Source organism: Saccostrea echinata, unplaced genomic scaffold, assembly GCF_033153115.1.
Source record: "Saccostrea echinata isolate AGI-Se365-2 ecotype Australia unplaced genomic scaffold, CSIRO_AGI_Sech_v1 ptg000060l, whole genome shotgun sequence".
Taxonomy (NCBI): domain Eukaryota; kingdom Metazoa; phylum Mollusca; class Bivalvia; order Ostreida; family Ostreidae; genus Saccostrea; species Saccostrea echinata.
Window position 1 is genome coordinate 815,660 of NW_026889809.1, and position 60,948 is coordinate 876,607.

At 34.3% G+C, this 60,948-nt stretch overlaps 5 protein-coding genes across 5 annotated transcripts in view; 2 read left to right on the forward strand and 3 right to left on the reverse strand.

The window, feature by feature from the left end:
• Nucleotides 1–11,125, reverse strand: part of LOC133175070 (choline transporter-like protein 1) — an 11,475-nt gene extending 350 nt beyond the window's left edge. The window contains exons 1-18 of the mRNA XM_061310186.1: nucleotides 11,009–11,125; nucleotides 9,482–9,726; nucleotides 8,028–8,273; nucleotides 7,763–7,871; nucleotides 6,046–6,109; nucleotides 5,217–5,325; nucleotides 4,199–4,337; nucleotides 4,019–4,090; nucleotides 3,842–3,908; nucleotides 3,686–3,747; nucleotides 3,475–3,581; nucleotides 3,298–3,351; nucleotides 2,943–3,029; nucleotides 2,526–2,641; nucleotides 2,269–2,435; nucleotides 2,018–2,110; nucleotides 1,649–1,741; nucleotides 1–36 (exon numbers count right to left, since the gene is read on the reverse strand). The exon at nucleotides 1–36 is cut by the window's left edge and continues 350 nt beyond it. Of these exons, the coding sequence (XP_061166170.1) occupies nucleotides 1–36; nucleotides 1,649–1,741; nucleotides 2,018–2,110; nucleotides 2,269–2,435; nucleotides 2,526–2,641; nucleotides 2,943–3,029; nucleotides 3,298–3,351; nucleotides 3,475–3,581; nucleotides 3,686–3,747; nucleotides 3,842–3,908; nucleotides 4,019–4,090; nucleotides 4,199–4,337; nucleotides 5,217–5,325; nucleotides 6,046–6,109; nucleotides 7,763–7,871; nucleotides 8,028–8,273; nucleotides 9,482–9,726; nucleotides 11,009–11,050 (1,908 nt within the window). The 5' untranslated portion in view covers nucleotides 11,051–11,125. The remainder of the gene's footprint in view (nucleotides 37–1,648; nucleotides 1,742–2,017; nucleotides 2,111–2,268; nucleotides 2,436–2,525; nucleotides 2,642–2,942; nucleotides 3,030–3,297; nucleotides 3,352–3,474; nucleotides 3,582–3,685; nucleotides 3,748–3,841; nucleotides 3,909–4,018; nucleotides 4,091–4,198; nucleotides 4,338–5,216; nucleotides 5,326–6,045; nucleotides 6,110–7,762; nucleotides 7,872–8,027; nucleotides 8,274–9,481; nucleotides 9,727–11,008) is intronic.
• A 6,841-nt stretch (nucleotides 11,126–17,966) lies between these two features.
• LOC133175091 (zinc-regulated GTPase metalloprotein activator 1B-like) lies at nucleotides 17,967–49,040 on the forward strand. Its single transcript, XM_061310216.1, has 15 exons — nucleotides 17,967–18,043; nucleotides 18,400–18,496; nucleotides 21,206–21,292; nucleotides 21,500–21,596; nucleotides 21,916–22,007; nucleotides 22,125–22,184; nucleotides 25,782–25,819; nucleotides 27,555–27,601; nucleotides 28,169–28,255; nucleotides 29,468–29,512; nucleotides 29,658–29,714; nucleotides 29,809–29,869; nucleotides 30,734–30,868; nucleotides 43,129–43,255; nucleotides 48,706–49,040. Exons 2-15 carry the CDS (start codon nucleotides 18,412–18,414, stop codon nucleotides 48,774–48,776), a joined length of 1,089 nt encoding a protein of 362 aa, XP_061166200.1. The 5' UTR covers nucleotides 17,967–18,043; nucleotides 18,400–18,411; the 3' UTR covers nucleotides 48,777–49,040.
• On the reverse strand, nucleotides 31,746–34,097 carry LOC133175076 (uncharacterized). Its single transcript, XM_061310198.1, has 2 exons — nucleotides 34,074–34,097; nucleotides 31,746–33,759 (listed from the first exon to the last, which is right to left on the reverse strand). Exon 2 carries the CDS (start codon nucleotides 33,678–33,680, stop codon nucleotides 31,746–31,748), a length of 1,935 nt encoding a protein of 644 aa, XP_061166182.1. The 5' UTR covers nucleotides 33,681–33,759; nucleotides 34,074–34,097.
• A 24-nt stretch (nucleotides 49,041–49,064) lies between the features above and the next one.
• Nucleotides 49,065–53,204, reverse strand: LOC133175082 (inversin-like). The gene is made up of 2 exons (XM_061310207.1): nucleotides 52,807–53,204; nucleotides 49,065–50,381 (listed from the first exon to the last, which is right to left on the reverse strand). Exons 1-2 carry the CDS (start codon nucleotides 52,856–52,858, stop codon nucleotides 49,219–49,221), a joined length of 1,215 nt encoding a protein of 404 aa, XP_061166191.1. The 5' UTR covers nucleotides 52,859–53,204; the 3' UTR covers nucleotides 49,065–49,218.
• Nucleotides 53,205–56,814: 3,610 nt separating this feature from the next.
• Nucleotides 56,815–58,684, forward strand: LOC133175033 (uncharacterized). The gene is made up of 2 exons (XM_061310121.1): nucleotides 56,815–57,851; nucleotides 58,074–58,684. The coding sequence occupies exons 1-2, from the start codon at nucleotides 56,904–56,906 to the stop codon at nucleotides 58,488–58,490; spliced, it is 1,365 nt and encodes a 454-aa protein (XP_061166105.1). The 5' UTR covers nucleotides 56,815–56,903; the 3' UTR covers nucleotides 58,491–58,684.
• Nucleotides 58,685–60,948: the final 2,264 nt, after the last annotated feature.

Here is a 60,948-nt window from a genome sequence, read left to right on the forward strand (position 1 = left end):
CTTAGTCTTTTCACCATGTGAACCAGTGACGAATTTCTATTTTAACAGAAAAAAAGTATCTTGTGGCATTCTTTGCAATTTTTCAACAAATGATAACAATAACTGTATAATATTATATGCATAGAATGAAATATATGGAGATAACGAACAAGCTCAAAAGTCCATTAAACAATACAAAATAGGAGCAGAGCAAACACGGACCTCCAAACATCAGAGGTGGGATCAGGTGCCATGGAGGAGTGAGCATCCCCTGCCGACTGGTCACACCCGCCGCGTGCTCCTTGTCATGATCGGGAAATAACGGAAAAATCCGTCGACAATTCAGTGTGTAAATAATGGCCTAACAATTAGTATGAAAAAACGTCAGTCAGCATTTGACTCCATGATAAATTGTATTTGCTGACAAGGTCATTGTATCGACCATAGAACTTACGAAATGATGACTTTAAACGAGACAGCTGATATTGTTGTTTCATCAACTTGTTTGTCAATAATTTACCTCGTTTTAGAAATTGTTCATACGTAGAGCATGCTCTTGCGTATCGAATCAACTGAGAGAGATATACCCCGTATGCAGGTGATGAAGGTATATTGCTGCATAAGTAAGGGAAGTTGACGATTGAAAAGTTAAAGTCATCACGTTTATCATAAAGCTTGGTTGTTAGATTACCATTAACGTCTTTTTCAAGTAAAATATCCAAATATGAAACAGATGTGTCAGACTCTGTGGTATCTTTTATCTCAAGCTCACCAGGATATATCGTATTGACATAAGAATGAAAATAACCATGGTTAATTGACAATACATCGTCGATATATCTAAATGTCGAGTTGAAGGCCACAGCAAGTGTTTTCTTCTTTTCACGTACAAGATTTTGGACAAATTCTGCTTCATATAAATACAAAAAAAGTCTGCTAATAACGGGGCGCAATTGGTACCCATGGGAATTCCAATAGATTGTTGGAAGACCTGGTCTCCAAAAACCACATAGATATTGTCAATCAGAAACTCAAGCATCTTTTTAATGTCAACTTCAGAGTACTTGTGTGTACAATCAGAATGTTTTTTAACAAAATAATTTTGCAAATGACCAATGACAAGGTAAGTATATTTACGAGTTCCATTTTTATTGAAAAAGCAGCTGTCAATGATATCAAAAAGCCTGGACTTTAATTTATCGTGGGGAATGGTTGTGTATAAAGTAGAAAAGTCATAAGTTTTTAAGCTGTTGATTTTGGTAAAATCTTGCGATTTCAAATTTTCCAAAAGTTCCTTGGAATTTTTAAGTATCCACATCTGATTTACACCACTTCTCGAATATGTTGTTGCACAGTACTCTTGAAGTTTCTCCTTTACCACTGTTAATATCTTAGTGAGGAGTAGAGAAAGAGGCTTGGTTGAACATTTACTGGAATCCGCTATGTATCTTTGTTTGTAAGGATTTTTATGAAGTTTCGGAATCCAATATAAATATGGTAATTCAAATTCATTTTGGTTGTTTAGAATATTAAAAATATTTAAAACTGACATATAAACTGACATAGAAGAAATAAAATACAGTTTATTACAGTGACGTGTGTTATACAATTTACAGAGATACTGTGTATTAATGAATTATTTTAATGTCATATTAACTAGATAACATACCAGCAGACCAGTGGACATGTGGTACGGTCTCTCTCCGCCGTCATTTCTCTCGCAGTCCTCGCAGAAGCAGACAAAGATCGTATCGATACATAACTAAAAACACAGACAAGGAGTAATTGATATATATGTAGATTATACGAGGAAAACAATTACTTTTAACATGATGCATGAAAAAACAACAACCCACTTTTGAAGTATACTTTAAATATAATATGTCCACACTCACAAGTATTAATGATACATGTATGAGAAAATATTTTGAAGAAACGCAGATATGAGCCCCTTCTAACGAATATTTTTAAACTGTTGAATTAAGACAGTATTTATTTTTAGAGGATTGTTGTATTTTTATGTTGTACTAGTCCATACCTCATATACTCCAATCAAACAGTTGGCGATGACAAAGGCTATAAGGCAGGAGAGTGTGATAGGTAACCATGGATAAATGACGTCAGATCTCAACTGTAAGTGACGCAAGATATACTTGATTTAATCATGTCATTATGAAACAAAAAAAACGATTCCATCATCTCAAATTTTTTAAAATAACTGATCAGCCTATTCATTGTGCATAAATATTGACATGATAACACGTACGTAGAGAATACCCACAGACTTACCGCCAAAATCTCCATGCCAATGACCGCTACTATAGCAACAGTTCCCGCCTTTCCTAGAAACAAAGTAAAGTTGCCAACAGAATTGATGGCGGCCAATCGTAGGGAGTTGGAGACAATGATCTTAAGGGCGCGTTGGGCACTGTGACAGAAACTCTCTCCTAGAATGGCTGCAAAAAGGTCGAAGTAAAGAATAAAACAACATTGTACAATTTTGATTAGAATACACAAACAGCAAAACGAATATAACAGAATCAGACCTATCTCGATGTAGGCGTTACTGTTGATGAATTTAATGGCTTTCTCAAAACACCAGAAGCAGCAGCGGAAACATTTCATCAGAAAATCTCCCACTGATCCGGTACTGTTCTTCACCCTAAACATAAATATTAAAAATCAAAATCCCATATATTGGCTGAAATGTAAAATCTTTTTTGTTCTAACATAACAGTAATCAAAATATTCCCCACATACCGATCCGGTACTGTTGTTACAGAGGATTAGAAAAATAGCAGCACAAAAATGAAACGTTATGTTCCACCCTGTCACCTCTGATTTGTTTAAAGAATATATGGCAATGCAAAGACTATACGATATTAAATTGTACTATGGCGACTAAATCTAAGATTAAAATACTCATGTAATATTCACTGACTTTTTATGTAATATTTACTGACTTTTTATGTATGAAAGCCAATATCCAGTTGACGAAAACTAGAAGAGTGATGATGAATGATCCAAAAGCGGCGGATCCAAGGTGGTATCTGAAACACGGTAGAAATGCATATGTATGTTTATATTTATTTCTGACAGTAATCTTAACAAAGACGCAAGATTTTTAAAAAATAAAGGTAACTTAACATACCTTAAGACTATAGGCAACAGAATCTTACTAGTAACTTTATACACAATTAGGCTTTAGGCAAAAATTTACCAAAGTTTGAATTCAAGGTTTTCACACTTATAATATGGTCACCATTCTACCATTAACTTAGTGGCCTGAAAAATATACTATGAAAATATCAAAGTTACCTGATGAGTTGTTTGATTGACAACAGAATTGGGAAGGATGGCATTCCGGAGTCCCTACAAGCACACAGAATATAGCCTCCGATTAATTACCACAGATTACCCGTACTGTTAATTATTCTGAATAAGAACTACATGTAAGTGATAGCCTCTCCGTAACAGAACGTCTGCTCATCTTACCTTTGAAAGTACCATACAGCCACAGCACCAGCCATGATGATTTTCTCACAGGCAAATACAAACTGTATAGTCCAGATACCAGCAAACACGTGGTACCATTTCAGAACCTAAAAAAACCCAATCAAATGTTTATATTGAGGTCGGAATGAAAAACGAAAATTTTCAATTCAAAATATAAAAAAAAGTCGTTTTCAATTTGTAAATATCATACTTTTACTGTTTCATCTTCTTTAAAGGACACATATCCTGTGGTGTTTGATATGCTAGGGTGACCTGAAAACAGAACAATATCCGATATTACTCTTATAAAAATAGAAGCCATTAATTTTTCCAAGATGAACCATTACAAGGGAAGTAAAGGTCTCACCAGCGGATTCCATTCCGAGGAAGATATAGGAGAAAAGAGTGACTATTCCCAGGAATATGGTTAATGTCTGAAAAACCAAAAGAGTTGTTTAGATGGAGAAGGAAGTTTTAAAGGACACAAGATTCAAAATAGCTATGTACATAATATACATTATCATACGTGTACTTTTTATCTTACCCAGAGCGGTTGAATCAACAAAAATGGAATACTTGAGACCGCGTGACTCGCCTCCTTAAATAATTGGACAACCTGAAATATATCAAATCAGTTCTCGTTTGATCTCAGTGAAATGTGTTTGTCATTCTCATTAATTTGAAATTTTTAATTTATTTAAGAATTCGTGATGGACGCCATTACCAGAGCAATCCTCTTCCTCATCACCAACAGGATCAACAACACAATCACCATGACAACGGTACCGGAAATAGAACCAATCAACCATTTCTCTGCCTCCTCTGTATGTTGTGGACTTCCCTGTAGCTCGTAGTAATGATACCTTAATGGAGGTAGAAACAACTCAATTTCTTAAGCTAACAATTATAGCAATCCCCATCCTAATTTGGAAGGAAAAATGTATCAACTACATTGTTATCTACATGTATATTGTAAATATACAGTAGATATGTTCTTATTTTACAATTAAAATGGGGAGTGCCTAAGATGCAAAGAAATAAGCCTTTAAGCTACATGGACGACAAAATGAATGGTTCTATCACTCCTTCTAGGCTCCTGATCCCAACTCTGAAATTTCCGGGGGTCCGTACGCGCGTGTTTTATGCCCTGTTAACAAATCTGTATTGTTTGTAGATTTTACATTAATGGTAACATTACATCGGCTGACGACAGGTAACAATCTAAACATAATGTTTGCGGGTACAGTTCATCAAGACATTTCCTTTAAATGTATTCTAAATATATTTAAATTAACAAAACACAAAAGAAAACAACCTACATGATTTTTAGGGTAACATATGTGAAATTATTATCCCTTGAAATCCATTGTTGACCTTGGCTTCGCCTCGCTCAACAATTGTTTTCGCGGGATAATTAATAATTTGATATGTTACACTAAAAAACAGTGTAATATTTTTATAATCTACACCAGCAAGACGTATTCTATATATGTACCATTCTTCTATAGAGGTGAATTGTACCTCATAAACTGTGATCATGTGATGTAGCCTTTCATTACTTGTTCTTTAGTTACTGCAACTCGTCATTTTTTTAGGACATGCATGTAATAAAAAATTCTGCACGCTTAGAGCTCTGATAACTGTATGTTTATTCCTAAAACCATCTGTCATGTTTATAATAGGTTGATTTATCATATATATAACTCTGTTTTTGTCTTGTTTAAGTGATGTACATTACCTACCAACAAAGGGCTGTCCCAACAACACTGCCGAGTCCAAGTAAAATGACCATCAACCAGATCACGATACCAGCGATAAATCGCAGGAGAATCACGATAGCCAGCGATACACCTAAATATGACAATAAGGATAGTCAGCGATACACCTAAATATGATATTAACAATAGCCTGCGATACAACTAAATATGATAATAACGATAGTTAGCGATACACCTAAATATGATAATAACGATGGTCAGCGATACACCTAAATATGATCATCAAAGCGATATATATCATCATAATAACGATAGCCAGCGATATACCGAAATTGATTGCCAATTTGCCAGCGATACACCTAAATATGATAATAGCGATAGCCAGCGATACACCTAAATATGATAATAACGATAGCCACCTAAAGATAATTTACATTTAGATATATCAATGCGATACATCTTATCATAATAGCGATAGCCAGTGATACATCTAAATTTGATTTACATTTAGATATACCAAAGCAAAACAATTAAATATGATTTACATTTAGATATAACATAAAAGCGATACACCTAAATATTATTTACGTTTAGATAGTCAAAGCGATACATCTTAATATACTAGAAATTTACATTTAGATTTATATCAAAACGATACATGTCATCATAACGGCGATATACCTAAAGATGATTTACATTTAAATATGTCGAAGCGATATGCCTGTAGATTTCAAATTCGGAATTTCCAATACACTTTGTGATTTTCTTTTCTTTTCTTTTCTTTCCACACATGAATAATTCGTATTTAATTGCCTCCAATCTCCCCCTTTAAAGCATAAAGCATTATACTTACCCAATGCTGTCGCAGATAAGTAGCAAATTTCTCGCCATGTTTTCTTCAGATCGGATACACATTTCTAAAAAGCAAAAAAATATTCATAAAGGTCTGTAGGAACCAAGATACTGAGTATAAAATGGGGGAAATATAAACCTGAACAAACTTTTTATTTTTAATTAGAATTTCCAAATTTTACGCCTCTTCAACATAAGGTTTCAATTGTCTAGGTTTCAATTGTCTATGTCATATATTTGTCATGTTCTAAATTTTGAATTTACCAAGAGGGAGTAAATACGAAATTTAGAAGTTAGATGTCATGTTCTAAATTTTTTATTTACTCCCACCCGGTAAATTCAAAATTTAAAACATGACATATTTATAAACAAGGTTGCTACAAATCGCCAAAAAAAAAAAAAATCCACACGAAACAATTAGAGTGTTCCAAGGAACGCATGTGTCGACGGAAATAAGATTAAAGAGTTATCTAATTTTAAGTATCATAAGAAAGCATGATTAAGTTCAACCATTAAAGAACAAAATAAACCAAACATCCAGGGACAGTAAGATCGCAATAAATATTATTTATCATACTATCAAGTTAGAATGAATAATTAATTAAATTGATTTTTTTATTCATATGACCCCCCCCTCCCCCCCACACACACACACAGGGTTAACGAAGCCAAGTCGATATACCAATTTAAAACGAACAAGGCTTTTATCAGTTAGTCGAGAACATCGAACACCACTCGGTCTTTTCCGTAAAGTCAGAAAAAACGTGATTTTATCTTGGGTGATATAAAGGCCGTGAGACAATAGAATGTTAACATAATCTACTAGTATTTTAAAAATGTAATTACTACATTTTGAGAGCAAGTGTCATGAAACTATAAACATGTTCATTAGGAATGCTGATTTCAGTCAAGCTTCAGTGAAACTTTGGTCATACCTAAATCAAGCTTTGTTCATATCTCAGTCAAGTTTCATTCATACCGCAATCAAGCTTTGTTCATACCTCAGTCAAGCTTTGTTCATACCTGAGTCAATCTTTATTCATACTGAGTCAAGCTTTATTCATACCTGAGTCAACCTTTGTTCATACTTCACATAGTTGTCAGAGCCGGGGGGGTGGGGGGGGGGGGCTAGGGAGACTGTCCCTCTGTCAAGTGTAATTTGTTCATACCAGGGTTTCTCAGTCAAGCTTTGTTTATTTCTCAGTCAAGCTTTGTTCATACCTTAGTCAAGCTTTGTTCATACCTCAGTCAATCTTTGTTCATACCTCAGTCAAGCTTTGTTCATACCTCAGTCAATCTTTGTTCATACCTCAGTCAAGCTTTGTTCATACCTCAGTCAATCTTTGTTCATACCTCAGTCAAGCTTTGTTCATCAGTCAATCTTTGTTTATACCTCATTCAAGCTTTGTTTATACCTTAGTCAAGCTTTGTTCATACCTCAGTCAATCTTTGTTCATACCTCAGTCAAGCTTTGTTCATACCTCAGTCAATCTTTGTTCATACCTCTGTCAAGCTTTGTTCATACCTCAGTCAATCTTTGTTCATACCTCAGTCAAGCTTTGTTCATCAGTCAATCTTTGTTTATACCTCATTCAAGCTTTGTTTATACCTTAGTCAAGCTTTGCTCATACCTCAGTCAGCTTTGTTCATACATCAGTCAAGCTTTGCTCATACCCAAGTCAAGCTTTGTTCATATCCCAGTCAAGCTTTGGTCATACCTCGGCAAAGTTTGGATCGATTTTGTTGAGGATGTCGTTGATGGCACTTGTCAAAATCTCAAAAGGTTGGTTGAAAGACTTTGGTATACAACGGAATAGAATGGACTCGCTGAAATAAGAAGGTAGTTAAATGAAATGAAATGAATATAAATGCAATGGAGTGGTTTTTTTTTTTTTTTCTTATACATTTTTAGATCATTAAGAACATTATCAAAAGCGAGAAGATAGTCCTTAAGCAATATGAAATCCAACTATGAATCCTTACTGGGTTTCTATCGGCAATCTGGGGCATCTGTCGCGTCCATTGGAGTTCCCGTCAAAATAGGCCTCACGTGGCACGTCATACCAGCACAAACTGGAACCTGTGTTGTTGTAGAAACCCTGTAGTTCTGTCACACTGCTTATCGGGTAAGTCGGACATGTTTTAACACAAAGTGCTGTTGTATCCACAGTTATATAATCACCGGGCACGTAATTGGCAAATATTGACTTATCGTAGAAAAACAGATTCCTGCAAAATACAAATAAGGATAGAATGTGCTGTTCTTATTTGGGTCCAATGTCCAACCCAGCTGATTTAATGCATTAAAAGGTACAGTAGAAGTTAGGAGGCACATGTACTAATACCTATACAGAGTTCTTATATCATTCCCATGGTTTCTTATACCGATCCAATGCTTTATATCCTTCCAAAATGTCTTATACCGACCCAATACTTTATACCGATCCAATACTTTATACTGATCCAATATGTTCTATACCGATCGGATGTTTCATATCCATCCAATATGTCTTATATTAATCCAATGCTATATACCGATAAATACGTCCTATACCAATCCAATACTTTATACCCATCCCATATGTTTTATACCGATCCAATACTTTATACCCATCCAATATGACTTATACCGATCCAATACTTTATACCCATCCAATATGTCTGGCACCGATCCAATACTTTATACCCATCCAATATGACTACCGATCCAATATTTTATACCCATCCAATATGTCTTATATCAATCCAATACTTTATACCCATCCAATATGTCTAATACCGATCCAATAATTTATACCGATCCAATAGGTTTTATACCGATCCAATACTTTATACCCATCCAATATATCTTATACCGATCCAATACTTTATACCCATCCAATATGTCTTGTACCGATCCAATGCTCATGAACTATAACGATATCCTTAATAACAGTACAGTCATATTTCTCACACCGATGAATTGTTCTTACAATTTATACCTTTTAAATATTCTTATATCGATACAAAAATTTTCAATTGATACAAAGTTTTTGTATCTTATTTCGATGCAGTGTTTTTATATCATTTATTTTACTACTAGTACAATACTTATACAGATATAATATTGATATACCTATATAATGTCCTCACGTTGATTCAGTTTTACATGTATATCCAATGCATGAACATATTTCTTATATCGACGTATTGCTCTAGCAATTTTTTTTTACTGACTTTATGGTATTCATGCAATGTTCGTATTTCTTTCAGCAAATACAATTTCGATTGGATTTACAATAAAGAAAAAAATTCAGTATTCTTCCCTTTAGAGTTACTTTCCCCGTTTTAATTAATGTAGTTTTAATATGTATAGTTTTCTACCTTAAAGACTTCATTCTTAAAGTGTTTTTCTGACCTTGCCCTCTGAACTCCTCACCTTTGACCTGTTGACTGACCTCAGATTTGTGCAGTCCTTTCCTGATCTTGGCACACCCTCTATTTCCTTGTTACGTTTTCCACAGACGTTCCCCCAGCTATCCACACCGTAAACAAGTCTGTCCTGGTCCCCCAGGCTGACGGCCAAGTACCCTCCATAGCCCGCACCCCCCAGGGCAAACAAGAACACCAACAAACATACCACGTCACGACAAGACCTCTTCTGAAGAGGGCCAGAAAATTCCGGGGCCGCGCTCCCTGGACCCTGAAAACAGTACTTATTTGGCATTACGATCTTTGGTGACTGGTCCTGAAGAGTCTGGGGCCGTTCATTATCTTCACGTGAATTTACACGTGTGTTAGAAAGTCATCGTACTGATCTTACAATCCGATTTGTTCCTGATCCTCACTAGGTAGGACAACAAAACTTACTAATTAGGTCCAGATAATGATCAGAAACGTGAACGATAGAAAAAAAACTAAATACTCTACATGAAAGAGTGTGATTATTTCATATTATACCCCCCCCCTCCTGAATTTATTATGAATTTATCAGAAACGTATCCATAACATTACAACGTTAATATACAGTTTTCTCCAAGTAATTTGTTTTATTTCTTGTTCCTTTAAATAGACACTCTTCATTATTCTTATATTCTTAGAGTTTTTCCCCAAAAGCAAAATTTTATATAAATCATTTCATTAATATTATTTTTCTCTAGCTCAACGAGTTACTTGAAAAAGTAAATTAAAACACTTTCCTAAATTTAAAAAAAAATCAAAATGTTACATACAATTTTGTTCCATTGGAATTACTTCTCATTTGAATTAAATATTTAAAAACAAATTCTAGTACATGAATAAAATAAAATAATTACGTCGTGCATATTGTTCTTTGTATGCGAGAAAACCAAAATATCCGTGTTTTTATATTAATGATTTAACAACACTATACAGTCATCGGCATGAGGGAATCATGACAAATCCTGTTTTTGGAAAAAGCTAGTGAAGGAAATGAGAGTAAAAATTTCAAAAAGAAAAAAATCCTCCTTGTGTCTTACAGGATAAGCTCTATAATATACAAATATTCACAAAATATTATCATTTGTTATAATTCATCATTTTGAAGAAGCTTTTAACTTTTGTTTCTCTAATGAAGCTTTATAGAGAGTAAACATCAACATAATTTACGCATACGAGGTTCCCATTACAATGTATTATAGCATCAAGTAAACAAGTCGCTCAATTTAACTAACATCCACATCCCCAAACAACCAATTTCTTCTTTCATAAAAATCTGTTGATTTGCCCCATCAGTACTCGTTATCTCTACTAATCATATTTTCACAATTTTGTCTTTACTTTTATATTTGTTCTGTAAATACTGGTATAGTTTGACGCTTTTTATCTTTTTTAAAGACCAATTATTTAAATGAAATGGATAGGACACACACAGAATGGATTTATAAACACAACATTTTGACTAATATGTTTAGTCTCTTTATAGAAACGTCTTCTATAATTTTTAACAAATTAAGAATTCTAACCGAATATGGCGTCACACGGTAACTCCCTCCATAACATCCCATCACAGACACAGTTCAGAAAATCAAGTCATGGTTCATCCCAGACAAAAACAGCTGTTCATTTCCGCCAAAAATCTGTAATAGGACGTCTAAATGTGACATTTACAATTAAATCTCAGAACAAGATTTTGAGGTAAACGAACAGGAACAAAGATTATTTATAATTTTATACGACGTCTTAATTCATATCAAATTATGGTCAGTATATAGAAGTTTTTTCTTTTCTTTTTTAATGTTTGATTAATTTTTACCTCAGAGGTATACTGGGAATGTCTGGTTCAAGTTCACTTACCTTTCAGAAGTTACATTTTTTCGCCATGTCTTACGTCACTGCTACATGACTGTGCTTCAATTGTCACGGCAGAAATCGATTTATACAGGTAAATTCTAACAAACCATCGTCCTCAGCTTCAAGTTGTTGATGTGTTTTATTTGTTTAAAAATTAGCATCACATTAATCAACATGATACAGGTCAATTGTCTGAGGCTTATTTGATTTGTAAATATATGCATCTTTGTTTTCCCTCCTTATATTGGAAAAGAATGGTGTCATCTGATTTCAGAATTATTAATGATATTGATTGGATATTTTGTTTTTGCTGTACCTGTTCGTTGTATTAGAATTCACGAGACTCTGATCGATTTAGTACTTCTGCATGCATTGGTAGAAGATATTTTAGAATACAAAAGTTTTTTTTTTTAAAGTTAATTTTTTTCCTATTTTGTAGTTTGTGTTTGTTTAACACCAGTTCCAGACAACACTTTATCGACTGTCGTTCTCTGCCAGAGAGATCGTTACGCTAATTAACCTAGCATGACTCCACCTGGTGAGAGTTTCCTATGAACAAGCGCTATTACTAAAGAATCTTGGAACGTACATTATTGGTTTACTGAAGAAGCACGGAATGTATAATGATCTCTTAATGATATCAAACTAGGGCTGGGTATTGGTTAGAGATTTCGTATTGCGATATATTGCGATATTTTTAACTGTATTGCGATATGTATTGCAATATTTTCAACGCCAATAAAATGGCATTTTCTTATTTTATTATCTTCCCTTTACATGCAGAATGTGCATAACTGCGTTAAATGACCAAGAAAAAAGTGTCTTATTGATTTAATTACAGTTATGCATCGAAATACACCCATACAACAACTTTTGCCATACCATTTGCTACGACCGCAAACGCTTGACAACTTATACTGCATATTTATTATAGAAAATCTGAGTCCAAACGTTTTGCCGATATATCGGTACTACAAAAACGTATTGCAATACGATATTTTTTTCCCATTGTACCTCAATATATCGGATTATTATATAGTCTATAAATAGTCCCTATATATTCTATGTAAACGCAAACAGTTCATAATATACAGTTATGGAATGGGTATGAGGGAAATAGCAAATTTATGGTTCCCCGAGGGAGGAAACTATTTCCCGAGGTGGCGAAGCCGTCGAGGGAAATAGTTTCCTGCCGAGGGGAACCATAAATTTGATATTTCCCGAGTACCCATTCCATAACTGTTTTATTTTACCGAAACAAACAAAGGAGATTAATTAACTATAGAGACTTAGACATTTTTAAAACAATATAAAGGCATTTATAAAAATAATAATAAATGCATGCGATTCCAATTTTGTTAAATATGTAATGCATCAATACGGAAAAAATAAAATTATTTCAAAAAAAATAATAATAAATTTTACTAATATTTCGAAGGATTAGCGTTGTCCTCTTTTTGCTTAGAAATTCAAGTTTGATTTTGACATCGCATGTCGAAATGTTTTGACGTCATAGTTACATTGCTATTAACATTACGTCATGGACTCGAGATTCCTTGAACGCTCCGCCCACTGTTCATTTTAATTGGTTAAAATTTATAATAAATATTCATGAGGGAGTAGTCCCAGGGAGTAGCTTTGATTTTTCAGGGAGTAGTCCTCAGATGGGGGAAATAGTATCTTCTCGGGGAAATAGACAGTTTTATGGTATTAATTTTATATAGAGTAATAAGAGTAGAGGTATAATAATACTACATATTCACTGGATTTGAAGCCGTATTCACCGGAGGGTCAGTGCACGTGCAGCGGCATTGTGACGTCACAATCATTACCTAACACAACGTTGAAAACAGTGGTTGCAACGGCCGGAGCTAGCTGTATGTTTGAGCAGGAAAATTGTTGGGCAAGTCTATCGCAGGATTATTTTCCAAACATTTCGATGTCTTACACACAGCGAAAGGAAAACACGAAAGTTAAAAGTTGTATTTTGGACATTTTTGTAATTTTTTTCTACTACAAAAGTTCGGTAATGAAAATGCAATTGTCATAGAGCCTTCAATGTCTTATTCATTAAAATCCTGACTATATAATAAAACAATTATGGACTCTTTCGGTGGTGAATATGGTTTGTTTTTCACCAGAAAAATATCAATATTGACCTCGGCTTCGCCTCGGTCAATATTGATATTTTTCTGGTGAATAACAAACCATATTCACCACCGAAAGAGTCCATAATTGTATATTATTATATAGTCTATAAATAGCCCCTATATAATCTATGCAAACACAAACGGTTCATAACACTACATATTCACTGGATTTGAAGCCGTATTCACCGGAGGGTCAGTGCGCGTGCAGCGGCATTGTGACGTCACAATCAATACCCCAAAGTTAAAAACAATATGAGGTTACAACGGCCGGAGCTATCTGTGTATCAGAGCAGGAAAATGTTAGGCAAGTCTATCGCAGGATTATTTTCCAAACATTTCGATGTTTTACACACAGCGGAATGAAATCACGGAAGTTATAAGTTGTATAATCTGTACGTTTTTTTTTTTTTTTAATTTTTTTTTTACGACAGAGGTTCGTTAATGAAGGAAAGGTATCGTCATGCAGCCTCCAATGTCTTATTTATTCAAATCCGGACTATATAATAAAACAATTATGGACTCTTTCGGTGGTGAATATGGTTTGTTATTCACCAGAAAAATATCAATATTGACCGAGGCTTCGCCTCGGTCAATATTGATATTTTTCTGGTGATTAACAAACCATATTCACCACTGAAAGAGTCCATAATTGTATAATATCGGTATTACTGCCCAGCCCTATATCAAACGTATTTATTCTCTGAAAATGTCTACGTTTTAGTTTAGTTTCATAAAGTGATAATTTTTTGGGGGGAGGTGGGGGGGGGGGTGGCAAAACCAAGACATTGGAATAGTTAGGTTTTTCCACCTTTCTGTGGAAAGACCTTTTGAAATTGTTCTGTTTATTATTATTATTTTTCCGCCAAGTGTGATTTTGAGTTTCAAGATTTATCGAAAAGATTTTTAGTCCATGAGAATGTACTCCTTAAAAGACTTTTGCAGTTGACCCTGCGTATATGAACTTTGTCCCCTCCAAGAGTTATTACCCCTTTCGCAATAAAAGCTTGTTAATGCTACTCCTTCGAAACCGTAAACCATAGAGAAACTAATCCATCACCAATATCTTCGACTAAGTCAGTAGACGCTCTGACCTTTTGAGTGCGGAAGGATTCATCAACCCCTTTAAGTAGTTATTGCCCCTGAAAGTTTTTGAAGTTTACGAATAATGAAAAAATTTCAAAGCGATAAGTTGTAAAGACATGAAACCAACTGCATTAGATTCCTTGACCTTAGACATTGAAGTTTATGTCAAGATCAGAGGTCAAGGTCATTCCAAATACGAGAAATTAAGCTCTTTTTATAGCTCTTTTGTCTTTCAACATATACAGTATATCTTTGCATCTTTAAGATGTACTCTTAAAACTCTTTCAAAGATTTCAATCTTATCCCCTAAGCTTAACCCCTTCAAACGTTATTGCCCCTTGTGCGAAAAACCTTGTTATCGCTACTCCTCAGAAACCGTAAACCATAGAGACACGTAACCTTCACTAATGTCTTCAGGGTCTTTAGACACAACTTTAGTCTTTCAGTGCAAAAGGATATGATGACCCTTTATATGAGTTATCGCACTTTAACGTACGTCTTTGCGCTTACTATTAACCCTTATAACTTTAAATGTATAAGTCATAGAGGCATGGAGTCAATTGCAGTGTGACCCTTGACCTTGAAAATTTAATGAAGGTGTAGGTCATTTCAAAATTATTAGAATTTTCATTTTTTCTATCTTTCAAGCCATATCTGAATTCTTTTTGCATAAGAATTAACTTAAGACAGTAAAATATAGAAAATTTAAGAAGGTGGAAAGACCTCTTATTGTTCGAGAACAATTAGTCTACTAGTTTCATTTGAAATCATTCTCAGCAAAAGTATATTTGTATTTTTAAAAACGATTGTTGCGTGTTGGAAAGAGTACATGCAACAATTTACTTCACTGGAATTTTTAATAAATGATTCAATTTTCAAACTACTTAATTTTAAGTCTTCATATACAGAATTGTTAAACGAATTTTTTTCTATCTAGATATGTATAACGCTGAAAATGAAGTCGGTGAACGAATTGCTGTACATGTAACACTGAAAGTCTGGAGCTATCCAAGGAACAACTAGAGTGTTCCAAGGAACGCTTGTGTCGCCTGCTATATAGCATCATGATAAAGTTGGAAATAAATCTAATAGTGGTCAGCTATTTATTTGCTACTAGCTACTTGGCAATGCATTTCAGTTCCTGCATTTGCTTGCAAAGAAAAAAATCCACAGATAGTAAGACTGTGATAGAATCTGAAATAAGATTCCCCAACCCTCAAAGTTAAAATGAATAATGAAATTGAAATAATTAGAAATGATTATATATCATTTTATTATACGTGTATCAAAAATAGATTGCAGTCTGTCTTTACTGCAATTGTCAGTCTACAACCATCGATTTTGGTTTACCGATCTCTATGTATTTACAAAGATTTAAAAGTTCAGTTTGTGTGGTAACTGTATTTCATACAGGTTAAAAGTACAGTATCATGAGCTCATAAACATGAAATACTGCTAATTAACAAAATCCTACCTCTAAAAATTCAAAAACGCATAATTGAATTAACTCTCCAAGGTCAAGTAAACTGTAACGCTGATATTTTTATATTTATTTATATCTTATTACAAACTGTACAGAAATCCATGCTTACTAGCATAAAGTTATTCCTTAAATGTCAAAAATACGCTAAATATCGGCACTATGAACTATTTTGAAAAGTATGTCAAAGGTCAAGTTCAAAGGTCACGAGGTCGGTAACCATGGTGTAATATACATGTATGTGCAAAATAGGGGGGGGGGTTAGTTATTTAGTTTACATAATAAAGGACCCCCCCCCCCCCCCCCCGGAATCACGGGTGTTAGGTGGTAAGAAGAATCAGAATAAATTGAAGGAAAGCGGCATGTTCATAAAAAAATGTATAAAACGTCAATGCCGGTAAAAGAAATCCCCCTCCCTCCCCTTTTCCGTGCTTCTGTTTGTTTGAATTTCATTGCCAATGCATCAAATTCTTTTGAAATAATATATTTAGACAGAAAATGACTTAATGTTGATTTACTGGGTCGAGCGAAATGCATGAAACCTGCAGAACACCATCACAAATAGATAAAAGTAACACTCTCTAAAATTATTTATGAACAAATAATTTAAAAATTTAAAAATAATAATTAAAAAAAAAAACGCTCCTAAAAAGAGCAAATCATGACTAGGCCAATGATCTTATACATGTATCAGATTCTACACAATTTTTCTGACGGCTCGAACTATACTTTTATAACAAGGTTAATCAGTCAGTACTAAACTTAAACTCAGTATTTTTTATCATTGTATTTTGTAGAATGACATTTTTGTAATTATATACAAACAATATCCCGAGAGAATGGCACTTTACAGGCACTGGTGTTGGATATCGTGCATATCTCCATACGTTCTAAGCCCCCCCCCCCCCCCTTCCACCTGCAATTAACAAACTATATAATGCGCCTAAATTTTCTCAAAATTATGTGATTAGTTCAAATGTCCATCCCATTAATTCATGTATTTTTTAGATTCATAAATTGGCCTATAAGTTATTACAATAATACCAGAAATATACATCATACTTGTAAATCTGTCTTTCATCTTTCGTTCTTTGTACACTCTGCTGTTCCACTGTGGGTCTGCCCACATTGGTTAAATAAATATTTTATTCTGTTCCACCTTGGCCAATATCTAAATCTAAGATAATTTAAAAACGAAATATAGAAAGCAGTGATGTGGAAATTGCATATTTCTGAGAAATATTTTAATGAGGAGGCGTAGGAAAAGACACAGGCACTTGGGGTATGGACCCCCCTTTTCCATTTTTTTTCTTTTTAAATCTGGCGTCGAGTCACCTTTTCCCTATTTTTGTATTCTAATATGCACTATATGTTATCAATAATGTAACTCGTTTGTCTCTATATGCTGTTTTTAAATATACCGTTTTCGACTGATACATAAAAAGAGAGAAGGCTTGCAACTCTTTTCTCGTCGTCTGCCTCACCTCGCTCAAACTTCGTCTGATTATTTATCTACAGCATTGAACACATGGAATATGCATACATCAATAAATTTGTTACACATTTTTCTTCCCTTTTATATTTCCATTTAATTTTTATGTGCCCCCGATTTGTAAACACTCGCATCTAGGGTAAATTTTGTTGATAGAGACAAACGAATTACATTATTGATAACATATTGTACATATTAGAATACAAAAATAGGGAAAAGGTGACTCGACGCCAGATTTAAAAAGAAAAAAAATGGAAAAGGGGGGTGTCCATACCCCAAGTGCCTGTGATAACAAAAATATGATAAATCTCCATTACATTGCAGCAAACAATGCGGATTTGGACATACCGTTGTTGATTTGGTTTTTAGAGAACAACATTCCAAGAAAGATAACTCTAAATTTGTTTACAAATTCAGCATGATGTAGTGTTCATGGACGTTGAATGAGACGCATACAAGTTAGAAGCTCTTCAAAGTTCAGAAGAAAGTTAATTTTATTACAGTTAGTTTTTTTTTACTGGTGATTTAAAAAAAAACCTTTTGTTTGATTCGCCTATTTCAGTAGTCAACACGATGTTGACCAATCTGATTATAAAATCAGGTCTTTGTCACTCTCCGAAATTCTGACAGTCGCCATCGGCAGCTGATCAGTATCAGAATTTTGGAGCGTAACAAAGATCTGATTTTAATCAGATTGGATGGTGACATCATTATTAGCAATATAATTGTCACTGTGTTTGTGTGAAGTTTAAAAATTAAAAAAAAGTTGATTGATGGATGACTGTTACATATTTTTAATGCAAAATTTGGGGGTTTTCCTTCATTTATTTATTTATTTTACTTCTTTCTTACTGCCAGTTTGAAGACAGAATGTCAGACGAGGAGGAAGAAATCCCAGACTTGGTCCCTGCCACACTAGAGAGGGTACCCATCACCATCATCACAGGATTCTTAGGTAATCACACATTCATCCCCCCCCCCTCTAAAAAACCATAGAAATCTCAGGTCCCACCCATGCGGGAGAGGGTCCCTACAGCGTTTTTAGCTTACCCGAGATGAGAGCTCAAGTGAGTTTTTCTGATCACATTTTGTCCGACATCCGTCTGTAAACTTTTCACATTTTCAACTCTTCTCAAGAACCACTGGGTCAATTTCAACCAAACTTGCCACAAAGCATCATTTGGTGAATGGGATTCAGATTTGTTGAAATGAAGGACCACACCCTCTTTCAAGGGGAGATAATTAAGAATTAATGAAAATTTGGTGGCATCTTTTAACATGTTTAAAAATCTACCTCACAAGAACCACTGGGCTTGAAAAGTTTTAACTTATATGAAACCTTCATTACATAGTGTAGATACAATTTTGTTCAAATCATGACCTCTTGGGGTAGGGTTGGGCCACAATGGGGTATCAAAGTTTTACATAGGAATATATGGGAGACATCTTCAAAACTCTTCTTCTCAAGAGAAGCAAAGCCATGATTAGTCATATTGATATGAAAACATCCTTAGGTAGTGTAGATTCAAATTTGTTGATATTGAACCCCTGGGGGTAGGGTGGGGCTACAATGGGGGATCAAAGTTTAATATAGGAATATATGGGAAAAAGTCTTTAAAAATCTTCTTCAAAAGAACGGCAAAGCCATGATAAGTAATATTCATATAACAAATATGTATATCAAAGCATCTGCAGGTAATGTAGATTCAAATTTCATATCATGATCCCCCTGGGGTAGGGTGGGGACACATCTTTAAAAATCTCCTTATCAAGGGCAGCAAAGCCATGATTAGTCATATGAATATGGAATTATCCCCAGATAGTGTAGATTCAAGTTTGTTCAAATCAGGACACCTGGGGGTAGGTGGGGTCTGGGGTGACTACAGGGAATCAAATTTTACATAGGATATATAAGAGACGAAGAACAGCAGGGCCATATTGACTCAAGTGAGCGTTATGGCACATGGACTTGTTTTTCCTATCACCATCATCACAGGATTCTTAGGTAACACACAGGGGACAGTAACATACTATACATGTATTTGATTAAGTAATCTGACACTATATATACAATTTCTTTTTTGTATATATAGTGATTATGTAAAACCAAATATAGTTTGTTACCTGCCCTTGTGGATAATCTTCCAAAAGTTAAATCAACAAGACCAACTTTAAAATAATGTTTGCTTGCCCTCTCCCGACTCAGGATGAAAAAAATGTGTCGGTAGGAGGTGTGGAATTTTTTTTCCTAGAAAATTTCAACATCAATGCTGAATTTTCAAAATATATTTTCAGGAATGCATAAAAAAATAATTGCTTTCCGGAGGTTAAAAAAAGTTTTGAATCAGCCCATTTTTAGCCAGTCAGTCGGGAGAGGGCAACCAAACAATTTTTTAAAGATGGCCCAATGTAGAAAATACATATCATTGTCACAAAAGAATTCCTATTAATAAATCATATCCTCATTCCATCTCTCCACACTGTAGAGATTTACCAGGTGATCAACTCATACATTTCCATCCAACCTTCCAAATCACAAGAAGGTAGCATTTACCATCACCAACTATCGAAGGATTCATATATGTATATATTGATACCAACTTTCCATCAAATACATTATAGATAGCCCCCATTACCATCATCACAGGATTCCTAGATAATCAAGCACCCTCCCTCCTTGTCAAAAACATTTAACATCATCCCCATCACACAATTCTCATGTAATCACCCACCCTCCCTCCTCATGAAAAACATTGTACATAGTCCCCATCACACAATAACAAGGTAATCACCCGACCACCCACCCTGTCACAAACATTTCACATAATCCCCATCACACAATTCTCAAGTAATCACCCATCCTGCCTCCCCATCAAAAATATTATATATTGTCCCCATCACGGAATTTATAGGTAAATATCTACCCAACCCCATAAAAAATTTATATAGTCCCTAGGGATGGGTATCGCCAAAAATTTTGTATCGTGATATATCACGATTTTCCCCCAAAAATATCACGATAAATCGTGATATTTTTACACACAATTTTTACTACAATTTCAAATAAATACTCATAATATTTCTTTAAAATATGCTATAAAAACATAACTTTACTTTTGAATTTTTTATTTATTTAATATAAAGCATGTTTGGATGAAATTGTTTAATTGTTTTCAATATATTTTTTACACTTCCTGTAATTGTCATTCAATAGTTTGAACAAATAAATGAATAATTTCCGGAATTCATAGTTGTGTACTAAATACCGGTATTTTAGTCTCCGTATCACGATACGTATCACGCAACAAAAAATCGCGATATACCGGTATACCGATAAAATCGCACATCCCTAATATTCCCCCATGAAAGGATACCCAGGTAATCACCTACCCTCCCCATGAAAAACATTGTACATAGTCCCTATCACAGCATTCTAAGGTAGCGCCTTCAGATTTCCGTACAAGTGTTATAGAGGGTCACCATCACCATCATCACTGGATTTTTATCCCTCCTTGAAAGATAAAAATAAATCGGTAAGCAGGAGCAGTATATAATATATACATGACAATCTCTTATAAGATTGCTCATTTGTCCAATTGTGTCATGTAAACATGTATGTCAGAATTACTATATAAAGAGATCCCACTTTTTTTTTAATTTTTAGGGGCTGGTAAAACTACACTACTGAATTACGTCCTGACAGAGCAGCATGGGAAGAGGATCGCAGTTATCATGAATGAGTTTGGGGAAGGTACGGGGTAGCCTGGATAACATACATGTGTACAGTGAAATTTTACTTAAGCTAATGAAAAAAGGTTATAAATTTCCATTTCATGTATTTTAATTCTTAACAGTCATTTTGCATAAAATTCTCTTATGTTGTGATCAATACAGTAATACACAAAATCTCTAATTCTGTTAATTTATTTATTTATCTTAAGTTTGTGTCTGTTATAAGGGGATTCAATAGAGAAGTCGATGTCTGTAGGACAGGAGGGGGAACTGTATGAAGAATGGCTTGAACTCAGGAACGGGTGTCTGTGCTGCTCTGTCAAGTGAGTTATAACACAGAGACTTATAAACTCCTGGAATTGTCATGATCAGTCATTAATACCAGCTAGCTGATTAAAACCTCTATACTATACAGAAGTGCAATATGAAAATAGTTAAGAGGATATTGTGGATTGAATATAGATATCTTCAATGCTGTGGAATATGGTCAACTGACATTTGAAATAAAATGGTCCAGTAAATTTAGTTAGTTGTTCTGAAGATTCATTTAATATCTTTATTCTGAATTTATTCATTGATCTTGTTTGACATACATGATAATGTATATTAAGTCTTAATTTTTGGGTCTATAATATTTTCCAGGGACAATGGAGTGAAGGCCATAGAGAACTTGATGACCAAAAGAGGGCGCTTTGACTATGTTCTTTTGGAGACCACTGGATTGGCAGATCCTGGTAAGTCCCAATTAAAACCATCAAGAACTTTCTATAATTCTTTTTCTTGAATAAAGATCTGAAACACAACCATAATGCCACTTATTTTCTTTTTAAAGTATATTTTCTGTTCTTCAGGCCCTATAGCATCCATATTTTGGTTAGATGAAGAATTGTGTAGTGAGATATTTTTAGATGGTAAGTAGATGTACTATAGTGTCTTATATATTTGTTCAAAAATTATTTGACAGAAGGAGATGTAGATTTACTTCTTAGGGGTGAGTTCAGCTTGAGTCGACACCCTCTTACTTGAACAAGTTCCTACTGACCAAATACTATCAAAATGGAGCTTAACATGTATTATGTAATAAAAATATATAATTATAAATTATGAATATAAATTATAAAGAATGAACAAGAGTTCGCCATGCATTGGACAAATGGTATATTGAATTGCAAAAATGTCCTATCTATCTGGTGGGATTTAAAACACCTAAAATGCTTATAAATTAGAGCCATGATAATATTTTTATGCTTTCCCTATTTTAACATGTTTAATTTGATTGATTATATTAATCCATAAATGTTAGAGAGATTTTAGTTGTATCACAAAGCCTTAGATAGGCCTTGCCATGCCACAAAATAAGACAACTTGTGCCTTGGTCTGGGGGTATCTTCTAGTTTTAAGAAATAATGAGCACCTACTTCTAGTTGTCATATATTGATAACTCGTATTTCACTGAATACCTTGAGTTTATATATTTTTATTTCTAAAAAAAGAGAGAGAAAAAGCAATCAGTCGTGTATTGCACATGTACCTGTTTACAAAAAAGGAAGTAATTATCATGCATTGGATGATGACATGAACATACTAGTAAATAAAAAATAACTTCAAGAAAATTAATACAAACTTTGAAATGAAATTTCTTGGATTTTTTTAAAAATAAAATTAACATCAGGACAGGGTTGTTCCCTTGTATAATGAAAGAAAGTCAACTCAAAAAATTGCAATATTGTAATTTTGATATCACTTCAAGGCTATTCCACGGTGTAGTACCTAAATGGTTGCTATCAGAAAAAATGCGCGTATATTACTGCTATCTGAAAATTGTGCGGTTGCTATTGGAAAAAAATGGACGAAATGGTAAGTATTTTTTCTTCGCTGGCTCAACAAAATAGTCAATAATTCAATTATCAAAGTTTAGCTTCTTATTATTTCACCCTTACGGAACGTAACATACCGTTTAAAACTAACATGTATCTCTATTTTTTTTATGAATAAAAGGATTGTTGGTGTATAGAACGAAAACTGTCGTAATTCTCGGACACACATACATGCACATAAGACATATATTTAATTTGCGTCAAAATGTTTAGATATTTGATGAAAATGAATCGATAGGTGTACTTTTGTAAAACGTATTGATTATTTCATAGAATTACCCATTTCAATCTGTTTCTTAAAAACAAAAGCGTTTTCATGCGGAGAAACTTATGTTACGGCTACTATTAGACAACGTCACCGGTTTTTATTGGAAATGTCTTAAGTTTTCAATTTTTCTTTAATAACATCCTTAATTTACATCTATTATGCAATAGTTTAGAAAACTATATTTGAAATGTTCATACTATATTCTTTTTAATAACTGACTTGTTTATATTACCTTGATTTCGATCCTATAACGATAAATTGGTTTATTTCAATATCTATATGTATGGTATGACTAATAATAATAGCAGTGTTTGTAAATGCCCTGTACATTTACTATGTATCCTGCACACAATAAAATTGTTAGTCTTTAAATTATGTGCACCTTCTATCTAATTTATTAGATTTCACCTGCGTAATTACGCCAGATTCACAAATAAAGGATCGCTCATGTTTTTTGTTTTGTTATTTTATTTTTATTTTTTTTTTTTGGTTGGATATAAACTTTTATCCAATGAGTTGTGGTAATATAATTTTTTTAGAATGGACTTGTTCCAAACACTTTTCAAAAATTGAAGATCAGATCAGCAGCATCGGATCCTATGTATAAGCAAGGCAACCCTAGATACACCATCCTTACAAGTTTCGTCCAAGTGAGCGGCTCACTCGAATAACAGACCTTATTATAGATGCTACTATATTATACATCCAGTTCAACAAACTACTTTTTTCAAATTCAATTTTTGATGTACGAGTACATTATGGTCAAACACTCCTAATGTCCAAAAAATATGATTGTACATGTATTGAAAATACGAAAGTGGAATTGCACACAAATAACCCCCCCTTTTCTATTTCGAAAAAGACTACATATGTCTGTAAATAATTGTAATGCCCTCTCCTTTAAATGTACATAATTATACATTACTTACTGGATAGAATACCGGTATTATCCTTTTTCATGTTCAGATCTCCACCTTTTTTAAGAGGGGGGGTTCCAAGCCCACTCAAAAGAGACAGAGAGAGAGAAATAGAAGTAAATATAAGAAAACTGAAAAGCAAACAAGTAGCTCAGTCTTCTCCATCTGAAAAACCTTCTTTCGAGCCCCCCCCCCCACCCCCCCCCCCCCCGGGAGGGGTTGATTGTCTCTTCTATCTGCATAAATTTAATAATCCAGAAAATCATCCAAAAGGGGGAATCGGACATCCTCTCCACTCAAGATCCGATGGTTTGAATAATGCATGTCAATTGTATTTCCTGATGCAACAGCGTACCAAAGCACTACCGTCAAAGGTTATACTGAAATTTTACTAGATATTATTTAGGTCTAAGTATACATATAGGTTACAAAAATTTAAAAAGAAATAGTTTTCGAAAGCTTTCCAAAGCTTTTGAAGTACTGATGGTAAAGTTCTTTCATTTAATTTAAACTTACGTTTCCTTTGTATGGCTTTCTTTTTGATTTTGTGTAGTGATGTTTTTCGAAGATCAGCTCTACTTGGCAGAACACAACAAATTCGAGTTAAGTTGATAAATATCAATTGTACATGTAGACATTGTGTTCCATATGCTCTTTGGATATTTTAAATATATTTTCTATGCCTGTGGCAGCCATAAGATTTTTAATTTTCTCTTTCTTGATTGAGAAACAAATTATATTTCAAATAGCAGCCGGTGCATTATATTCAGTTTATAGCCGGTGCCTACTTACCAACATTTCTGATAGTGACCGTAACTTAAAAAGATTGTGTTTTGTCCAAAAATCTCTTTCAAAATACACTTTTGATGAAAAAAGGCATGGAAACTTGGAGTATATTGACTTGCGAATGGGTACATGCTTCGGATATTTTACTATATTTAAAGTTTTAGAAGATTGTTCTACAAAATACATCTGGCATCATTTAAAGAAATCCCTTACTTGTTCCGTGCACAAGGATTTTTCTGAGACTTAATCGATTTGGGGTCACTTTCTGACAAATTTACCTCTTGTTCCAAGTTTTTCCGACATATTTATTTCATCTAGTAGCCGTAAAATTTACGAATAGAAACAATGAACGTTTTTTTGTTCTGATAGCAACCGTTTAGGTACTACACCGTGTATTCTCTTGTTGTTTTTTTTTAATCACAAAACGATAATAACAACTGGCATCAATAAAGAGTCGAAATCTTCAGCTGTAAAACAAGCCAACATGGACACATTCAGATTTGATTCAAATTCACTGAGAATTGTCCAAAGAAAGTTATGTGTCCAATGCATGGTGGACTTGCTCTTCTTCTTTAATGAAGACTGAAATTTGATTTTATAGAATATTTACATTTTGTGAAGTCTGCTTTAAATCTGTATATAGACTTATCGTTTTGGCAGGTGTCATCACTATGGTGGATGCTAAACATTGTATGAAGGTGGGTAAATCATTGTATACAGGTGGGTTAATCATTGTATACAGGTGGGTTAATCATTGTATACAGGTGTGTAAATCCTTGTATACAGGTGAGTAAATCATTGTATACAGGTGGGTTAATCATTGTATACAGGTGTGTAAATCATTGTATACAGGTGTGTAAATCATTGTATACAGGTGTGTAAATCATTGTATACAGGTGTGTCAATCATTGTATACAGGAGGGTTAATCATTGTATACAGGTGTGTAAATCATTGTATACAGGAGGGTTAATCATTGTGTACAGGTGTGTCAATCATTGTATACAGGAGGGTTAATCATTGTATACAGGTGTGTATATCATTGTATACAGGTATGTAAATCATTGTATACAGGTGTGTATATCATTGTATACAGGTGTGTAAATCATTGTATACAGGTGTGTAAATCATTGTATACAGGTGTGTAAATCAAAGAAACTGTTCAAGATGTTTTATTATAACTTTACTTGTTGATGCATATCAATGAGAGCTATATATTCAACTGCATCAACATTTTTGACCTTGACCTTCCTTTGACCCTGACATCACTTGTCAAAAAATTATGTTAAGCACAGTTTCAAAGAAACTGTCCAAGTTATTTTTATTGAATCTTATATGCTGATACATAAATGTAGTGGAGAAAGTTATTCATCTTCATCGTCATCTTTTGTCCTTGCCTTTGACCGTGACCTCACCTTACTTAAATTTGTGTTATGCTAAGTTTCGAGATTTTTTTTATCAAAATTCATCTGCTGGTACAATAAGAGTTATTCAACTGAAGAAGATCATTTGTTTACTTTGACCATTGCTTTAACCTTGACCTCACTTTTCCTTAATTTATGTTTAGCAAAGTTTCAAAGAAACTATGTAAGATGTTTTTATCAAACCCTGTATGCTGATACATATTGGAGATAGCTATTCAACTTCAGCAGCATTTTTTGGCATTGAATTTTCCTTTAAACTTAACCTAACTTTCTTTAAGCTAAGTTTCAAGGAAACTATTCAAGATATTTTACCAAATTTCATATTCTTATACATTATATTGATGAAAGCTATTGAAATACATGAACATTTAGAATTTGTCTCTTTCTTTGACCTTGACTTCACTTTTCTCAAATTTGTGTTTAGCTTAGTTTAAAGAAACAAATCCAGACATTTTTATCAAACATTATTTGCTGATACATTTATTTAGTGCTAATGAACTGCATAAAAATCTTAACCTAATTATTTTTTTCTTAATTTTGCCTTTAGCTCAGATTCAAAAAAATAATTCAAGAGATTTTTATAAGCCTATGCACTTGTACATTATTTGGTGAGAATTCATCAACTGTGCCAGTTCTTTGACCCTAACATACCCAATGACCTTTGAATTTACTATAGATTGTGTATAAAAATCAGTTTTAAAGAAACTATTTAAGGTATTTTCATCAAACTTCATACACTAATACAATTAATTATGAACCCTGGGCAGGACATTCATGTCTTATGGAGATATTTGTAGTTCTACTAGACATTCAAACCATGTTTTAATCTACATTTATTTTTACTTATTTACATTCAGTTTTATAGTAACACAAATAAACATAAATACAGCATATTTTTTTTAAATTGAGAACAAGCTTATAAGGAAATACTCAGTCATATTAAATCACAAGTAGCTATAATGATTAATAGTTCATGTGTCAATTTATACATTTTTTTCTGTCTTATTTCAGCACCTACAAGAAGTTAAGCAAGATGGTTCTACAAATGAGGCCACAAGGTAATTATACAGCAATTAATGTGTTTTCATAAACATTGAAGAATTGGTTATAATTAAGATTGCGGTACATGTGATATCCTTTTTCACTGAAGTACAAGTCACTTGTAATATACATGTATATTTTATTTTGATATAACAAAGTATTGATATCACAATTAATTTTTCACTATTCTTGGAGATTCCAGTTCTGAAAATTTGTTCCCAAGAAAAAAAAAATCAAGCATATTGAAAACTTATCCTTTTCTTCCAACAGACAGGTGGCGCTAGCAGATGTGGTTATAATAAATAAGATTGATCTGGTAAATTCTGAGGAGTTACAGAGAGTTAAGTCCCATATAAGGTAAGAAACATACACAGACAGGTGGCGCTAGCAGATGTGATTATAATAAATAAGACAGACCTGGTAAATTCTGAGTAGTTACAGAGAGTTAAGTCCCATATAAAGTTAGAAACACATCACAGACAGGTGGCGCTAGCAGATGTCATTATAATAAATAAGATTGATCTGGTAAATTCTGAGTAGTTACAGAGAGTTAAGTCCCATATAAAGTTAGAAACACACCACAGACAGGTGGTGCTAGCGGATGTGATTATAATAAATAAGACAGATCTGGTAAATTCTGAGGAGTTACAGAGAGTTAAGTCCCATATAAGGTTAGAAACACATCACAGACAGGTGGCGCTAGCAAATGTGATTATAATAAATAAGACAGATCTGGTAAATTCTGAGTAGTTACAGAGAGTCAAGGCCCATATAAAGTTAGAAACACATCACAGGCAGGTGGCACTAGCAGATGTGATTATAATATATAAGATTGATCTGGTAAATTCTGAGGAGTTACAGAGAGTTAATTAAGTCCCATATAAGGTAAAAAATACATCAAAGACAAGTGGCGCTAGCAGATGTCATTATAATAAATAAGATTGATCTGGTAAATTCTGAGGAGTTACAGAGAGTTAAGTCCCATATAAGGTTAGAAACACATCACAGACAGGTGGCGCTAGCAGATGTGATTAATAATAATAAATAAGATTGATCTGGTAAATTCTGAGGAGTTACAGAGTTAAGTCCCATATAAGGTAAGAAATACATCAAAGACAGCTGGCGCTAGCAGATCTGATTATAATAAATAAGATTGATCTGGTAAATTCTGAGGAGTTACAGAGTTAAGTCTCTTATAAGGTAAGAAATACATCAAAGACAGGTGGTGCTAGCAGATGTGATTATAATAAATAAGATTGATCTGGTAAATTCTGAGGAGTTACAGAGAGTTAAGTCCCATATAAGGTAAGAAACACATCACAGACAGGTGGCGCTAGCAGATGTGATTATAATAAATAAGATTGATCTGGTAAATTCTGAGGAGTTACAGAGAGTTAAGTCCCATATAAGGTAAGAAACACATCACAGACAGGTGGCGCTAGCAGATGTGATTATAATAAATAAGATTGATCTGGTAAATTCTGAGGAGTTACAGAGAGTTAAGTCCCATATAAGGTATGAAACACATCACAGTCAGGTGGCGCTAGCGGATGTCATTATAATAAATAAGATTGATCTGGTAAATTCTGAGTAGTTACAGAGAGTCAAGTCCCATATAAGGTAAGAAACACATCACAGACAGGTGGCGCTAGCAAATGTGATTATAATAAATAAGATTGATCTGGTAAATTCTGAGGAATTACAGAGAGTTAAGTCCCATATAAGGTTAGAGACACATCACAAACAGGTAATAAATAAACACATATCAAATTCTAAATATTCCAAGAAAATAGAGTTCATGGAATTAAAAACTTGAAAAAAGACGCTGTAGAAATTTTCTTAACTGATTAGAACATAGTTTAAATAATTTTCTTTTTTTACAGATCGATAAATAGTCTAGCAAAATTAAAAGAGACAACACAGGCAAGGTAATATCTACAACACAGTCAGCTCCATTCTACATGTAATGCATACAAGCCTACTCCACAGTGTCAGCTGTATACTTTTTCTGACTAAGTCTGATTTTTCAGTGATTTGATGGTGTACCATTACAACACTCTCTCTTTATTACAGGACAGACTTGGACACCATTCTGGATCTGAATGCTTATGATGGCAGGAGTAAAACTGGGTGAGGCTTATTAATTAGTTCAATATAAAGTCTGTATATAATCTTTATTTTTGATGAGTATGATAGATTTTTAATTCTTTGGATCTTGATTTAGTTTGGAGGAGTTGTTCCAGGAGAGAGGATTCAACAAAGACAGGGAACACAGGATTGATCAGGTGAGTCGTCTATATATACTGATGATGTAAACAGTATGATTATACATACAGGTGACTACAACAAAGACAGGGAACACAGGATTGACCAGGTGAGTAATCTATATATAATAATGATGTAAACAGTATAAATATATTGTATATACTCGCCTATTAGTTGGTTTTTTGGGAATTAAATTTTGGTTCAAAACTTTGTGTCCGACTTATAGGCAAGTCATAAAAAATGGGATTTTCTGGATGCAAAAATGTAGTATTTTATAAACATTTCCAACGATTATGGTATAACAAAGTCTTGATATAATATATCATTCTAAGATTATACATAAAGTACAAGTATGTACAAAATTTGATAATTTTATTAAGTGTGTTTTACTTACCTGTTTAATAATTTAAAATCAAATATCGGTGTCATTTTTAAAAAAAATCTTAATTGAAACCATGTTAAAACATCAGAGCATTGTTTTGAAATTGTCAACTGATTCTGGTAAAAAGCAGTACCAACTTACAAGCAGGTCAATGGCAAATCTCTCCAAAATAACCTTAAAAAAATGCAACAACTTATAGGCAGACCGACTTATAAGCAAGTATACACGGTAGTTCCAATATTACATATATATAGACAATAAAATTAGTCAATATAATTTCAAGATGTCCTAAGTAATTAAATAGTTAGGACTTTACGTTTGATTGTCTCATAAATCATTAAATCAAGCAAGTTTTACATACAGATGGAACGCCCAATAGTGCATTATAAAAATTTCAATCATACTTCTCGTAATCTTTCAAATTACTGTAATTTATTTATAAGACACTGCATAAAATTAAAATTATAGAAAATCAATGTTACTTTTTTGCCTATTGTTTTAGAATGTGACGACCTTTACATTGGAGTTCACTGGGGATGTGGACAAACAGAAGTTAGATAAAGTACTACAGGACATACTGTGGGACAGAGACCTCATCAATTCTAAAGGAGAAAAACAGGAAATCTACAGACTTAAGGTAGGAATCTGTATATTGTCAGGAACTGGTTCATTGTAAGGGAGAAACCAAGTGCTTGATAAATTCTAATTACAATGGACATTCAATTTTCAAGAACTGGTCAATACAAAACATACAGTTTAGCAAAGAACTGATTTTTTTTTGAAACATATTACAAATACATATACAAACTTGTATGTACTAGATATATGTACAAAACAGATTCCGAATAGAAACTAATTTTAGTTGAAACTTATTCAGAATCAGTGTAAAAGTTTATTAAGAGAGAGAGAGAGAAGAGACAGAGAGGCAAGCTCTAACTTTACATTTTGTCTTGAACATACTCAGTTTCATTTAAGCTGGCTATTGAGAAAGAAAAAGAAAAAGGATAAAAAGAGAGAGAGTTAGAAAAGCTAGAACAGTGCAGTTTTGAGGGATTCACTTGTAACATATTAAAGTGATTGCCAAAAAAAGAAAATCAATAAATTAAAATATAATAACCCATTTCTGCCAGAAAGTATTATAAGCAGTAAGTTTTTTATCATCTTTTACAGTGTATTTCAGAGCTGTAAAATAGGATTTAAATAGATTAAAAAAACCTTGGATAGATGGACAAGTATTCTGGCAACGAACTTTATAATGCTTCATTAATATCAACATAGTGTTAAAATATTCTGAAAATTCATTATTATCTTTTTCACCAAAAATAAAAGATTTAGCATTTAAATTCAATTCAATGTCTTTTGCTTAACAAAGACTATAAATTTTTTAACAATTGCTGGACAAACATACAGTCCCAAATTAAATGATAAATTGTTTCCTCTTCTTCTTCACAAAAAGTAGAAGAACTGGGTTTTTTTTATCTCTACAAGATATACCAAAGAATTTTGCATTTTTGTTAACAAATTTCATGTATTCTCATTTCTGTAGCTGTGTATATTTTGTTGAATCGGTCTTGTTTGAGAGATTGTTGGTATGAGTATAGAGCATCCTGTAGGTTCCCTGTCACCTGTTGACAGATCCCCAGAATCTGCCATGATATGTCTCTGTATGGTAAAGGTATAAGTTGTCCCTGATCAATGTGAAGTAATGTCTGTAGATCATCTGGAGCTGTTTGTGCTCCCATTGTGTCTACATGTCTGTAGCACAAGATCTCTAGCATATATAACAGTGTAAAAGGTGGGACATGTAATCCAGGCCAGCCATTCTGTAGAGCAGACTGTTGTTCTGGTATCAATTCACTGATGTAATGGATTCTAGTGTAAAGTATGATATCCCCTGATACAGCCTGTCTCATCTTTGTTGACCAGAACTGTCCCCCTACAGCATCAGTATACATCTCTGTATTTACATTATACCTATACATCACATATGGTTGTGCTAACTTGACCTTGATCACCTCTATAATAGATAAAGCTTCCATGTATCTAAGTGTCTTGTAATAATACATGGCTATGTACAGCATGTCAGTAATATAACCAAACTTGGCTGCTAATTTCAGCATGTAACAGGAGATTTTGTCAACTCTATAAATCAGTTTGTTTTTGTGTGTGTACATTTCCATGTTTATTATAAAAGCAGTTGCATGAAGGACATTAGCTGTAAGTTTCTGTAGCATTAGGATTTGATACTGTGTCAAAAGGGGTGAACATATCATCTGATCTATGATATGTAGATAGCTCATACAGCTTAATAGATCTAGGGTGGAAAGTGCATTTTCCCTCCACATTTCTTCAAATAGGTTTGCATCAAACTTGGTCTCAGAAATCAGAGTATGTTCGTCTGTACAGATGGAGAGTCTGGGATTATAAAGGACATTTATGATATAAGACCTAATGGAGGAACTGTGTAGCAGGAATGCTAAACCCTTCTCATACAACCCATACAATCTAACAAATAATTGATGTTGTGCTTCACCATGAATTTTACTCAGAAACATGTTGTTATCTGGAATGAAAAAGTTAGGACAGACCCCCTCATACACCCATTTGAGGATGAGTTTAAAACAGACCCAGAAACCCCCCAGGAGATTTTGTGGACACCAGTGAGGTATTGCGTTTTGTTGAATCACCCAGAAAACCGCTGTCTTCATGTGATAAGAACACAGTAATTTATCATCGTCATCTAGTCCATTATTAATTATTTCTGTTAAGAACAATTTAAGTAAGCCGTAAGTTAAGAATTGACAGTGGTTCATTGCACACACAAGTTTTTGTTCTGCCAGAGAGAAAGAAATTCTCCATTCATGGTTTTCATGACTTCCTAGCTTGTGTCCAATTGCTACAAAGTGACATCCATTTTTGACTATATCATCAACAATATGAGGTTGGGGCCATGAGTGACATCTGTCTATCCATGAGGAGGCAGATGGAGGCCAAAAGTCACTAAAAAAGCAGTAGGCTTGATCATATTCTAGAGTTCTAACTGTTCCAGTTGCACAGGGTCCATGTGGAGTGGAATTGGTTAGTGATAATGTAGAACATGTGATCTCTCTGTATTTAGAACTAGAAATATAATGTCTGTTATACATTCTAACACAATATCTCTGAATATCTTTGTACATGCTAGGTGACAGTAAATATAACAAAGTGAATCCTGGTGGACTATCAGAACAGTCACAGAGGATCAGTGTTTGTCTGTGTGTGTTGTAATACTGAGACTGAGATAATTCCCAGATCACACGGTGATTATTTGACCAGAACATCAAGTCCATATCTGATCCTTTCAGTCTGAATCCTTCTCTTTGACTTCCACTCAACATCACTCTGTTCTCATCACTTATTTTCACTTGATTTCTCATCATCTCACTAGTGTCCATCACATCTCTCCTCATGGCCACCAGTTGTGAGGTCCCCACTTCATGACACAGTCCCACAAACACTGACTCTGATATATGTTGTATGACTGTCTCACTGGTTTTGATTAAAGGATAAATCATACTTTATGCCAGTTTAATAAATCAGTAGAAAATATCATCATTTTTTTTAATAATACTTAAACATTTTCAATATATATTCACAGTTTTTGATTAAAAGAATTTTTACAGGTAACATTTGTTTTAAACCAACTCTCTGTTATTTTTTGCAAAGAATTAATTATAAGTGGAGGAAACTTGTAAGATTGTTTTATATAGTTTTTAAAAAATACAATCAACAAAATGTACTGATTCAGATTATAAAGTAGTAAAAGCCTTTTAGAATAATATATTACTCTCATTTAAACTTACATTTGTGAACTTGTAATGGAGTCCATTTTTCGCAGGTAAGGTCTGAAAAGTTTCAGGTGCTAAAAATAGCATAGAAAAATCCCACTTCATCTACTTTCATTTTATAGTAGTACTGCCTAATAATGTCTTTCACATTTCTATTATGGAATAGAAATCCTAATCAGCGAACAAAACTGAATTATAAATCAATGGAAAAAAATGTGGTCTACAACAGGCTGTGAATATTGAAAACAGCAAATTTTGAAAAAAAGACAGGTTGAGTGAATCATTATACTGGGTTAATTCTTGTAGATAATCTCTTCTCTTCAGTCCAAAACTTTACTTGTGTTATGGTAAAAGACTCATAGATATGTTTATAGAATATCCAAAAATAATTTATTAGGATTTAATTAAAATATAATGTGACACAATGCTTAAGATGCCGTAATCTTGACTACATAGCCAGTGAAGTATTTTTATCAGGGTCTTGTGTGCGGTGCAAAAGGTCGATCTTCTGTTATGAAGACTCAGGATAGATACATTGCTTTAAAACCTTATACTTTTTTATGCCCCTACCATGAAATGGCCAGGGCTTATACAGAGCTCCAGATAATTTTTTACCTCAAAGTGTATTTACTCCCTGATTTTCAAATCAATGCAGATTTTGCTTTTCAGCAAAATAATCAATGAGTATTTTGTTAATCTTTGCTTTTTTGACATCTAATGTGATTTTTAGCTTGTTATCAAAATAAGTGTTTTTGAAAGAGGAATGTAAAAAACGGACATTTTCTGCATTAATCAATTAGGTTAATGAAATTTTTTTAAAAATTGTCAGCTTTTAGCTAAAGCCGAGAAACATTTCGTTTCTTTCACCAGATTTAAGTTACCACGGGCACACAGAACTCCATTTAAAATTAGGCCTATATCGATCATAGCAAGAGTTTACCGAGAAAAATATCCTTCCTTTGGCCAGTGCAGGGTTCGAAATTCACTATATACAACTCGCAAAACGCGAGTTAGAATTCCCAAATTGCGAGTTAAAAATTAGGTAACTCGCAAAAACTTGCGAGTTGATTTTTTTGCATTGAAACTGTAACAAAATTATATAACATGACAGAACACAATGCTTTTGATTTAAATCAGTACTTTAACTAAAAGTCACACTGTAGATGTATTTTATGTATTGTACAGTAGTTACTTTTTCCTTAAGTTACATGTATTTGATTTATATAAATGTAACTTTATATGAAAATTGCGAGTAGTCTTATAAAATTGCGAGTTCACTTTCTTGGTACTCGCAATTATTTGCGAGTTGTAATTCTAGGGAGTTTCTAACCCTGGCCAGATAAAATTAATCTTTAGATTCTCATCCCCACCTGCCCCTCTCAAATGTCCCACCCGTTGTTCTTTTTTTTAATCAAAAATATATACATGTATTAGGTTTTGCTATATTGGCATCAATCGAGGTAATAGTTTTAGAGTTACTACCCGTTTGCATTAAAAGTCGCGTGGTGCTATTTATAGCACAGGAGCATGTGGAAAGCAAAAAAAAAATCCTTTCGATAAAAATTGAAACACTGAGCTGACCTCAATTCACATAATTAATTAAATCGTACTTGCATCATTCGTACGCAGTACTTCGTAGTGTAATGCTTATTTATGATTGCTAATGCTTAATTGTACGCCCCGATTTAGTTTCTAATGCGTATTTTGAAAAATTCAATGCATATTTCTGCAAATACGCACCTTATCTGGAGCTCTGCTTATAGTGTTACCTCTTTCCATCCATCATACTCTTTCTCTCTCTCTCTCTTGGTCACTGTCATTCAATCATAGCATATTTAAGTTATGTGGACATTTTTTGCTATTCTTGTAAATAATGAATTTGATTTTTCATATGCATCTTCTTAATGAGGACTTAAAGGTATACATGTAGATCAAATTTCATGTTGATTGGCCTCTTTTCACGAAAGTCATGGCCCTTAATTAGACATGAGTGATTGTTTTCCCAACTTATGGGGGGGGGGGCATGCTTTTAGTTAATGATTTGATTTTTGGTATGTCTCTTGATATTGATGACAGTTTGGATCAAGATTTAGATTCCAGAATTTTGACCCATTTTTACAAAAATGATGTTCCTTAACCTTTGACAGATTCTAATAATTCTTTAGCTCACCTGAGCCAAATGCAAAGGCTCAATTAAGTGAGCTTTTCTGATTAGAAAAATGTTGATTGTTTGTTGGTGGCTGTCATTGTCATTGATAACTTTTCACACTTTTCACATCTTTTTCTCCAGAACCAATGAACTAATTTCGATGAAACTTTGCACAAATTATTCTTTGGTGAAGGGATTCAAATTTGTTCAAATGAATGACCACGCCCAATTACTAGGGGAGATAGTCAAGAATAGGCAAATTTAGGGAGGGGTTATTTAAAATTCTTCTTTTCAAGACTGGGCCAGAAAAGATAAAAATTATTTGAAAGCTTCTTGACATGACTTGTGTAGATTCAAGCTTGTTCAAATCAGGAAAGAGGTTAGGGTTTGGTCAAAATAGGAGATTAAAGTTTTACATAGGAACAAAGAGTAAAACTTCTTTGAAAAATTTCTTCTGAAGAGCCAGTGGGCCAGAAGAATTGAAACTTATGTGAAAGCTTCATTATTATAGTGCAGATTTAAGGTTGTTTAACTAAGGGCTTAACCTTTTGTCCCTTGGGGCTCTTTTTTTTTTTTAGCTCACCTGAGCTGAAAGGTCAAGTGAGCTTTTCTGATCATATTTTCTCCGTCGTCCGTCTGTAAACTTTTCACATTTTTGAATTCTTCTCTAGAACCATTGGGCCCATTTCAACCAAACTTGGCCAAAAGTATCCTTGGGTGGAGGGGATTCAAGTTCATTCAAATAAAGGGTCACACTCTCTTTCAAGAACCACTAACAAAAAAAGTTGAAACTTATGAAACCTTCTTTACATAGTGTAGATTTGAATTTTTAGCTCTTCTGAGCCAAAGGCTCAAAGAGCTAATGCTATGGCCATTTGTGCAGTGTGTGGTGTGCATAAACGTTTTAGAATATGGGCCATAACTCAAGAACCCCTTGGCCAATTATTGTCAAATTTGTCACAGGGTATCCTTGGCCCAAGGGCTCCCTTTTACACTAAAACTAGGTTTTTGACCCTTTAACAAGGGGAGATAATTAGAAAAATAGAAACAAAAGTACTGGTTGCTAAAAAATATTCTTCTCAAGAACCACTGGGCAGATTATCACCAAACTTACACAAAAGGATGAGGATATGTTGTAGATTAAAATGTGCATGGGGATTTACCCTGGGGCAAAGGGCCTGGTCTTAAGATCACTTCAAAGTTGACCAAAAATTACATTTTATTAAAATGTTGATATTTTGCTTACTATAGGACTTTTGCGAGAAGCACTGACTTTTACAGTCGACGGCTTACTTTGACATTTAAACCTGCCTTTTCTACGAAGGTACATAATTGATAATAGATAAAAAAAAACATTAATAGTGGTTAGAGGTATTTTGCTTGGGGCACTAACATGATTAACTGGTATGCAATCAATGCAAGAGATGATGGGAGGCAGAATTACATATCTTAAATTACCTTATTTGTGAGGGTTAGTACCTCCTTTCAATTTTATTTTCTGAAGGAGTCAAATAAGGAAGAAAAAACATTCCGGAATGAAAACTAAGCAAGAGTTGGTCAATGTGAGAAGGGAGGGGGTTGAGGATATGGTGGTTTCCGTTCCCTTCCTAGACAACGTAATATGTGCTTTGAAGTGGCCCATTATTATCATTTAATTAACTGTTAAGCTTAATATTTATATCGCAAAAGAGCTTCCATATACTTTCCTAGTGTAAAAGTAAGCCGTCGATTGTAAAAGTCAGCGCTTCTCGCAAAAGTCCATAAGGACTAGGATCATCAAATCTTGTCAGTTGATGCATCTAAGGACCTCATATCATGTTGACTCAAAAGTAGGTCACGGTGACCTACTTCTTAAATTTTGCGGCCATTCTTTTTCAAAATGATTTAGAGGCATATTTTGAACAATTTAAGGCCTATGATCATCAAACTTTGTCAGTTGATGTATCTTGGGTCCTCAAAGTATGTCAACTAAAAAGTAGGTCACCTTGACCTACTTTTTGAACTTTATGGCTAATCTTTTTCAAAACAATTAAAGTCATTAATTCGAATACCGAGAGGTTTAGAATCATTAAATCTTGTAAGATTATGCATCTTGGGGCCATAAAACATTTATTAAAAAGTAGGTCACAGTGACATACTTTTTGAACTTTGCAGGCATTCGATTTCAAAGCATTTTAGAGGCATAATTTTGACATTTTAAAGCCTATGATCATAAAACTTTGTAAGTTGATGCATCTTGTGTCCTCGAAAAATGTCGACTGAAAAATAGGTCACCGTGACCTACTTTTGAAAATTTATGGCTTTAATTAAATATTTCAGGTACTAATTGGCTTAGAATCATCAAACTTTGTCAGTTGATGCATCTTGGGTCTTTGGAGTAGGTCGACTGAAAAATAGGTCACCCTGACCTACTTTTGAAAATTTATGGCTTTAATTAAATATTTCAGGTACTAATTGGCTTAGAATCATCAGACTTTTTCAGTTGATGCATCGTGGGTCTTCGGAGTAGGTCGACTGAAAAGTAGGTCACCGTGACCTACTTTTGAAAATTTATGGCTTTAATGAAATATTTCAGGTACTAATTGGCTAAGAATCACCAAACTTTGTCAGTTGATGCATCGTGGGTCTTCAGAGTAGGTCGACTGAAAAGTAGGTCACCGTGACCTACTTTTGAAAATTTATGGCTTTATTGAAATATTTCAGGTATAAATTTGCTTAGAATCATCAAACTTTGTCAGTTGATGCATCTTTGGTCCTCGGAGTAGGTTGACTGAAAAGTAGGTTACCATGACCTACTTTTGAAAATTTATGGCATTAATTAAATGTTTTTGGTACTAATTGGCTTGGATCATCAAATTTTTTTTCAGTTGATGCATCTTGGGTCCTTGGAGTACAACTGAAAAGTAGTTCACCGTGACCTACTTATAAAATTTTATGGTTATAATTTTAAAAAATATTTTTAGGTACTAATTGGCTTAGAATCATCAAACTTAGTTAATGGGTCCTCAGAGAACGACAAGTGATAAGTAGGTCACCTGACCAACTCTCAGGTACTAGTTGGCTTAGAATCATCTTGGGTTCTCAGAATGTGAATTTGAATTTCAAGGCTTTATCTAAATATATAGGATACTTAGAGGCTTCAGATAGAAGTGATAGGTTGTACAGTTTATCAGAAGAGCGATTCAAGGCCCTTGGGTGTCTTGTTCAAATCATGACCCCCTGGGGGTAGGGTGGGGCCACAATGGGGGATCAAAGTTTTACATATTAAGAAAATATAGGGAAAAATCTTCAAAAATCTTCTCAAGAACAGCAAAGCCATTATTAGTCAAATTAATATGGAAACATCCTCGGGTAGTGTAGATTCAAGCTTGATCAAATCATGACCCCCGAGATAAGGTGGGCTACAATGGGGGATCAAAGTGTTACATAGGAAGATATAGGAAAAAAATCTTCAAAAATCTTCTTCTCAAGTTTAGCAAGGTCATGATAAGTCATATTAATATGGAAGCATTCTCAGGTAGTGTAGATTCAAGTTTGTTCAAATCTTGACCCTGGGGGTAGGTTTGGGCCACAATGGGTGATCAAATTTTTACATAGGATTATATAGGAAAAAAATCTTCTCAAGAACAGCAAAGCCATGTTTAGTCAAATTGATTTGGAAGCAGTAGGTAGTGTAGATTCAGGTTTATTTAAATCATGACCCCCGGGGGTACAGTAATGCCACAATTTGGGATCAAAGTTTTACATAGGAAAATATAGGGAAAATCTTCAAAAATCTTCCTCTCAAGAACAGCAAAGCCATGATTAGTCATATGGAAGCATCCTCAGATAGTGTAGATTCAAGTTTGTTCGAATCATAACTCCCGGTGGGTCCACAATGGGGGATTAAAGTTTTACATTGGAATATGTAGGAAAAAATCTTCAAAAATATTCTTCTCAAGTATAGCAAAGTTATCATTAGTCATACTGATATGGAAGCATCTTCAGATAGTGTAGATTCAGGTTTATTTAAATCATGAACCCTGGGGATAGGGGGCTAGGGGGGGGGTCAAAATAGGGATAAAAGTTGTACATAGGAATATATGATAGAAAAAAATCTGCTGATGAACAGCAGGGCCGTATTGACTCAGGTGAGCATTATGGCCCATGGGCTTTTTTTTGGCTGTGTTTGCGTAATGAGTTGATTTTGGTATGTTTCTTCATATTTTTGACTCACGGATTATGTAAAAGTTTCATATTGATTTACCCATTTTTAGGTCACCTGAGTCACTCAGGTGACCTATTACTATCCATTTTTGTCCGTCGGCGTTCGTCGTTCATTGTGCGTTAACATTTGAACATTTTTAGCTTCTTCTCTGAAACCACTCAACCAATTTCAACCAATTTTGGCATATAGCACCTATGGGTGAAGGGGAACAAAAATTGTGAATTTCATGGTCCCTGCCCCCCTGGAGCCTGAGGGGTGGGGCTAAAACCACCAAAATTAATGCAATCTTTAAAAATCTTCTTCTTTACTCCTGGACATCAAGCAGTCAAACTGTTGGCATGATTGTAATAAGCAATGAGCCCTCTACCAAAATTGTGAAATTCATGGCCCCAGGGTCAGGGTTTGTGGTGCTAGGGTGGGGCTATATACATCATATAGTGAAAGTGCATTATTTCTTTGAAAATATTCTTCTCTGCTCCTGGGTATTAAATAAACTAACTAAGTACATAGTTATGTTGAGCAAGACTGCCTCTTCCAAAATTGTGAATTTCATAGCCCCTGGGTCAGGGGTTCTGGTGTTGGGGGGGGGGGCTCTATTGATTATATAGTGAAAATGCATTAAATCTTTGAAAATCTTCTCTGCTCCTGGGTATGAAATATACTTACTGAGTACATAGTTATGATGAGCTTGTCTGCCTCTTCCAAAATTGTGAATTTCATGGCCCCTGGGTCAGGGGTTTGGGTGTTAGGGCGGGGCTCTATTGATTATATAGTGAAAATGCATAATTTCTTTGAAAATCTTCTTCTCTGCTCCTGGGTATTAAATAAACTAACTAAGTACATAGTTATGATGAGCATGGCAGCCTCTTCCAAAATTGTGAAATTCATGGTCCCTGGGTCAGGGGTTCTGGTGTTAGGGGGTGGGGGGCTCTATTGATTATATAGTGAAAATGCATTAAATCTTTGAAAATGACTTCTTCTCTGCTCCTGGGTATGAAATATAATAACTGAGTATATATTTATTTTGAGCATGGCTGCTTCTTCCAAAATTGTGAATTTCATGGCCCCTGGGTCAGGGGTTCTGGTGTTAGGAGGGGGGAGGGTTCTATTGATTATATAGTGAAAATGCATTATTTCTTTGAAAATCTTCTTCTCTGCTCCTGGGTATGAAATAAACTAACTAAGTATGTAGTTGTAATGAGCATGGCTGCCTCTTCCAAAATTGTGAATTTCATGGCCCCTGGGTCAGGGGTTTGGGCGTTAGGGCAGGGCTCTATTGATTATATAGTGAAAATGCATAATTTCTTTGAAAATCTTCTTCTCTGCTCCTGGGTATTAAATAAACTAACTAAGTACATAGTTATGATGAGCATAGCAGCCTGTTCCAAAATTGTGAATTTCATGGCCCCTGGGTCAGGGGTTCTGGTGTTGGGGGGGGGACTCTATTGATTATATAGTGAAAATTCATAATTTCTTTCAAAATATTTTTTTCTACTCCTGGTTATAAAGCAAAGAAACAAGTGTATAGTTATGATGAGCAAGGATGCTTTTACAAAATTTTTAAAACTTGTGGTCCCAGGGGTTCTGTTGTTTCTCGGGGGGGGGGGGGGGGGGGGCTCTTTTTGATTATATTGTGAAAATGTGTGAATTCTTTGAAAATCTTCAACAAATGGCATAGTTATGATGATGAGGGTACCTCTTCCAAATTTGTAAATTTTCATGACCCTAGGTCATGGGTTCTGGTGTTAGGGTAGGGCTGTGTTAAATAGTGGAAATGCATTATTTCTTTGAAAATCTCCTCTCCTCCTGGGCATATTAGAAGCAAACAGAGTAAAAGTTTTAATAAGCAAGGTATTTTTACCAGAATTTTGAACATCTGGACCATTTAGTCAAGTGTTCTGGTCCTTGCCAGGGCTCTATTAATTTGTATTCTACTGAGTGAAGTTATTCACCTTTGCCATTCACCTTTGATAATTAATCACTGTAGATAATGTATTTGAAAGATTAATAGAATAAGAAAATTATGCAAGAACATTTATTGTATAATGCAAAAAGTACTTTCATAGTTTTAATAATCAGGTAGACTTGGAAATAATAGATGAATAAAAGTGAAACAAAAATAACTTATCTTTTTAAATGTTCTTCAAAGGCCAAGTGAGGCCAATGTGAGAGGTAATAATAGAGACATCTATTATGATCTTAATTGTACTATTTTCCTTGCTATTGGGCAACAAAGCTTCGTTTATCAGTTTATGGATCCTCTAAATTGTTGTACTCAGGTGACCGTTAAGGCCCTTGGGCCTCTTGTTATGAAAGCTATGGCTTTTGTCTGATGACTTCACAATACTACTGAAATTAAGATGACATCATCAATCTATAAATTGATCACATGAAAGCATTAGATCACCAGTCAATAGATAAAAAAAAGCTAAAACAAATGAAATGGACTGTACAAAAGTACATGTATAGAATGTTTTGACTGACAGATTGAATGTTGTTTTATGTCCGGTTTGAGAATTTTTCACTCATATGGAGATGTGATATAGAATGTTTTGTAGAAAAGCAACTACCAATGTATGTACCATTTTGATCCTTTGTTGTAGGGATTAGCATGTTTAATATCAGTATTTGGTGATAATAGGTGATTTATTTTTCATGCCGTTCATGAGTTGTAATCATTCCGATATATGTCCGATTTTATTTCTTTGTTGTAGGGTTTAATATCTGTGGCCGGTGATGAAAGACGAATGGTTGTCCAGGCTGTTCACGAGTTGTACGATTCATTTTTTACCAACAACTGGGAGGATGACACCAAAAGAATCAACAGAATTGTTTTAATAGGTAAACTGTGGCTACTTCATGATATTGTACCAAATCAATCACGGATGGGAAAACACAAAGAGTTTCACAACTGATCTCTAGTTGTGATGGTTTCTTTGAATTACATATTTACAACCCAAACAAACATTATTTTTGATGACTGTTTAGCAAGAAACAACCAGATTTGTAAAAATTAACAATACATTTATCTACGTATTTGCAATATATACACACAACCAATAAAGTCCACAAGGAAGTCATCACTAATGATTTCGCCCTACCTCTATATGTAATGATGTCGTCCATGGCACATCACATCCTACCAGGTCCAAGACAATCCACCCTGTCATTTCACCATGTGACACAAAGTCCCCAAAACAATAGCTTATAAAATTTGGTCACCTACACGTTTAATAGGGTTTTCTAATAAACTATTCAATACACTTTCCAAACCTCTTCTGAAGAATGCCAGCCAACACCCAGAAAAAATAATTGGCCAACCTAATCAAACAAGTTTGACAAGTATCTGAAGCTTAATATAGTAACATACACTAGAGTACAAGTCAGTGACCAATAGAGCGTAAATATAGTAACATAGACTAGAGTACAAGTCAGTGACCAATAGAGCGTAAATATAGTAACATAGACTAGAGTACAAGTCAGTGACCAATAGAGTGTAAATATAGTAACATATTCTAGAGTACAACACAGTGACCAATAGAGCATAAATATAGTAACATAGACTAGAGTACAAGTCAGTGACCAAGAGAGATTTAATATAGTAACATAGACTAGAGTACAAGTCAGTGACCAATATGCGTAAATATAGTAACATAGACTAGAGTACAAGTCAGTGACCAATAGAGCGTAAATATAGTAACATAGACTAGAGTACAAGCCAGTGACCAATAGAGCGTAAATATAGTAACATAGACTAGAGTACAAGTCAGTGACCAATAGAGCGTAAATATAGTAACATAGACTAGAGTACAAGTCAGTGACCAATAGAGTGTAAATATAGTAACAGAGACTAGAGTACAACACAGTGACCAATAGAGCATAAATATAGTAACATAGACTAGAGTACAAGTCAGTGACCAATAGAGAGTAAATATAGTAACATAGACTAGAGTACAAGTCAGTGACCAATATGCGTAAATATAGTAACATAGACTAGAGTACAAGTCAGTGACCAATAGAGCGTAAATATAGTAACATAGACAAGAGTACAAGCCAGTGACCAATAGAGCGTAAATATAGTAACATAGACTAGAGTACAAGTCAGTGACCAATAGAGCGTAAATATAGTAACATAGACTAGAGTACAACTCAGTGACCAATAGAGCGTAAATATAGTAACCTAGACTAGAGTACAACTCAGTGACCAATAGAGTGTAAATATAGTAACATAGACTAGAGTACAACTCAGTGACAATAGAGCGTAAATATAGTCACATAGACTAGAGTACAAGTCAGTGACCAATAGAGCGTAAATATAGTCACATAGACTAGAGTACAATAGAGCGTAAATATAGTCACATAGACTAGAGTACAATAGAGTGTAAATATAGTCACATAGACTAGAGTACAATAGAGCGTAAATATAGTCACATAGACTAGAGTACAAGTCAGTGACCAATAGAACTTGAATGAAATAACCAATAACTCCTAATGCCAAAATAAAGTCAATTCTTACATATACAAGCAATAACCTAATGTAAAACATTGACAGAATGTCACTTGTAAGAAAGGGTTAGTTACAGTTGAAGGGATAATGATTGCAAACTACTAGGCCAAATATGGATAGTATGAAAAAAAAGAGAATAGTTTCAGCTCCATGCAATGTAATTAATGGATAATTTAAAATAAGGGGATAGCGTCAGCATCCATAGGTTAATCATGGATAGGCTGAAAGTAAGGGGATAGTGTCAGCAACATAACAGGTTATACATAGACAAATTAAAAGTTAAGGGATAGTATTATCACTATGTTAGGTGATACATACTGTTTCCAGGTAATTTAAAAAGAAAAGCCAGAGAAAATTCGGATTAGTATATCTTTTTATCTGATTCATGAACATACCAATTATTCCCCTTTGTTACTTTGCTATAAATCTCTTTTTTTTAAATGGAGTTAAAAAAATAAATAACAAATTACTCTTAGTGCGATTTTATAACCGTTTTTGTTGTCAAGGTTAAGAAAAAATGGACAATTTTTAAGAAGACAGAGGAAATTCAGACTGCCGTAGAGTGCTGTTTGAATGTAATATCTATGTGTAAAGAATGACAATATGAAGTAGATTTGCTACCCTATTATATATTTCCAAGAAAATTAATTCTGATTATAATTTGTGAGTTTTTTGTTATTTTCTTTAATGACAATGGGATTTTTTCACAGCTTTTACATTTTTAAACAAGGGCAGATTCAGAGGTTGTTGCCATGGAAACGAACGCATAAGCCTGTATCAAATTTGTTGATTCCTACACCACAAACTTTTCCTCTATCTGAGGGTACCTATCTTTTAATTTTCCAATTACTTTCATGACAAGTTCGAATCACCTTAAATGTCAAAAGTATGCTGTATATCGGCATACATGTAAACAATACTATTCTGAAAGTAGATCAAAGGTCAAGTTCAAGGGTCACAAGGTCGGTAACCATGCTATCTGTAAAAAAAATTATAGTGCCAAGCAATATATGTGCAAAATATGAAATCCACTTCTTTTACTGCTCTTGAGATACATGTATAAGGTGTGACAGACGGACACACAGACAGACTCCGGGTAAAGTGATCCTAAAGTGTCGATCAGCTCTGGAGGTGACACGAAAGTATAAATATGAGCAGTTTTGAGAGACCTATTTTAAACCACTATTTTTATTATATTTTGATGATCCTGTAGAACCCAATAACTGTCATTTTACTTTATCATATCCTTGATAAGTCCATACCTCTCAGTAACTATCCTTTTACCTTTATTAAAACATATATAATGTAACATAGAACCCGGTATTTATGAAATGCACAACTGTAAAACTATTCATACACCAAACCGTATATAACCATGCAAAATTTGTAGAGAATATGGAATGATTTTTTGATTATTTATACTCAACAAGAGTTGTAAGATTTAAAGTGGGTATTTTCAGGATTTTAGAGTCTTAAATAAATTGAATGGTTGTTGGAATACAGTGTATAGAGAGGAAATGCAACTTTTAAAAACTTAAACTATGAATTCTATAGTCCTAAGAAATGATGAGTTTTGTACAGTTGTAAGAACATAAAGAGATAGTGACAGGAAGTAATGTTGTGAGTTAATAATGATTATTACTAAATTTCATAGAATCATAAAGAATTTGTGATTATGTAAAAGAGATTTTTCGCAGCATAGCAAAATAGGTAACGCTTAAATATGTTGGTTTCTTTAAAACAAAAATTAATGCTAGTACATAATATTTTTTGTAAACATGGGGTGATATCTTTGTATTCGCCATGTTGCAATCATTCCTTTTTTTTTACTTGCTATCAACAGAAATATAGATGGATTGTAGGGCTGTGTATTGAGCAAAAAAATTCGATACGATTCAATATTGTATGATGCTATATATAATATATTGGATTCTTTAAGAAGTCTATCACAAAAGTCTTATAAATTACTTGGTGCATAAATTTTATAAAAGCTAATTGTTTTATAACCCATTTCTAAGGTCTTGTCTCACTGTCTCTACAAATTACACTTCAAATTTATTTTTTAATGGTAAAACAACATGCTGAAATAAAGTTGTCTAGTATTTTGTAATATTTATGTAAGGTGTGCTATCTCCTGAATGATTATATCATTATTGATCAATTTTAATTAAAAACAGTGAAAATATAATCTTTGGTGATTGAAATACCCAAATTTTTCACAGAATTATGAGAAAATCTGCCTGTCCGATACGTATTGGAAGTTTTGTTCGATATGATACATTCTTATATATCGATATATTGATACAGCCCTAATGGATTGACATCTTTTAACCGATTACAGAGCATAATTCTAGTCTTAGGCAAATGGAATTCGAAGATTTAAAATATAATATGTTTAGAAAAAAGTAACATGAAAATATTTAGGTATAATAATAAAGGATTGCTGTTACAATATGTAGGGGTAGTTACAGGATTGCTGTTACAATATGTAGGGATAGTTACAGGATTGCTGTTACAATATGTAGGGATAGTTACAGGATTGCTGTTACAATATGTAGGGATAGTTACAGGATTGCTGTTACAATATGTAGGGGTAGTTACAGGATTGCTGTTACAATATGTAGGGATAGTTACAGGATTGCTGTTACAATATGTAGGGGTAGTTACAGGATTGCTGTTACAATATGTAGGGGTAGTTACAGGATTGCTGTTACAATATGTAGGGATAGTTACAGGATTGCTGTTACAATATGTAGGGATAGTTACAGGATTGCTGTTACAATATGTAGGGGTAGTTACAGGATTGTGTTAAGTCATACAATGAAAAAGACGAAGATAGCGAACAATGATCGGTCTCAAAAAATCTGCAAACAATACAAATCTGTGAAAGGGCATAAACACAGACCCCCCCCCCCCCCCCCGGAAACTTCCAGAGGTGGGATCAGCTACCTAAGAGGAATAAGCATCCCCTGTTTACCAGTCACACCCGACCGTAAACCCTATGTATTGATTAAGTAGACGGAACATTCCGTAGTATAAAACAAAGGCCTAACAATTAGTATGAAACAAGTCAGCCAAAATACGACCCAATGATAGGTTATATTCAGTATCAAGGATTTTAACAATAATAAAGGATAGTTACAGGGTAGTAGGCAGTCCATGAAGGATTTTAAGAATGTAAAGGGATGGATACTCAATTTTATAGAATTATGCAAGGAAGAACTACAGGATTTTTAGTGCTGAATAGAAAGGATCATTACAAAATTGTAAACACTCATAAAGGAGAAATCAGTTAATCACAGAATAACATGGAGGCAATAGTGACAGGAAGATGAAGGATAATATACTGAAGGGGGAAAGAAACGCAAAGTAAACTTTTGAAGTGATTTAATGCTATTTGTTCGAAGGCATTTCCCAGTATTATCTTACAATTAAAATTAGGCTTACTACGCACACGTGCGCGAGTGAGAGTATCACTGACGTAAAGTTAACGAGCTCATGGACTAAAATAGAGCAATGGACTTCTTTCGGTTTAAGAGTACATGTAATGCTTATAAATGATTGCTTACTGTATCAGAATTGGTTTCACTTGTACCCTAATACCGTGACGATTAAATAGGTTTGAGGATGAAAAGCCCCATCTTCATATGACATTGTTACGCGCCATCGTCACCGTCACGGTTGGTTTGAAACTGTTTCTGTTTCTCTCTGACAACGGATAAGTTTGTTTGCTGTAAAGTATTGTATGCAACTTTCACTTGATATAAACAAAATTTCTCTTCAGGTAAAAATTTAGAGAGAGAATCTTTGGAATCCAGACTTAACGTGTGCAAACCATCCACCCAGAGCTCTTGATGTTCTGCCAGAGAGGGAATTAGCTGATTACAATGAGGTTTATTGTTCCAGGCCCTGGATTGAGTGGTGACCGAAGAGATTTAATTGTTCTTTAGAGTTCGGTGTCCATTACACTTACAAAAACATGGATTGTTCACATGGATTTATTTACTTTGAATATGGACAATACACTCGGCAAATAAGCATTATACTAATGCTTAACAAATGAAAGACTGAATGTAAATCATAGTTTGTCAAGTAAACAAATAAAACATTTAGCACTCATATGACTATTAATTAATACTGCGGATTGTAGCTACCAAAAATGTAAGACCGAAGCATACATATTGTATGTCAAATATTCATGCATCTTGCTTCCATTTACAAGGAGAAAGATACAACAGCATGTTAATCAGTTTCTAACAGAAATTCACAACATTCAATTATAATGGTCTTTCAATGTTCAGGTACATGCATCAACAATGGTTGACTCAGAGTTTGATTTTGAAGATGTAGTAGACAATGTCAAAATACTTTTCGATAACGCTGGCTTTTTCATCCACTCTGGTTGGTACTGATCAGAGTAAATTCGGAATATAGTCGTCATGTCCGGAATAATGGCAGGTTTAGCGCGTCGGGAGAGGGCAATAAGTTTAGCCGTGGATGGGTGGGGAATTCGACCTTTCTTGTACGATGTAGGGCGTTGTACTGAATCAAAGTCATCGATTTCATCTAAAACTAATTGTCTCGCATCCATCCCGTTAACAAATGTTTCACTTCTTTCGAATTCCTGCGATGTCTGTATGTTGGGGAATCTAAGAGACTGCGCGGACCAGGGCAACTGATCGTTATGTTTTCTGCCATGGTTACATGGCTGGGTGGTCGGTGGTTGGTACATGGTGGACTCCCGGGAAAATGAAAGTGTGGTGGCGCTGGCTGGGAGGGAAGGAAGGGTCCGACGAGGTGTATACTTCGAGGACGATTCACTTCCTCCCCTCTGAGCCCATTCACTAGCATTAAGAAATATTTCATTGTCACGTAAGGTCGGCGATGCGTTTCCTTTCTTCAGAAGTAAATGAGCAGACACAAAATGTCCTTTCTTTAGCGCCAGAAGAAGGGCAGTGTATCCAAGACTATTTCTTGTATCTACGTCGAGTCCGAACTTCACAAAGCAGTCGACAAGCATTTCCACTATGGATGGATTTCCGCTGCAGGCAGCATGATGTAGCGGTGTGTTTCCATCATTATCGGCTTCATTGATGTCTAGTACATCTTCCTTCAGTATCAATCCAACTATAGATGCACGTCCATTCATACAAGCATAACTTAAAGCGGTTCTTCCCAGAGCGTCTCTCAAATTTAAAAAAGCTCCAGCATTCAAAAAAATCTTTGCCATCTTGTATCCGAATTCCTCTTCGATCATACAGGCCAGCATCATGGGCGTCCGCCCGTGTAAGTCTTTGCAATCCACATTGACGTTGTGTTTTGCGACCAGTAGCCTGACCTGATGCAGACGGCAGTCGAGAACCGCCTGATGCAGCGCTGTTTTGATTGGTCGCTTAAATAGTCCGGAGCTTACCGAAGCTACTGTCGGCTGCTGGGACGTTGACATGTTGTCTTGTGCACCTGTAAAGACAGAGTGAAGAAAATTCTAAGTGGCCAATAATTACAAGTTCATGGGTATTTGGCAATGTTACTGTTGTTCAAATGGAAATTGCTTTACTCATATCAACCTCGGTGATTGGCTGCGCAGTTTGGAGTGCTTTTGGATTACGGCGCGGTAGAGGAGTAATCCTGGTTGAATAATATTTGTGTTCGGGGCTGAAGGATTACGACGTATTTATAGGACTCTTTGTTTGCTCGGAATCAGAAAGATTTAATACGAATTAGGTCTGAGATATTTAAACAACTTGTGTCGGAGTTTGTTCACTTGTGTATCATAAATCAAAACCAAAATTATTGTGCCTGATTTAGGGAACATGTCCTTCTTTAACTGTTCGCATGTCCTTCTTTTAACTGTTCGCAAACTTTATTTGCATGTCAGTTCAAGAATTCAACATAAAATACAACAGATATTCATATTTTTTTTTTTTATTAAAACGTTCTTGACTTTTCAAAATGTCCTATGTATATTTATATTTTCATCTTAGCTGAAAAAGTAACGTAAAATATGCAATATCATAAATGAAATTTTGTGTAATTTTGGACGTGCACAAAACATTATACATGTAAATGTCAAAATAGCTATAGAAAAACGGATTCTTTTGTCTGTTTACCGTTTCCACCTTCTAATAAATTCTATCCCTCAGTTATTTTTGTTAGTTCAACAGTTAATGCATTGTTTTTGTTGGGTTTCTATTTAAGGTTAATCTCGCTATAATGTACAGATTGTTTATTTTTTTTATCGCCTCGGAGCCAGACAGAAAGGTTTTCGGTCGTTTGAAAAGGTAAAACTTGAAATAAATGTCACTTTGTGAAATATGAAAATGTCTTTAACATAAGGAGGTAAAAAAAGCCTGCTCTGATGTGATGAAGTGACTAGTGACATTCCCGGTAACAACCACTTCTACACGGAGAGTCGAGAATAGTCATAAAGAGATTACTTCAATCTTTTATGTAATGTCTTGAGATTTTGAAACTTAACTAAAAAAATCAATTCAATTCAATAAGCTTTCTGATCCATACATTATAAAATCGTCAAATTTTCAGTTGAACCATTTATTGACGATAAGTTTAGTTCAGTACTTTAAAATTTGATTAAAGGATCAAAAATTGATTATTATACTTTGAAACTTGATTTGAGCACTTTGAAACCTGATTTGAGCACTTTGAAAATAAATTTGAAATATTTATTTCTTTATCAGAAATTTCAAGTAGTAATTAATCTGTCGTATTGCTTGATTATTATCTTTCCCTCCTGGATTGATTCTTAAATACTGAATATACACTACTTTAATTTAGCTTACGGCACGGTCAGTTAGGATTGTGCCTTGAATTACTTTTGCTCATTTTTTTTGAAAATTTTACACTAGATACTATTTTCAGATTTGATTTTGTTCTTTTGTTATTTCCGCATTAATTCCGTATCGATTCCTCATTTACTTTTCCGATCACATCTCATATATATTACTTTTGAATTAATGTTATGTTCATGCTGTGGTCCTTTCACGAACTTTTAATTGTGGCGGAATTTTGTCTTGAAACAGAAAAAAATAATTTCCACGTTAGAATAAAGAATTTTGTCAAATCGAAATTGTTCATGATTGCCAAAAAAGTCATTGATCATTTACAATAAAAAAGCCATCCGTGAAGTATTCTCAATATTCAAATATACAGCACTCATACACAGTAATAAATTATTAAACACGATGTTGTATATATACAGACGAGGACAATGCTAGTTAAACAACTAGACGTTCTGAGACACCACTGGAATCTATTGAACATTTAACACCGAATGGTGAATGCTCTGCGGCTGACAACCCATTTAGGAGTTAAATTCCGCACATTTAAAGTTTCGAAAACTTTTTTTTTTTACTGTGTGTAAACATTTGATTATGTTAATCATTTTTAATTAATTGCAATAATTCCCCAAACAAATACATTGTTGGTCGTATCTGGAATATTCTTGTCGAATAAATACAAGATCAGAATTCGTAAATAAACCCGCCCCTTCGTTTACTGAATGGTTACAATTTAAAAAAGCTTCAGAAAAAATTGATAGGATTCAGGGTATGCAGTAAGGTTATCACCTGAAATCTATTTGATTATGTTGATGCTAGGACCTTTATGTTCATTAGAATGAAAACACATATATTGAAATTCATAATTCTCGATATGTTTTCAATGCTACAGAACTCAATTCTAATCGACAATAATAAAATTCGGAGACATATAACTGAAAACAATACTTCCTTACATAATTCCGTCACATAATTTCACACTCAAGTCTGAATAAATAAAGGAGGATAGATATAGATAGACACAGGTGAGAGATGATATAGGTAAGACAGGTGAGTGACGTGATGTAGATATATACATGTATACTTACTTCTATGTCTCGTCGTTTCTGTCCCCCTACTGGATAATCCTGATCTATCCATGGTATCCACGGCCTCCGCTAATCCGATAATCCACTCTCTCCCCGCTAACTATTTATACATTGTTCTGGAGATTTAATCGATTATAGACCAAGCTTTGTTCATTTAAAATGACGGTGTAAAGTGTTCAGCTTACATCTCTCCCCTTGTCCGCTTCAGAGAACTCAACACGGGGAAAGGAGAGCCTGGTTGCTAGGACTAGCTCAGTTCCTCACACGAGGGAACAAAGTCGTGTTGGGTAATTGACACATATAAAGTATAGACTCAGTCAACTGATAAACCTATCTATACACTTAAAACAATAACAGGTACCCCAGAATGAATAGCGAGCGTGTCGGGTCTTTGTCACGAAGCGTCACCTGTAATACAACCGCACCAAGGCGTGTATTGTAGATATTCAGTGATTGTGGTGGATCGCAAAAATTACACTCTACAGTAACCACTATCATAATTTAATGCTTTATTCTTTACAGGAAGTACATGTGCTCATGTACTTTATGCCAATAATTTATATTTCAATATATACGAAATGATTATTTTTAACTTACAATTTATATTACATGTAACTGCAATTCAAGGTCAGTCAGTGAAAGGTCAAGGTGATGCTACACGGTTGTGGTTGGGATAAATAACTACCGCATAAGAATAAGACAAATGTCTTCAAATATGTGCAAATTGGTGTAGAACCATTTTAGATAGTTGTATAGTCTATGGAAAAAAGAATATGGATATATATCAATATCGGGTCTTTAGCTCAAGAGATCGTAATGAGGTTTGATCAGTTTACACGAACCAATATCAAACTGCACCCTAATATTGACGGACTAAACTATACGCTGTAAAAAGCTATTTAAATATTTTATACAAGACCAACGCAAAGCCATTACTTGTGAAAATCAATTTTACTCATTATACTTAATTGTAAAATGTATATTAACTAACATGTTGTTTTAAATAGGTGTTTTACTCTGAAAAAGAGCAGCTATGTATCTAATAGATACAGCAATCTTTAAAAGAGCATGGTCCATTTCATACGGAATTCAAATATTTCAAGAATTCCATGCTCTCTCTCATTTCTTTTTTTCATGTGCGAAATACACTCCCCCAAGAAACGATCTGTTTAATGTTATTTATAGAATGATAAATTTACGTATTGTAGACACTCATGTTTTATTATGGGGAAATGATTCGATCAGCATTTTCGAAAATGAAAGATTATTTTCAAATGTGCAATTGTATATTAAGAGATCTGGTCGTTTTTAAATTCACATTCATTTGTACATATACTACATTAAATCATTTTTTTGTACATGCATAGCCTATATATACGATGGCTGATATCAGCCTATCTAAAATAAAATTACACGGCCTATAATTTTGTCTTTTGTACATGTCATTTCTTACATGTACAAAAATATAAAAAGTTACAATTTCGCAAAAAGACAAAATGTACATGTACATTTCTTTAAATTTGTACATGTACAGACAAAAAAATCTATAGCAGGTGCATTTAGGCAACATCCATCAGCCATTCAAAATTTAGAGGACCCGACACAGTGCTGCGACTTTTTTTATTTCTTTTTTTATATTGACTGTATTAATTGTTATGTGACAGCAATGTGTTTCGGCGGTTTGATATCGTAATGATGTATTAAATATATATTACGGTTCCGCCTTCATCAGGGATCAAACCGTAATTTCTATATGGCAAAATAGCTTTTGTCAGCAAATCAACAATACTTTTATGTATAGCATATGCAATCATTAGTTTTTTTTTTGAAAGATTTATTTGCATGTTTCATCTTTTAAAACTAATGACCAGTATTTTGATAATTTGGATTTCAGACCTTTGATTCTTGGGTCATACTTTGTTATTGGAACATTCGGTATTTCCTTTGTTTTCTTGGTTTTATGTAACGTTAAGACTCTGTTTAAAGCCAAGGATTCATTAATAATTGGGTCAGTCTCAGTTTCCTCGTATTCTCTGTTTAGAAGGTGTGATCTGAACTCAAGAAGTTCTTTAATATACCGCCATAGATTTTTTTGTCTGTACATGTACAATTTTAAAGAATTATACATGTACATTTTGTCTTTTAGCGAAATTGTAACTTTTTAATTTTTGTACATGTAAGAAATGTACATGTACAAAAGGCAAAATTATAGGCCATGTAATTTTATTTCAGACAGGCTGATATCGGCCATCGTATATATAAGTAGATAACCACACCGACCTTTGGTTCCAGTGTAGTTAATTTATTTAACGTTATTTTGAGTAATTAATTGTTATAAGGAAAGGACGTTCCAAGTTTTAAAAGAACTTGTGTCCGATCCTTTTGTTTTAACATCCAAACAATAAAATATATGTTCAAACCAAACCAACTCAATGCTCTCTCTCTCTCTCTCATTAGCTGAACTGTATATATACATGTATGTATCTCTAGGTGAGAAGTTACAACGCCCATCAATCACCTGTATATGATAGTTTACAATCTTCATCCAATACACATGATTTGTTTCCAGACACGAAAAAATATATCGGTTATGTTTTTATATGTATATATAGAAAACTTTTTTATCTACATGTATATAAATTTTCCGATTTAAAGGCTGTATAGCAATAAAATACGAACTCCATAATGGCAGGCAGTGAAACTGAGAAGATTTTGCAATGAAGAAGAATTTATATTAAACAGACATAAAGTTTAAAAACCCGAGGTCAAATTACATTCTTTTTACGGGGCCCTCGACAGTAACAATGTTATCAGGGTATCAAATATCTATCATCTCCAGAAGTTCCCATGTTTTATTAAAATTGGTCTATCTCCTAATAAACTGAGGACGTTATAACTATCAGACACCCGGTATAAGCCTCGGGTCTGTGTCGAATCGTGTGGGATCGACATCAGGGATGGGAACCACTGTTACCCAATGTTACTTGTGTATTGCGTGACCAGAAGTTGTCGCTGTTACCCAGGATTGACTCTCTGTTACATGGGGTTTACATGGCGCGGTTACTCCCAGGGATGACTCTGTGTTACGTGACGTCCCCAGAACAGAGGTTTTCTGTTCATTGATAAATCTGCAGATGTCGAAACTTTTTATCGCACTCTATCTATAAGTAGGCCTCATTGCGTGACTTTATTACGGTTCTTAAGCGAAAAGAATATTGAATAGAAACAAATCGCAAGTTGAAACACTGCAGGATTTTCTGCTCACGTAAGTGAACACCTCTGTGTGGTGCAGATATTTCAGAGGTTGTTTTGGATGGTTCCAGCTCTGAACATGTCGAACTCGTGGCCTGACCTTCTATACAGACTCACCAGAAACGGGAAAGTAGAAAAAGCGGCGATAGTGGACCAGCATGGTCACGTGATCGTGTCCAGTCGCGGGTTTAATGTGACCAAAGAGGACCTTAACAGCGTCAGAAGTACCTTCTACGGTCGCCATAATTCCCTAATGAAGGTCAAAGTTCATGGACAATTATACACGTGCTTCCGACACAGCACCCTGACGGACATTGTGGTAGGAATGGCCGGGGAGGATATAATGGTCACTCACAGGGTGGCGGGACTGACCATTGTGGGGCTGGGTCACGCAGCCACTCCCGGCTCCTGTTTGTTTGAAATCACCAAATTTGCTGGAGAAATTCAGGAAAAAAAGAGAACACCGCGGTTTAAATGACATTTACACCAGTCTTCTGCTTTAGGGTACTAGGTATATTTTATCATGTTTTAGCTATATTTAATAGCTGCCAAGGAAAAAAACCAAACGATTTTATTGTCCGGAAAATTAATTAATGACATGTCTCTCGATTATTTTTGTTCTTTGCTTCATATTGTAATGTAGATTTAAAGCAAAATCATTTACTTTAAAGTTAAATTCTAGAGTGCTAAGTTTGGTAAGTTTAAAGAGCCATTCCACGATTGTCAGGTTAAAGTACATTTTTACATAAACGCGACCACGTCATTAAGTCACGGGTCACACACAGTGTAAACAGAAAGTTTATCCAGTTTACCTGTCAGAATGTATACATGCATGACAATCAGATATGAAGATCAACTGTAGAAAGAAAAAGAATACTGATGATTATCAAATCTTTGAGGACATTTCATACGAGACATCGGATAAAACGTCTCACAAGTCGCTCTTTGACCTCTACCTACCTGAGTATGGAGCGGATCTAGGGAACAATTCTGCACCACCCGTGGCGGTGTTTGTTCACGGCGGAGGGTGGCGCCGTGGTGACAAGGACACGTGGAAACATTTTGTGTTTCTGGACATTAATCTATTGGCTGCTTTCATTTACTGGTGCTTTGGTCTGTACGGGAATGTAGGAAAAGAGTTCGCAAGGAGGGGTGTTCCGTGTGCGGTGATTTCTTACCCCCTCACTAAACTGAAAACTCCGTGGTTGCTGTTGGAGCTTGCGACTTCCTACGTAGGAACTGTGATATTTCTCGGAGTATTATTTTTTGTGTTGTTTTTATCGGTATTTGTGATAGATTTTTTGACCCCTGTAGGTATTGTTAATCTGATCTACAGACATCGTGAATTGGGTCGCTTAACTGTGTCAGACATATTTCTGGGTCATCTTGTCCTAGTTAATCTTGTCACACTTGTCGTGATATCAGTGCAACGATCTAAACATTATCTGAAATCCCACCGTCTTGCAGCACTCTGGGCGACATTTCTGAATCTTCTGTATGCAGCATTGCTAACCGAACACCCCCTCCTGACTTTATGGGTGACCAGCTTTATAGTAGCTCAAGGAGCGTTACTATATATGAACTTAAAAGCAAAAGATTACACACATGAAGACCAAATTGTTGCTTTGTCAAAGTGTATTAAGAAAATTTATGAAATAGGGAGATACACAAATTACTATGACTATAATTCTATATACTTGATTGGGCATTCTGCAGGTGGCCATCTTTGTTCCCTTCTTGCTCTTCGTCCGATTTCACTGGAGGACATAGGTGTCCCATCCTCGAGTATCAAGGTACCATTTCCCACTTCTTCAATAATTTAATGGCTACATGTATGAGCTTTGTTTGAAAATGGTTTTTTAAGTATTAAACTCAAAACATACGTATTTTTAAAATAAATGTTGCTTTTATTTATTCTTTGTGCAATTATGACTTGTTTCTGCTGCTAAAATGTCATTCATGAGCTTTGCAATCCCCTTCTCTCTGTCTATATTTCATATATTTCCTTTTTCTAGGGTGTTGTGGCGATTTCCGCGGTTTTGCACGTGGAGAAGCTCAACACTCGTGCGGTGCGCCCTCTGTATCTCCACCCCACCTTCGGCAAGAACCCGGATGATTGGTCGTCTGCATGTCCAATGACCCATCTTCAGAATAAAATATCGTCATATCTCCCGAACTTTCTCGTGATAACAGCTGAGAAAGACTGGCATCTTCAGCAGGAGGCGGCCATGTTTGCCAAAGAGTTGGAGAGCTGGGATATTCACCAACACAGGGTGGTGTTTCCTCGGACAACGCACATGTCTATTATATGTAACTTTGACCGGCACTGTAAAGTTCTCAATGTTAGTGTAGCCAGTCTGTGTGTTCAGTTTATACAGCAAACCTGCAACTTAATATATCAAACAAATGATCTACCCAGTACGGAAGAATAAATGTAGTAAAAGAATTCTGTCTTCTGTAAGAAATCTGCATGTAATTAGTTTATATTCCGACAGTTTGTTGTCGAACATATAGATGATAGAGGGATCGGTCATTGACTGATGTCAAATATGATTGATTTGTAACCATCTCTGGCTTCTAAATCAAATCATATTTATTTTGACTGCTGTCAGATTTATATAAACGTGGTTACTTTGTTAGAATCTTTGGCTGAAATCTAAATCGGATCAAATTTATTTTTCGATTTTTTTTTTTTTGGGGGGGGGGGGGACTAGACAACATTATGATTATAAATTTTCGCTTATTTTCTGTAATTAGAATTATTTCTCATTATAGTATGCGAGAACTTAATTTATTTTGGCTTCAAGACAGTCTTGATGATAGTACAGTACAATAAAGTCAGAAAATATTAATGATCCTGTACCTTTGTACTGTCCGGGAAGCTCAGTGATTAAAAAAAGTTGATTTGGTAAATTAAATTCAGGATTTGGAGTGACTTTTATCTAACGTAACCTTTTATCTTGCTAAACCCTAACCCTGAAAGTTACATTTCTTGTTAAAATTTGTATACGAGTATACAATATAACCAAAAAATCTAGCTGTTATTATTTTTTTCTAAGTGTAATATGCCTTTAACCTGTTCGTATTTCTTTTAGGATACAGCTTAACGTGCTGTAAATCATATTTCACTCGCGAGGACTTTATTTCTTTTCGCGTAATTATACGCAAAACCGTCTGCTTGCAGAAGTTTCATTCAGTTTGAATTTTTTTTTAAGTTTGTATACAAAAAAAAAAAAAAAAAATCATTGAAAACGCGTGATTTTTTCCCGCGTATAAATTATAAGATTAAGGTGTGATCTGCATGGCAAAACTAATCTGTGTATAAATTGATTTACATAATCTTATGATAAACCTAAGACAAGAGTCCCATGGACTACAGTGTTCAGGAGTCATACATTTTTTTCTTACATAAGTGAATCCCATATTGAGGTCATTGTTAATCCTTATAAGTGTAAAAAAATGCATATTTTTATTTCAATTTTTAAGTAAATATATGAGGATTGTATGTGTTAATTTCCTAAAGTTTTTTTTTTTTTTTTTTTTTTTTTTTTTTTGCGGAACTGCTTTCACCTCTCGTGGCCTACATTACAGTCGCCTCGGGTCATCATTGAACAAATTGTAGTTCATATTATACAAGGATGCTCTCGCAATGATTTAACAAATTATTGTCCCGTTCTTCTTTAAAAGATTTTAAAGTTGTAAATAAACATTTACCCTTATATGCAATTTGACCCCCATCTTAGTTTCAGGGAAAATATGATTTAATTTGAGCAATCTTTAATCTATACTCAGTTCGGCAGCTTTCATTTTAATTAAAAAAAATTTCACACAGGCCATAATTGCAGGACATGACACAAGGGGTGGGGATTTACAATCAGTAATACTAACCTCCGAACATATCCAATTTAAAATTAAAACCTATAAAATAAAAACCACAAGAACTTTTACAGAAATATTTTTTTTTTATTTTGAATTTAAACAAATATTTCAGAAACGTTACATCATCAGTAGGAAGTAATAGTTATTGTATGGTGTATCCTGATTTATTGGACGAAGGGCGGTGACGAGTGCGAAGCACGAGTCTCTTCGTCCAAATAAATCAGGATACACCATAATAAATATTCAATAACTTGCTTGTATCATGGCCAATCAAAACGTCAATAATTGTTATGTCCCAAATTTTCAAGCATGATTTTTAATTACACCAATAAAAAATATAGTTTTTGTCGCATGGATATTCTCTCCTTCTCGCCAGTATTTTTTAATTCGCACATTTTATGTGTGTGTTCATGAGAAAGAACGTCGGATTGCAGCTCTCCAACCTAATATAAAAACGGATAGTTAATGAAATTCATAAGAAAGCATTTGGATATTAAGGATGAAAAATTCGTAGTTGAAGAAGGGAAATTCAGGTGTTAATCGAAAATCAAGAAAAAAAAAGATACCCGTTAATCATTTGACATATTCGACAGCTGTGGCATGAATAAAAACGCTGTGTTAATAACTCTTCACCTATGGATGCAGTGCAACTGAACTTTATTCTAGTTGAGCAAAGATGGTATATCCTGCTAAAAGGCTCTAATACAATAGGTGTGATATTTTAAGATATTTATTTGTGGAATTCATGTCAAGAACTTGATTTCTCGATGCGGTGGATCGAATATTTGCAGAGTTCCGTAAAACATTTCGTATTTTGGGATACATGTGCACTGTAATTTATGTGAAAGACCTTTATTTCATTGGCAGAAATTTTGTCTTTGTATATAACAAATCCCATTTAAAATGTTGAAATCGTCTTTGTGTTCAATAATTTATTTACACGGCACAGTTTTTGCTGGCTCCGCCCATCGGTGTATCTCCAGTTATTGTACACTTGACTTCAAAGGAAAA

Coding starts and splice junctions, on each gene's coding strand:
- LOC133175091 (XM_061310216.1), top strand. CDS start 18,412: ATGTCAGACGAGGAGGAAGAAATCCCAGACTTGGTCCCTGCCACACTA. Junction 21,597..21,915: donor TGTCTGTGCTGCTCTGTCAA/GTGAGTTATAAC, acceptor AATATTTTCCAG/GGACAATGGAGTGAAGGCCA. Junction 22,008..22,124: donor CACTGGATTGGCAGATCCTG/GTAAGTCCCAAT, acceptor TCTGTTCTTCAG/GCCCTATAGCATCCATATTT.
- LOC133175076 (XM_061310198.1), bottom strand. CDS start 33,680: ATGAGGAGAGATGTGATGGACACTAGTGAGATGATGAGAAATCAAGTG.
- LOC133175082 (XM_061310207.1), bottom strand. CDS start 52,858: ATGGATAGATCAGGATTATCCAGTAGGGGGACAGAAACGACGAGACAT. Junction 50,382..52,806: donor AGAAACGACGAGACATAGAA/GTAAGTATACAT, acceptor CTGTCTTTACAG/GTGCACAAGACAACATGTCA.
- LOC133175033 (XM_061310121.1), top strand. CDS start 56,904: ATGAAGATCAACTGTAGAAAGAAAAAGAATACTGATGATTATCAAATC. Junction 57,852..58,073: donor TCCCATCCTCGAGTATCAAG/GTACCATTTCCC, acceptor TCCTTTTTCTAG/GGTGTTGTGGCGATTTCCGC.